This window comes from Thalia democratica, chromosome 6 (assembly GCF_965202585.1).
Source record: "Thalia democratica chromosome 6, ktThaDemo2.hap1.1, whole genome shotgun sequence".
NCBI lineage: Eukaryota > Metazoa > Chordata > Thaliacea > Salpida > Salpidae > Thalia > Thalia democratica.
This window is the reverse complement of record NC_139170.1, coordinates 16,583,753-16,655,841: the sequence shown is the minus strand read 5'-3', so window position 1 is coordinate 16,655,841 and position 72,089 is coordinate 16,583,753. Positions and strand designations below refer to the sequence as shown.

The 72,089-nt window shown below is 25.5% G+C and overlaps 2 protein-coding genes across 2 annotated transcripts; both read right to left on the bottom strand.

Annotated features, from left to right (window-relative positions):
• Positions 1-14,251: 14,251 nt before the first annotated feature.
• Positions 14,252-19,073, bottom strand: LOC145838345 (progesterone-induced-blocking factor 1-like). Its single transcript, XM_082945919.1, has 2 exons — positions 17,577-19,073; positions 14,252-15,034 (listed from the first exon to the last, which is right to left on the bottom strand). The coding sequence occupies exons 1-2, from the start codon at positions 19,059-19,061 to the stop codon at positions 14,333-14,335; spliced, it is 2,187 nt and encodes a 728-aa protein (XP_082802045.1). The 5' UTR covers positions 19,062-19,073; the 3' UTR covers positions 14,252-14,332.
• Positions 19,074-57,439: 38,366 nt separating this feature from the next.
• Positions 57,440-58,781, bottom strand: LOC145838667 (uncharacterized). Its single transcript, XM_082946292.1, has 2 exons — positions 58,117-58,781; positions 57,440-57,908 (listed from the first exon to the last, which is right to left on the bottom strand). The coding sequence occupies exons 1-2, from the start codon at positions 58,728-58,730 to the stop codon at positions 57,497-57,499; spliced, it is 1,026 nt and encodes a 341-aa protein (XP_082802418.1). The 5' UTR covers positions 58,731-58,781; the 3' UTR covers positions 57,440-57,496.
• Between the last annotated feature and the right edge of the window lie 13,308 nt (positions 58,782-72,089).

Below are 72,089 nucleotides of genomic sequence, written 5' to 3'. Positions count from 1 at the left end.
CTTAACAAGATATTTATCTATAAAAGTTCTCTTTGTTAAGAAAAGGTCACTAATTTACTTTAGATAGTTACCTTTACTGTATTGCCATTTAAAGATTTTTCAATATTAACTTTAAATTAAATATTTATTAATTTCAGGTTTTATTTGTTAGACAAAATTTTCACGCTTTTAAAGTTAATTTGTCTACTAAACAATTTGTTATAACAATAGTTGTCTTTACCGTTTAAATTCGTTATAACCAATATAAAATTTTGTTTAATTTTAATATTGTTTCATTTTTAATTAAATTACTTAAAATTTCAAGTTTTAACAAATGGACTTTTTTTATATGAAGATTATATTTAAAAAAAATAGTGGTAAATAATAACATTTCCATTTCTATGAATTAAAAAATATCAATTAACAATATAATATCTAACAGTAAATAATAATTTATCTTACTTAATTACAATTTCTATGCAACTTTATATTTATAAAAAAACATAAAACGTTTACAACTAATTAATTAAAAACATGCAGTTATAGCTTTTAACTTAAATTGTCGGAAATTATTTCAAGAAAATTTATCGCATGTAAATTAAAAGTTTTAGATTAGAAAATTTTAAATTTAAAATTTAAACGTTAACCAAAAGAGATTAAATTTTATAAAACCACTCAATTAATCAATTTCAAAACTGGCCTTAACCTATTAATAAAATTAATAATACGATTGTTTAAATTGATACAGTCTGGTACAAAAATTCATAAAAATAACTTATACTTGAATTTAAACTCTCTTGTCTGAAATACATACTTTTTTTAATGAACCTATGTAAAAATAGAACATTTTAATAATAAATTAAAAATGTTATAAGTTTTTTTTTCGTAATATTTGTTATAAATATAGTGTCATTTCTAAAAAACTCAACTTATTTGTTTACTACTACAATTCTAAAGTATATAATTTCCCTAGCTCAAGTCTAACTACTAACTTTTTTAGTTGCAATTTACAAGCTATTTGAGCAAACTCAATGAATTGTAGAGTCGATATTTGTTTATGTAAAGGACTTTAGAATTCATAGAAAAATGTTTAGCTTTTTAATTTGTACTATTAGTTAAAAACTAGCAAATTAAGTTGTTATCTAATTAAAAATAACTTATAACTTTAGTTACTTTAGACGAAACAGTTTTTAGTTTTTTCAAAAATAGATGGTTTATAAAAAAAACATTTAATAAAATAAAATTCAATTAACTTAAACACTTTGAAAAAACGATAATAGCAGCTAAAATTATTGTATAAATTAAAAAAAATTTTAGTTTTTAAAAATTACTAATAAAAGAAATAAATTGTTTACTAAACGACAAATAAAAGCGCTCAAAATATTTGGTCCTAAGTCCTCTTGCACGAACATACCTTAAAGTTATCGAGTCGCACACCAAAAATATCTTTTAACGTCTTTTCCACGTCGAAAACAATAATGTTTAAAATATAGTTAATAGGTGATAGTTTTTCCAAATTTAACAAAGGATTTTTATTTTATTATCACGTAGCAATTTTATATTATTCTTTATCTATATTTTATTTTTTATAAACACTGTTAGTTAAAATTTTTTATATAATAAAATATTGTATGTAATACTATTTTGAAGTTTAAGTAAAGCACAAAACACAAAACTTTTTATATCAAAAAAAAAAGCTCAAAAATTTTAGATTAATATTTTAATTTTCTTTTTGTAACATTTAATTAACATTTTCCATAAATTTACATTATTTGGTATTTGATTTTTGTAATTTTCTTTAGCTTAATAAATGTTATTAAAGATTCTTCTAATTTATAAACTTCTATAGTTTTGATATTTTAATTTACTATGAGTTATCCTTAGTAAATATTTTTATTTAATTATGATTGACTTTGGGAAATTAAATTAGAAGGAAGTTTAAATGGATTGAAACTGAGCGTAATTCTTTTTTTATTTTTTTTAACTTCTATTTTTAAAAGTAACACCAACACTACTAACATTAATAAATTATAAACATTTTAAATACTTGTAAAGCTACTATGAATTTTTTTTTAATGCTGTTTAATTATATTGTTTAACTTATTTTTTTAATTATTTCATTAAATAAATTAAAATTTCTTTCTTTATAAATACTTACTCTTTTTTATACCAATAGTTGTTTAAACATATAACTTTATTCAATATTACAAAATTCTATTAGAAATTAATTCTTATTTCGAAAAAAAAAGAACTCGGGTTGATTTTGATCGGGTGGATTTTGAACCGGGTGGATTTTGAACCGGGTGGAATTTGATCGGGTGGATTTTGACTCGGGTTGATTTTGATCGGGTTGATTTTAATCGGGTTGATTTTGAACCGGGTTGATTTTGATCGGGTGGATTTTGAACCGGGTTGATTTTGAACGGGTGGACTTTGACTCGGGTGGATTTTGACTCGGGTTGATTTTGATCGGGTTGATTTGAATCGGGTGGATTTTGAACCGGGTTGATTTTGATCGGGTGGATTTTGAACCGGGTTGATTTTGAACGGGTGGATTTTGACTCGGGTGGATTTTGACTCGGATGGATTTTGATCGGGTGGATTTTGACCCGGGTGGATTTTGATCGGGTGGATTTTGAACCGGGTAGATTTTGATCGGGTGGATTTTGACCCGGGTGGATTTTGATCGGGTGGATTTTGACTCGGGTGGATTTTGATCGGGTGGATTTTGATCGGGTGGATTTTGATCGGGTGGATTTTGATCGCGGGTGGATTTTGATTGCGGGTGGATTTTGAACGTGTCCCAAAAATAATATATCACATTAAGGTTTGATTAATAATATAACATGATAGCTTTTATCAAAGACGCAGCTCATAATATTTTCTTTCTATAGCAATATCTATCCCAATCTATCAAATATCTATCAGTTAAGTACAATAATGCTTTTTACAAAGTTTTTGTAAACTATTAAGCTTAAATTGAAATCTAAGTTAAGGTAGCAAATTTTAAAATATCTTTTTTAAATATTCTTAAAAGTTTTCAAAGAGTTAATATAATAAACCAGTTTTAGCAAGAATTTCAAATTCATTCATATTTCATAACCATTAACTTTTTTAAAATTTACTTCGAGTATTTTAGCTAACACTAGGGTTTTTTTAAAGACAAAAATTTTTAAAAATTGCTTACTTTATAAATCAAGATGCAACAAAAAATATTGATTCAAAAGGTGTTTACAACCTAACACAAAAAAAAAAAACAATTTTATTATGCATAATATTTCTCAGAGAGTTCAATAATGTAAATAAAGTTTTTTTTGCTTAAGACAGGAACTAGGCAATGAAAAAAAAGTTCTTTTTTAAACTTAATTAAATCTTTTATGTGAATTGTTTTATCCATTTATAAACTTGTTTTTTTTGATAAAATATCCTGTTTGATGCCTTTCAAATTAAAACAGTCACTGCTTATTCTTACTTCAAAAATACGAATATAAGTCTAATATAAACTTAATTGCATCTACGATATTGTATTCTAAAGAAAAAACTATTTTAAAAATAAAAATATAGTACTTAGTTTTATTTACATTTTTTTTTTTTCAAACGTTTAGGTTACTTTTTTATGTGTATAGATACTTGATTAAATCGTTATTAGTTTGCAAACACCAATGTGTTGATGTGGTGTACGACTCGATAACCGAAAGGTTCCTTTGTACACCAGATCGTTAGACCAGACTTTTTGAGCGCTTTTTTTATCTTTCAATAAACAATAACAATAACAATGTGATTCTAATAGTTGTCTATTAGCTGAATTGTATGTTAAATAATTGTAATTAAAATATAATAAACACTTTATTTTTCTTTTAACTGATTTTGTCGGTTCGTTTATTTTAGTTCTATACTAACTAACCCCAACTTAAAATAGCTTGAACTATACATTTAAAAAAATAACTTTTTTTTACTAGTTCACAGCATTTATACTATTAAAGTGTATGATTAGATTTATAGATATTTTTTTACAAAACTAGTACCTTAATCTAGGTAAGGATTTTAATTATTTTTAGTTTAGTATTAGCGTCATAAGTATTTTTCTAAAGTATACATGTATTTAATTTTTTTTACTTAGTATAAATTTAAACGAAGTCTCTTATTCTTATTGTTGTAATTTTTGATTACAAAAATGTTTTGTTTCAATGCAGTTTTTTAACTAAAATTGATTTTTCTTTATATATTTAAGAGAAAAGTTTAAAACTTAATTATCAAACTCGTTAAATTATAAACCTTTAACTGTTTTTTTTAAGGTTTTTTCAAATAAAAATAATATAATTTGCTATAAATTTAAAATAATAGAACTAACTAAAGAGATACATTAATGTAAATTATAAAACTTGTAAAAGTTGTTTTATCATAAACAGATGTTAGCTTATTAAACTCATTCGTTGATCGTAACATTTTATATAAAAAACAATTATATTTAATAAACTATTTATTTACATAATTAACAATAAGTCATAACAAAAGCTATACATATAAAGCTTATTTTGTACGCTAAATCTCCTAAAATAGAAAAATTAAAAAATTGTGCAAAATTCTAAGAATCCTTATGAACTACTTATTAACAAAAATATTTTAGGTAACATGAAAGCTTTCTTTAAACTGCTTTTAAATTATTTTTTCAAATGCAACTATATATTTACACAGCTTCCCGTACCATCCAGCGAAACTTCTTCAAAGCCATCTCGTTACCGTCGAAGAAATACCAGAACATGAAGTTCCTGCCCTCGTCCCCAGCTCCCCCGTACTTGCCGCTCATGCTCTGGTTGGCGCAGTAGTAGTACCAGTTGCCGCCGTTGCCGCCCCAGTAAGAAGAACAGTTGACGGTTGCGTGGAAGTCGTTGTCGACGTCAAACGTGCTGAACTGCATGTCGTTGTGCCAGCTCAACGCGTCTCCTGTGCGACAAGGTTGAAATGGTGAACTTTCAGATTTTTTTTTATTCGTAAAACCTAAAACTTTCAAAGTAATAAATTTTAAGCTGACTACATAATAGTTCTAGTAACACACAGAATTTAATAACTTTTTACAAAACTATAATAATAACAACCTGCATCGCCTGAGTAGGAGTCTTCCTCAAAAGAAAGCCTATAGTTGTCATCAGAATCAGCTACTTTAAAATTTATAAAGAAAAGTTTACAATAAAGTTAATTTAATGTCATACATTTTGTTATATATTAAAGTATACATTTAATCTTTTTTTGAACAATATATTTTATGTTTACATGAGATTGTAATACATTTCAAACAAGCTAACTTGTACTCAGCAAATTTGTTTCTGCCATCAAATGAGGACATTTCAATCCGAAGATCATGCGAGCCCGAACTTGTTAACTTGTTTAGATTTTTCAGACCTATAAGTGATTTCTTTCTACCATTGTACGTTTTATATAAAATAAAACTATATGATGTCCTATTTTCCACTAAAGCAAAAATTAAAATACATTAAAATATTTTATAAACATTGGTACTTATATGAGTCGTATACAGCACTAACCAAGCCAGAATTTAGCATTTAGGTCGCCAAAACCTTCTTCATAAGATGTCCAACTTCTCACAAAATTAGTGGTTCCTTGGAATCTATACTGGAAGACCTAGTATAAAAGAAGTTTTTAACTTTGCATCGGTTATTCATAGTTCGATTTTTCTATTTAGTAATCAAGCTTAAAATTAAATCTTGTCTTTTGAGAGATTAATTAATCCAAAAGCTCTAAGACGATAAAATATATCCAAAAGACGTAATGTGTTTCACCTTAGTACCTTTAAACAAGTATGATAAATAACAATGATACAGAATAGTAGCTTATATTTTCTTACTGTTAAGTTGATATTACTGACCGTGTGCAGCCTATAAGCTATTATTAATAAAAATAAACAAAACTCTATCAACTCACAGCCCAACCCCCTCCAGAGATGTCCATGTCGCACAATAATCTAATACTTTCGTCTTCAATTTCTATCAAGTATAATCCAGTAGTTGCGCTGGGATCGGAACTTTTAATCTTTTTACAACTGTTACCTTTACCTACATAGTTGTTGTTATTTTACAGTTACAAACCGTTTACTTTGGCATCTGTAGATTTATACAGATACCATTTGTTAAACAAAATGTTAAAACAAAGCCTAAACTTTGTACTGTATAGAAGAGCAAGTCAAGTTTAAAACAAGTTTTTGTTTTTCGGAAAAAAAACAAGATTATTAAGTGAAAAAACAGTTAGATAACTATATTGCTTTAATTTACTACCATTTTATATGTTTAACTTTATTTCAAAAACAAACACTAAACAAAGTGTTAAACTACGCCATAGCTTTTTGCTTTCAAACTAAATTGATTTTTTATTTGTTTTTAGGCTTAAAAATAACTTTAGAAAAAAGTTGAAAACATTTTGTTGTTTTGTTTGATAAAATTTTTGAAATTAATATTTTAAAACAACTCGCTCAAACAGATACTTTTTACTAAACTTTTACTAAAATTTACATAACAAATAGTCAAAATTTTGTGCACCTAAAGTACCTAGTGTAGTTTCTGTTGTGGAAAAAGTCGTCGCTTTATCAGCTGAAGTATTTTCTAAAAATGTGGTGTTTATCTCAGTTGAATCATACAAATGTGTTGTATTTTCTAGTTTTTTTGTTGAACCTAAATTGCAGTTTTTTTTTTAATATAAAAAGTAAAAGTCTTAGTTTTAACTTTTACTGTATGTTTGTATAAAGCTCTTTTTGAAAAGAAACTTAAACTATATGTTTGTTTTAACTTTGTTTGTATTAAAACCTAAAGCATCTTTTGTGTATTCTGGAAGTTTAGTAGTAGCCACACTAGGCGATGTCGTTTCCTTAGTTTCATAATTTATAACCGCATTCAACACTGCCCTGAATCCAGCAAAAGAGGAATCACAATCCGACCTGAATACAACTAGAAGGTTGTTAGTGTTTGTTTTTATTGTTCCTAAACCAGACACCTCTGTTATCAATCTACGAGGACTTTCAGATGAAACATCAAACAAACTCAGACTGTCAAATTCCGTTTCAATCTGAAAGTTTGTTACTTTAAAGTTAAAAGAGTAATCGTCGTGACATTGAACTATCCATCTAAAAATTATTTAGTCTCATAAGTACTTTTTCTAACTAAGTTGTTGTGACTATGTAAGAGTACTATATACAGTTTCGCTTTACTTTTAATAAAAAAAGTATTGAAAAAATACTTTCATTGCTCTACTAAAGCATTGATTGTAAACTACAAAAAGTTTAATAATGAAAATTATCTTTAAAAAAAGACACTATTTTATCATTTAAAACAAGTTCATTTTTAAACTATAACTGACTGTATAGCTATTAGAAATTTCTTAAAATGTTAAAAAAAAATTGCTGTTTTTCGCAAATAAAAACAAACTTACGATTGTTTTGAATTGCTTGGATAGCTTTTAATTTTATAGTTAGCAGAAGAAAGAATTACGTCGAGCTCCCGAGGATCCTGACCGGTCATTTGAAGGTAAAAAATAAACTTGTTAATGTTCTTTTTACGATTATCTCCGTTAATGACGTTGTAACTAAAGTCATAAGTTGCATGAGAGTTGTTGGAAATTAGTAGTTTAGTCCAAGCTACTTTGTTTTCCGCTTTAAGTAGATTTTCTGAGATTTTTTCTTAAATTATAAGTTAAATCGTTTAGCTGATATAAATCATCTTTATAATTTAATTTTTTTTTGTATTTATTATTTAATAACTAATTAAACTAAATATTAAACAAAAAATTATGTTGATTATATCGACCTTAAAAAATGTTAGTATAATTGTTCTTAAGCTGCACTTTTGTATTTGGTTACTAAAGTAAAAAAAAAAGTATAATTTAGTAAAAATACACTTTCTCTTACAAATAAGACGTATGATTACCTAAGTGTAATCAAACAAACTAGAGCATTTACCACTAAAAGATTTTAAAAATTCAAGTCATGGTAATTAACTACAATAGCTTTTTGTAATGACTGACAGTCGAGAAAATAAATTCAATAAAAAATCTTTAAAAATCTGTTTGTACAGAAAAAAATGGTTTTGTGGATGCAAACTTGTTTTGTATAATAAAGGCCTTCCTTTCTATTCCTAACAGGTTCTAGTTCCTCTACTAAGTTAATCAATTTTTTAACTTTTGATATAATTGAAGGCGCGCATTTACAATAAATAACAATGATGTATATCTTTTGTTGTAAAACTTAACCGGTATCAGTTGAAGATTTTAGAAAATTATCTTGCGCTTTAGAGGCAAACTTAATACTAGTATCCGCATTAAAGCTATTTAACTGAGTTTTTTCATCTAAGTAGACGGAAAATCCAGTCATGACGGAAGATTTGCCGAAATTGTTGACCCGAAGAGCTACAACATCATCCTTTACTAGATTGGTAGCGTTCTGTTATGTAAATATTTTGTTTAAAACTCACACTTTTAAAATAAGTGTTTTGAGTTTTAGAATAAGGTTACTTTGTTTATAAACAATTTCAACGAGTTTTTTAAATGAATATTTGTATTTTAGATTTAAACTATTTCCAGTTAAAAATAAATGTAACTTTAAAATAAAAGTTGTTTTTAAGAAAAGGTTACAACTACTTCCATTTTAATATATAAGTTAGAAGACTTAAAGTATTAGATAACAATACAATCTAACCGAAAAATTACCAGTCGAAAATTTGTTTGTTCTAAATGTAGATGTATCTGCACTAACCGATTTAAAAATTAAACCAACCAAAATAATATGTTGAAACATATTTTCTTGTAACTATAATAAGAAAATATTTAGTTTATAAAGTGTGTAAAGTACTAGGATTTATGCATATATTTTAAACAACTTAACCAACAATGAAAACTTATTAAAAATAAACTCATTAAACAGTAGTAATTTTTACTTGTATTAACAAAAAAGTTTCTTAATTTCTACTATAGTTTAGATGTGAATAAACTAAATAGTAGCTTAGTAACATTTTCTTGAACCATCGTATTAATTTTAATAGATGTTAGTCGCCTTTAAAAAAGTAAAAGATTATTGTTGAACATTTATGCTTTTTGGATTTGTTGAAAAGAACTTTACATGTTAATGTGCACTTATAGCTGATAAATATAGCTTAGTGTTAGAAAAGTACAAAGAAAAAAAAGTTCATGACAAAATATAATAAAATAATTACTAGTTTTCTTTTGAATCATAAAATGTTTTCCGAAATTTTACTTAAAAAATTTCCAATTTTTCAAAAGTTAGAACCGTTATTTAACCAAACATTTAAACTTTTTTACACTCCTATTTATTTACAAACCCGGCAGCCAAAAAACTTTACTATTTTTTTTATGAAAAAACGCCTTATGCAACTATTCTTTTATAAAGCAAAGTATATTTTTCAAAACTTGATATTTTATTGAAACAAAAAGACTAAACTTATTAATAAAACACTTTATTTAACTTAAAGCAAAAAAAACTTATTTACTGGCTTCTATCACAAATCATCTTCTCTAATTGAATTTTTTCTATTTCTACGCTTTCAAGATTTTATACTACATTACAAACAAACTTCTTTTCATCACTATGTTCAAGTTTTCTAACTCTTAACAAATAAATAATATGAATGCTAATAAACAGAGAAGATGTGTAGAGTAAATACAAAAAAGCTTGAGAAAATTAAACAAAAAATGATCATTTTTTACGTGATTTAAGACTGACTAGCGAAATATTTGCTTTAAATCTCAAATTCATTACAAACAAAAGTAAAGTGTACAGTATAACATAACTGTAAATACTAGTCTGTAATGATTTAAAATATTTTTAAGTCATTTTGCTTTTTTAAGATTAAACAACTTTTTAACTGTATTTAGTTAATGCTATTTTGTTTTGAAAGTATATAATGGGTTTAAAGATTCTTTTTAAAATTAAAGTGTGTACGCTTTTAGCTTCGTTTTATCATTTGATCTTTTCAAACATTAAATTTTAGTTTGTCCTTAAATAAGATAATTGTGAAATGATTTTATTAAATTTATTTTGTTTAAGTGACAATATTTACTTTTTAATGCTAGTGAGTTGATAAATGCTTTCATAAATTCATTCAAAAGTCTTTTAACAGTTTTAACTTTTTTTTTTGCTTTGTACTAAAAAACTTAAATCTAATCATAAAACCTTCTTTTACAGACCTTTTATCACACCTGCGTTAAATGAATCACACAAGGATCTTTTTAAATAAGTTTATAAGTTCACTCAAAAAAAGCTATATAGATTTCTTAAAGAAAACTTTAAGAATACGGGTTATGTTTACATCCAATAAAAAAGTAATGCCCTTAAGTAACAACCACACACAAAAAATATTTTTGCACGTATATTTTCTAATGAAATTTAAGTATTTTTAACTAGTAAGCTTTTTTTTCGTTAAAATTGCTTCTTTTGAAAATACAGATGATTCAAAATATGTTTAACTTTTATTGTGACAATAATTTCTATTAAATTCACATATTACAAATAATCTTTAAAAAATTATATTTGCTGCTTCTTAGTTTAAACATATATCATTTTGATTTAGTTAAAAAAAATATTTATTCATGTTCCATTTTTAAAACTTGTAAATAGCTGTTCATCAGAAATAAAGGACTAAGTAGCAGCCTAAATTGTAAGGTGGTTTTAAACGTTTGCTCTCACCGGCATAAAAAAAAAAAAATTAGACAAGAAGATATTGAAACAATGTAAAGCTACGGATTTTACATTTGCAAGAGAAAAGTTTGATTTTTCTTAAATCAAATTTAGCCGTTAAATGTTTCTAAAACGTACTTTTAACTCTGGTTTTTGTTTTTGGAACACGTCTTAAATCTAATTGATGTGTATGAAGTTAAATAAAACTACTGTTAGTGAAAATTAAAAAAAATCTAAAGTATAGTTTAGTTACTTTTGCTTCTCTAGTAAAAACATAAGTAAAAGAAAAATTGTGTGAGCTTGTAGAACACATGCTTAACAATAAACTTGACCTCAAAAAGACTCAAGTTCTTTCTAAAGGTTTGTGTAGCCAAATCAATAATAAATAGTTACTTTTAAACAGCTAAATGCTGAGTTAGAAAGATAACAAGCGCAACTCAATAACCCCGAGAAGCTACGTTGGATTATATTTTAACTTTATTCTTGCAACAACTGTCGTTTGAGTTAGCAGCAATTTTTAATCTGGTACCAAATGTATCAAATAAAGAACAGATCTAATAACAAACCACATACAAAGACTATCAGCGTTTATCAAGCTCAGTCACAGATAAAAAATTAAAAAAAAAAACTGTTCTTCTATTTATAAAAATTAAACCTGTTGATCAAGATAAAGTGAGTAAACATTAGTAACAGTTACCTTTTTTAAGAGGCCAAAGCTAATAAAGTTTAAACATTCTCACGTCTGGTTAACCTAAAACTACAAAAGCAATGCGAAAAAGAGTGTTAAAGTGAACACATCTGCTTTTTTAATGTTTCTACTTTTAAAAAAAAGTTTGTAAAAGGTATTAGTTACTGCGAAATAAACAAGAAGTTAACAAAAATTATTTTGTTTTTTTCGCATTGAAGCAAGAAAAACACTTAAGTTTTTCAACTAATGTGAAACTTCTTTCAAATTCAGATAGGAAATGATGTGTTTTTGTTTCTGATTCAGCAGGATATCACAATATCTAAAAAGAAGACATGTGTCCTGCATATTTAGTTTCTTTTTCTTGTTTATCGAAATTTGTTAAACATAATACAGTTCTAGATTTTTTTTAAATATAAACGCCTAATGTTTAAATATCTATTAAAAGCTTATAGTTTTTTAAATTTTAAATAAGAAAAAATCTATATTTCTAGTAGAAAACAAGTTTTAGATGATTTATATAATGTGTCTTAATAATCAAAACCTATGTTTTTAAGATAAAATAATTTTTAGAATTAGTAACAAGATGTTCTGGTTATCTTTTAATGGTAATTTATTATACTAAGTAACAAAATAATTTTGATTAATACAAGAAAACATTTATAATGACTAGTACAAAACTAAGGACAAAATAAAGCACGAAATACATATATATGTATATTGGTTGAATGTTAATATGTTTGATACTTAAAAAACATTAAAATGAAATTTTAAAGTAACTTTTAGTTTAAATATAAAACACAATTAAACTTACGGTAACTAGTGCCGCTTCCCTTGTTTCACTTCCGCATCATGCTTATGGTGTACACAAAAGTTTTAATTGGAAATATTATTTCTATATTTTTACAAAAAATAAGATTACATAAATTTATTTAAGCTCATATAAGTTTCTTGGATGGACAAGTGGCCTTAGAAAAGGTCTATCCGAAATAATTTATTATAAAATATGCAACAATTAAACAAGAACTTAATTAGTTTATAACTAGCTTTGTTTCTCGATGCTAAACTAATTATACAGTTCTACGGAGTTTTCTTAATGTAGGTTTGTGTCAAACGAATGACATGGTTAATTCTAGTATATTTTGTAAATTAAAAATAAGATTTTAGAAAAAAAAAATAAAGGTAATAAATTCTATAAGATCATACTACTTTAACCTTAAAAAATGTAAAAAAAGCAAAAATCATGAAGAGTTAAGCTAGTATTTAAGACAAGCACATTAAATAAAATTTATTAGTAGTATAAATATCATAATTATAATTAAGTTTTGTAAAACATTGATAAACTTTTATACGATAATTAATTTACTATTTACGCCTTTTTATCAAATAATAAAGTTGGTAATGCAGTTCCATATAGATCGATCTAGAATACATTTTTTTATTAAAGTATAATTAATTTCTATACAAAAGAAGCATCAGCTTTTTTGTAAAACTTGATGCTAAACTACAGTTAGTTTTTAAATTATAAAAATGTTTTTACAAACTAATTATAATAGGCTATGCTTTTTACGATGTTTTATCAGGTTTTTAGGTGTAAACAAAAACGATCTTTAGCATAAACAAGTTAATAGTAATAAAAAAACAATAACTTTTTAAAAACTGATTACAGTAAAATTAGCATAATAAAGTTTTAGATTTCATACAAAAAATAAGTGTTTAGTTTATCTTTATTAAAATGAGTATTTAGAATAGCTTCTAATGTTATAGTTTTCAGAACCATTCAGATAAATGTTACTAATATTAGAAGTATGTTGCCAAAAATAAATCTGTTTTTGAAATTTAAAACAGGACTTTTTTGATTCAGAAAGTTTTTTTTCTATCAATGTTAAAACTTATGCTTAAGTGTAATTAGCTTATACAAATATAATAATAGTTCTGTGACAACTAATGTAAATAACAGTAAAATAAGCCCATATTTTATATTAAATTATGAAACAAACTGTATATAAAAAGTAAGCTATAAAGTTTGTAAAATTTAGACTTAAATGAAAATTTATTTTAGTTGCATTAAATCTGTTCATAAACTTATCAACATTTATAACGGGCAATTTAAAATTTTTATCAGTTAATTTCGTAAACTGTATATATTCTAAAATTTTATAAACTTCTAAAAGTTATTCAGTTAAGTAAATTACATAACAGTTTAAACAAAGCAAAATAGTTTTTATTAATTAGAAATAAAACTAAATGAAATGAATACTGCAAAACCTTTTGTTTAAAAAAAAAATAAACAGTTTAAATCAAATTTTATTATATTTTCAAGCGTGATGTTCTTTTTTCAAATCAAAATTTTAATAACTATTTCAATTTGATTACATTTTAAATAAGACTCAAACAGATTAAACGAATATTATCTTTTTGGTTATATATGTGTTTTTGTTAGTGTAGTTTTGGTTGCTTAACTTTTAACAATTTGAAACAGATTCAACACATTTGAAAAGCTTTACATTAGCTGTTTATTAAAAAAATACTATCTGATTTTTTTATTTAGTTGTAAATATTTTTTTCTAAAAACATAAAAATACTTACTTTATAAGTAGGTGATAATAATTTCTTAAATTGTTTTTAAATAAATATGGGTTTTTTTAAGCATAATATACAAAACAAATAAACAAATTTGAGTATTCTTAAATAAATACATATAAAAATGTGAATCACAGTGGTTTACTTAGTAATAATCAATAAACACGTATATAATAAAACAGTTCAAGTGCTTCTAATATAGCAAAAATAAAATGAATTTTCGATCAAGACAAAGTCAGTACTCAAAAAATAAAAACAATTAAGGTTGAGCAGCAAAATAAATCACTTTTTTATTGATTGCTAAAAGTCTTGAAGTTAAACAATACTACTTACTTTAGATTAAAAACAGCTAAAAACGTTTATAAAAATTTTTAACTTGTTTTAAGCGATAATTACGATTGATGGAGTGTTTTGAACTTATTGTACTTGTGCTTATTAAGAGGGGTTGGCTCATCCCTTGTGAATACCACCGGTGAAGGGTCGTTCAATTTGCCTTCGTTGATTTCCCCTCTGGAATTGACTTGTGGCAAACTTCTCCCGAGTTTTCTGTTGTCAGCCGTCAACTCAGCGCCTTTCGACATTTTCATTAAAACTCCCTTGATAATTTCCAGCTCTTCTCTGTGCGACAGTAGCTTGTCCAAGTCCAAAGACAGCTGCCTTTTTGCATCAATCAAGTGCCCATTCTCCTTTTCCAGCTTGACCATCTTCTTCCCCATTTTTTCTGCTTCCTCCTGCAGCCTTCCAATATCATCGTCACGTCGCTTCATGCCCTCCAGCATGTAGCTCATTGGTTGGTTTGCCTCAAGGAGCAATTTTTCCTTGGCATCCAGCTTCTTTCGCATCTCCCTTATTTCCTCCTTCAGTGCTTCTTTCTCCTTACAGTGTGAAGAGTTGATCTTCTCCAGGTTGAGGATCCTCCTTGCCAACTGCACGCTCTGCTTCATCCTGCGCTTGGCGGTCACAGGGACGTTTGCTCCGTATCCGTAGGAGAAGAGGACTCTTTCCGCCTCGTCCATCCTGCAGTCTGCCCCTTCTTCCTGCTCTGCCGCCTGCATGACGATGTCGTCCATCTCCTTCTCCAGACTCTCATAAACCTGCAACATAAAGTACTGATAAAAAAAGTTTCATTTTCAATAGATGTCAGTCGGAAGAGAATAAAAAACATCATTGTAACAGACTAAGAGGTACATTTCTTATTAAGGCAGTTATAAATTAAGTAATATAATATCTTTACAGCATTTAAGATTTATTAAAAGATTAGGTCTACAAAGTATTTCAAAATGATATAGTTAAAACTTAAAAGTTTGAAAAAAACCTTATGGTTTAATTACTTATTTCAGCATTGATAACAAATTTGTTAAGCTAAAAACAATAGGAGTAGGTAACTTTATAGCCATCATATAAGTGTAGCTGTTATTTATGTGATACTTACAGGGTTGCCAAATTTTTTTGAGAAATTTCTTCTTGTTTTCTAAGTTCCTCCAGGTTTTTAAAGCACAAGTTTTTAGGTCTATTATTAATTTTAAGCCAAGTTTAAGGTTAAAAATTGTGCTAAGTAGGATAACAACATTAAAAAAATACTGTAATGCTACTTTAAATGTGTTTTACAATAAAAAAAAAATATGATAACAACTTTTTTTAATCTAAATGATAGATTTTTTGTATTAAAATAAAATTTTACTACTTAACATGTAAAAATTGTTTTAATAGATATTTTAGTGATTTTTGTTCGAAATTCCAGGTTTTTTAGTGATTTTTGTTCAAAATTCCAAGTTTTTTTAAAATTTCTCAAATTCCAGGTTTTTCCAGGACTCCAGATTTTTTGGCAACTCTGTACTTAACAAAAGAATTTTAAACTGTTTTTTTTGTTTATTGCAGTATTTGACAAGAAAAATGATACACTACATGTAAAATTACCTACAAAATTAATGCCTTAAAGTGAACTTTTCAACACTTATTAATTATAAGTCAAACAAAGATTGTTAAGAAGTATATTTTAGAGTGGAAACAAAACTTTTTTTTGCACGAGCTCTATTTGTATATTTTCTAAATAACACTGATAGTTTTTATAAAAAAATAACAATAAATACTTCCTTGAATTTTTATTAAAGTTTAGTAGGAATTTTTTCTATACACACTTATTAATTACTACTGTGTAGATCTGAGCTAAATTATAATGTTAAGATATGTGTCATATAATTTGATAACAGTTGCGAAAATTAAGCAAACACGACTTTTTATGCATAAGTAAATAAATAGAAACTTAAGATGCTTAAAGGTTATTACAATAAATACATACATGTTTTAAATAATATAACTTTAAATCAAAAACGAGTATAAAAATGTGTTAAATTTTAACTATTGTAATTTAATTGATTAACTTAAAAAAACAAATAAAGCTATGGTATTACTGACTTTAAAATTTCTTTTATATCAAATTTGCACTGTTGGTTTTGTTTCATTTCAAAAGACTTATTTACTAGTAATAATTTATGCGTTTATGCTATAAATCTAAACTAATCTTTTAAACATGTATAAAAACAGGGTAGCCACTTGTTTTTTAGTAAATTTTTCCAGGTTTTCTAAATTTCTTCCAGGTTTTTGGCTCTATTTTTTTCAAGTTTGAATAGTAAACAAACACTGAAAAGATACTGTATAGCTACTTTAAATGTGGTTTTTTATATTAAAAAATTCTGATTATGACAAATAATTATCATATTTTTGTTCATATGAAAGATTTTTGTGCGAAGTCAAAATTTTACTACTTAAATGTAGTTATTTTTTTTAACTTCAGGTTTTTTTCGAATTTCCCAAATCCCAGGTGTTTTGCATTTTTTAGCCTAAATTGTTAAATCTCATGTTTTTCCAGGATTCGAGGTTGACTGGCCACCCTGATAAAAACCGGCGTTTCTTGTTAGACAAAAAGTGTGTATTACAAAACTGTATATACAATACTGTATGCTTAGAGTGTTAATTTTATATACAAATAGCTGAATATTGACTACATGAAACATAAAAAATATGCTTTTTTTGCAATAAACTCATTACAATATTCTCTAAATATGTTTTATTTTATGTACTAAAAGTTCTCTATTTATTTTTGATTTAAATAGGGTTGCCACTTTTTGAGGGAAAAAATCAGCCTCAGTGAAACAAAATTGCCTGAGTTACATCAAGCTAGCCTGAGTTTATAAGTTGTTAAAATAAAAAATCATATGAGCCAAAATTTGTAAATAGTTATTATTAATCAAGCTTGAATACCTAAAAATACAAGAATAATTATGAAGGATTTAAATACAAACAAAACTTTCAGGAAAAAATATTTTAAGAAATTAAAGTTAGTCTAGGATTTTTAGAAAACATCAAAACTATCCCGAGTTGGCCTGAACTTTTCACAATTTCAAACTAGTATGAGCTATCCTGAGCCAAGTGTGTGGTAATCCTGCTATAATTTTAAGAAAAATGTCTACAAATTTAAAAAATACAACTATTGAAGTTGATTATAAAAAATATTATATAAAAATATTATATAACTATTCAAAATTTGTGTTAAAAATATAAATAAGGTAAATCTTAAAAAAATTTAAAACAATATTTTTTATGTATACTTTTAGTTATTATATGTTTAAAACAAACCTTGAGCTTATTTTTAAGTTCATTGACTTCACTTTGAAGGTTATTTTCTAGTAAAGAAGATTTTTGCTGCAGTTCTCCAAAATCAGCAGTGACTAGCTCCAGTTTTCTAGTTTTCATTTCATTGTCCATCTGTGCCCTTTCCAAGTTCTTGCGTGTTTCATCATGTACAAGATGAAGTCTGTCTAATTCGAACGTCTTCACGTGTGCAGTGCTTTGAAGTTCTGATACTCTTGAATCTAAATTTGCCTCTAAGATTCTAATCTCGTTTGACAACGTCTCACAACGTTTTTCTGCATCATTTTTTTGTTTTGTCATGTGATCTTTATCAAAAACAGCAGCATCTCTAGCTTCTCGCAATGTTCTGTTTTCCCTTTCATAAGCTTCTTTGCTGTCAACTCTAACTTTGTCAAGCTCCCTTTCTGTTTGAACTCTCAGTCTGCCAATCTCATCTTGCAGCCTCTGTTCATAAATAGACCTTGCTTCTTCTCTAGATGAGGCATACTTCTCATACAATTCTTCTCTGCTGCTTTTAACTGACTCCATCTGATGATTTGCTCTTTGCAACTTGTCTTCGGCAGTTTGTAGCCTTACCTGCGTTTCAGTGAGGTTTCTGCTCAGGTAGTCTTTGTCTTGCTTGAGCAAATTGACTTCCTGTTGAAGTACTTGAAGGTCATTTGTAATTTGGGCATTTTCTTTTCTGTTTCCTAGCATCTCAGCATCTAAGCATATTTTTGCTTGAGCAAGAGTGCTACAGTCCTCTTCAAATTTGTTACGCTCAGCTAAAACTATGTCAAAGCGTTGTACTTTGCCTATATTAGATTCTAATTGCTTTCTAAGTTCTTTAAGCTCTAACTCTTGAGATCTGCTCAGATTTTCAAGTCTTGTGCGTTCTCTTCTCTCATTAATTAGTTTATGTTCAGTTTCATGCAAGCTGTTGCTAAGCTTAACAACGTCTGATGACAGTTTATCTCTCATTTCCATCTGATTTTTACGTTCTAATAGTACAGACTCCATACATTCATATAACTTGAGCGAAAAAAACTGACCAATAGACAATGTGTCTACTGAATTTGCTTTTAAGTCTATGTATTTTTGTTTAGTTATTAAGTCTGCAGATTCTATTTGAGCTTGTGAGTTTGTAACTTGCTCATGAAGAACTTTATTTGTTTTTTCAAGCTGTTCTTGCCGTTCTAAAATAACTTTCAAGTCATTTTTTGTTTTTTCTTGTATACCACTAATTTCTGCTTTATGCAAAGAAAGCGCATTGTCAAGTTGTGCCTGAAGTCTCTGTTTTTTAAACAAAGCATCATGTAGCTTTTCTTCTATGTCATCTAGTTGATTCATGTGCTCATTTTTCAAGTTGTCAATAACAAGTGATTTCTGGGAAAGTTCAATTTGCAGCAGCTGCAAATCATGCTGTAACTGCTTCATTTCTATTGTGTTAGTCTTTTTATTCAACTTAGTACCATTGTCAAGGTAACTCATAAACTTATCAGTTCTTCCCGACTGCATCAAGTCATCGTTGCTTAAGCTCAAACTAGAGTCTACTGCTATATTAGATAACGCTAAAGATGATGAGTCTTGTGTTTCAATAGAAGAGTTTACTGAAATACTTTTGTTTTTACTCATACTACAAAAGTCTTAAGCTGTAAACTATTAACACTAAGATATAAACTAGTCATTTAAACCATTTTTTTTTCAATAAATGTTACACTATTTTCTTATAAAATAACCTATCAATCTGTTTAATAATAAAATAAAAAACATATTAAATCTATTATTACAAAGTTTAAGTACTTTATTTTTTTCAATTCCAATTTTCTTAAAAAATATCAAATATAAAAAAATGCATTAACTATTTCACATACAAAAATGTAACTGACATAGTAAAAAAATTATATAAATAATTTAAAACTACAATTTTAAAATATAAGAGGTTATAAAAACTATTGACTTAGCAAAAAAACAACATTAGTAAAAAAGTGATTGTTTTCTTTGTACATCCTCAATTTTTTATCAAATACACTTTATAATATTTGTTCTAAATTACAGAAAAACTATGCATACTTAATTGTAACTTAATAGAAAAATTTGTTGTTTCTTAAATGACCGAGGAGAAGCTAGAGGATTGTATATAAAGTCAATTAATAAAATCCTAAACAATTCTAGGTAAATAAACAAATCACGTTTAGAATTCTGTTCATGACACTAAAAAAAGACTATTTATAAGAACATTTCTAGTTTATAGAATTTATTTGTGTCTATTAGTTATATTTCTTTTTGCAGTATTTTGTTCTACTAATAGATCATTACTTTGTAACTTTTAAATTGGCCTCTTTTGCTACTCACCCCACCCCTTTGCAGCTTATGGCTCCTAAATTTCTGAGGTGGCCCAGAAGGCAATACAAAAAACAGGCAATAAGAAACCAAACTGAACAGAAAAGAGAAAACTCAAAAAAGTTCAGGGAATAATTAGTTTTAATAGAAGACAAGATCTGCACACAGCTGCAAGACAGCTCTTGCACAACACAGCAATACCTACAAGAGAGCTGTTGTGCCACACAGAAACACCAAGGTATGCAGCCAGCAAAAGAGATACTAACTATTAACCTTGCGACAGACAATGCTTCAGACAGGGTTGCCACTGGTAATTGAGATTTTTTTTCCAGGTTTTCTGAATTTATTCCAGGTTTTTAAAAGTACACATTTTTGGGTCTATTTTTATTTTAAAGTTAATATTTTTTAAGTAAAACAAAACACAGTATTACAAGAACTTTTCAGTTTTAGTGAGAGCGGAGAACTCTTTTCAGCTACATATTCTAAAAGCCTTATACATTTAATCTTTAAGGCCCAGTTTATGTAAGCAAAAAAAGTTTGTATACCAAACTAGACTTTTTAAATCCTCTTATTAAGTAATTTTTAAGTAATAGTTTTCTCGTAAATTTTTTTTTTTAAAGTGTTATTTTATTTTTTATTGCTGGTTTATTTTAATTTGATTTTAGTCTAACAAGTTTTATTAGTACAGCAAAGTTCTTTAGTATAAGCATTTATTTAATGTTGATTTTTTTATTATCATAACTTCATTTTATTTTCTAAAACTTTAAGCTACAGTATAGTTTTATATCAATTTCTACTTAGTTCAATTAAGTATAGTACAACTTTTGACAAGACTTACTTCGAAAGTACTCAAATAAATTCAAGAAAAAAATGAAATGTGTTTTGTTTTATTTGTTAAATAAGTTATGCACCAAAAAATAATGTTCAAAGTTAAGTTTAAGGTTAAAAACTGTGTAGTATAAGAACATTTAAAAGATACTGTAATGCTATTTTAAATGTGTTTATTAATAAAATAAAATTTTGGTGATGACAAAAAATTTATCTATATGATGGATTTTCCTTGTCAAATCAAAATTTTATTACTTAACGTGTAAAAATTGTTTAGAATTCCAGGTTTTTCCAGTTTTATTTTAAAAAGTCCCAAATTTTACGTTTTTTAGTCTAAATTGTGAAATTCCAGGTTTTGTGGTAACCCTGTTCACACAGAAAATTATAACAGGGATACGATGAGGTTTGTAATTCTTACCTGGAATCAATCAATTGTATTAACAGTACAGAGTTAGTATATTAGAGACTTAAATGGCTGAAGTCATTCAAGTTTGGTATTGTTGATGCTAAAGTAGAGTTTTTATCTTTGATGAAGTATAGAGTACTTATCTTTCATTTATCTTGGTATTTATTAATACCATACTATTAATACTATATAAAAATAAAGTTCTTAATACTTTACTAAATGAAACAATTAAAAATACCAAAACTCTACTTTAAATATACCATATCAGTTGTAAAACTAACCATTATCAAAAAAATTGAAATTATTCTAATAACTTAAACATTTTAAAACATGCTCACATTTAAAAATATTATATTGCATATATAAATTTCCATACACAACAAATATACTAGATAGTTATATGAAAACTGTTGAAGGATTCAATGCAAGAAGTATTACCTTGAAACTAACAAATAAAACTTATATTACAGTTTAAACTTTGTTTTTGTTTGCCACTCTTTGAAAAAAAAATATCCTGAGTTATGCAAACTAACAAAAATAGTGAAATATAGCTATAAAAACTTTAATAAAGTTATTATGTGAATTGTCATAGTTTCAATCAGGCTAATTTAATTGATAATTGAACTTCAATAATACAAATAAACAAAAATTAACTAAATAGAGTTTTCAAAAATACAAAAAAAATACACTTTTTATTTTTTGCCATAAAACTGAGTTTTAATTTATAAAAAATGTTCATTAAAACTTTTAATGATATTGCAAAGAAAAATTGAGTTCTCTAGCACAAAAAAATAAAAATGAAGATAGATTTCTAGTTAGTCTTTAAATTTTCATGAAAATTTTGAATAAAAAAATGCAATCATAGGGTTGTATTGGAAACATTTTACAAAATTGACCATATCTTAAAACTTATTTGAAATTTTTATGTTCACTGAAAACTGACTTATAATTTTAAGGTTTCATTTATGAGCAAACAAGTTTTTAGTAAAAATTGTTGAACTCCTCTTTTTGACTTTAAGTAGAACACATCTTATTAGATCGTGAACACACATATACATACATATTATAAGTAATAATTATGAATTCAAGAGTACAATTTTTTTCTCTAAAAGAATTTGATATAGATTTTACGATTTCTCAAATGCTTTAAAACAAACCTGTTGTTTTTAAGAATTGCAATATAAGTATAATAAAGGTTTGTATAAAAATAATGTTTTTTGAAATAAAAAGATTTTTTGAATTGAGCCTACTGTTTTATGTACCAATTAGACTTTTTAAGCTAGGTATTTTACTTTAAAAAATATATATATAAAAGTAAGCAAAAACCTACTTAGTAGAGCAAAATACTAACAGAAAATACTAACTTAAACTGGCTACACAAGATAACAATTTAAAACACAGTTTTTAATGAGATTATTTTTATCAAGTTTTTATATTTTTAAGATATAAAATAAGATCTTAAATAATAGTTTAAATATTCAATAAGATCATTAACTTTTGAAGAAAACCTTACAAATGCTTTTTAGATTATGTTTAGACCAGTAATTTTTTTAGGAAAGAGGGGAAATATCACCTCTTATTTTGGAAACTACTGATTCATGGACATGTTTCTATTAATAAAAAATCACAAAAAAATTAATCAAATTTTTTCTTTTTAAGCTAAAAATTCAACATTTTTGAAATTAAATTTTAAAAATCCTAAGATTACCCACAAGTCTGTATTTATCTTATACTTCTGAAGACTATTTTTACAAATCATAATTAATACAAAAGCAGAGCAGGAATATGTTTAAAGCAGGGGTTGGCAGCCTTGTGTAGGTCGCGTAGTTTAAAAGCAAACTTTTCTGAAATATGGAAATATGGTTTTGAAATAAATAATATATCAAGTTGTAACTTTTATCAGCTCTATCTGTCTAGCTATCTTTATTTTTTAAAGATAATAAGTACTGCAGATACTATTCTGTTATTATACTTGTAAAAACTATACGTTAATATCTTTAAAATTAAAATAATTTAATTTAATTATTTTATATATATAATAATATAAAATTTATAAGAAAGGTAACAAACACAAAGCGTTAAACAATAGGCCAATATCTTTAACTAGTGGGTTTTCTTGAAATTTTGTATATCTATTAAAATTCTAAATAATTTTTTAAATATAATCTACTACCTGATAAAAAATTTGGTTTTGTCCCTAACCGTTTTTCAAATATTCAACTATTAACATGCTTACATTCATGGATAGTTCTTCGTCTCAAAAACAAATGTGTTAAATTAGTTTACTCTGATATTAAAAAAGCTTTCGATTCAGTGTCACACAAAAGATTATTAAAAATATTGAGTCAGTATGGACTACATAAATACTTAGTAAAGTGGTTCAATATTTTTTTAATTGGGAGATCACAAAGAGTGGTCATTAATAATATGCTGTGAGACCCTTTATAGATATACAGTGGAGCACCACAAGGTGGTATAATTGATCCCTTCTTTTTTTAATTTGTGCTAACAATATTAGTTAAAACTTTGATATTAAAAGTGATATGAGTTTATTTGCAGATGATACGGAAATTTTTAGTGATTTAAATATTTTTTTACAATCTACTCTAGATAATATCTAGAAATGGCTAGAAGCAAGAAAACTTGATTTAAATCCTAATAATGTAATATTCTAACAAATAAGAAAAATAAATCGTCTGACTCAATAGACTTTTAATTAATAACACTAAGATACCAACATTTAAGGTTTTTAAGGATCTAGGAATATATATACCTCTGAAAATTTGAAATGAAAAGAACACATAAATTATTATACAATTTTGCACAAATTTCATCTTATCAAATATTAAAAAGTTTAAAAACAAATTTAATTTTGACTAAACTAATTAAAATAAACGTTCGTCCTTAGATTTAATTCAATACACAAAGACTATGTGTAACAAGTTACCACAGGATATGGCATCGTGTGAGAGGGTGGAACACTTTTGCTTAAAACTAAAGAGATTTAATTAAGATAGTATAAATATCAGTAAAATTCAGTAACTTTTCATAAAAACAATACAGAAAAATAAATAAACTTTTTATAGTATTTATCACATTTAGATTAACTAGTGATTTTTTAATTTTCTATTTGTAATATTAATTAGTTTTATTTTCCTACGCCTCTCTCTAAAAGACTATTAATTTACTTTTATGAATTTCGTACAAATGTTTTGTATGTACTAAATTATTGCCTTTTATTATCAAGCAAATAAGTTTAAACTTATTAATGAGTACTTTATAATTTTAACTTCGCTTAATGTTTTGTTTATGTTTTTTTGCTGAATATAAATGAATTTTATTTTTCTTTCTCTAACTGTGTGTGCTGTTTAAGTGGTTCAGGTTTTCACAGTGTCTAAGTCACTGAGTACAGCATTGCAAAATAAACAGTATAATAACAATGATAATAATTTATTTTTTAAGAAATATCACTTAAAAAAAATTAGATCTTCAGCTAAAAAAACAGTTTCAAACAAAACTGTCAATAAAAAATTACTGTTATTGCAACTGTATTGAAACGTTTTTACAAAAATGACTATATATCAAAAGCTAATAACTTATTTTACAAAACATACTTATAATTTGTACTAAAACTTTCATAAAAGAGCCAACATTGCTTTTTGATAAAAAATAACTTGACCCCCTTCTGGCTTTGTAGTATTACAAAAAAATCAAAACAATGTAAAGTTTTAAACTAAAACTTCAAAATAAATCTGGTGTTCAAAACAAAATAACAGTTTAAAATTTTTAAACTCATTATATTTGGTAGAAGGTCCTGATTTTATAGTACATACTTTTATATGAATTTTTCAGGATTGCTTCTAGTTTTATCTTTAAGACTTTATCATTCTTTTCAACTTTTCCAAATACAAAATTTCTTGCATTTATTTTTAGTACTAAATTGTGTTTTTGTCCAAAAAAATCATTTAATGGTATAAGATGAGTGAAAAATTTTTATAATGCTACTTTAAATGTGTTTAAAAAAAGTAAAACAATAATACATTATTTATCTATTTTTATAATAGTTATTTATTAATAAATCTAAACTTCATTTCATATCAAAGTTGTTCAATATATTAATTTGCCAAAATTAGAAGATTTTAGATTTTCCAGGTATGCAGTTATAATGACCAAACAGTTTTTAATGTTATTTTTGAATACTTTAAAACTATACTTAATCTGGTTATCATTTTATGTTTGTTTTTAAAAAAAATTACTTGCTTAACAATCTAGTGCGCACAAAACTCTTCCTTTATTTTTCTGCTTTCACAAATTTTTAAGGGTTAATGAATAAATAAGTTTCCTGGACATAAAACTTTATCCCTGGTGTACGACTTGACAACCAAAAGATTTTATTTTGTACACCAGGTCCTGAGACCGAAAATTTTAGCACTTAATTGTTTAGTTGTTCAAACTTAACCTACTGTTCTTTTTTATGTTTGTATTACTTTTGTTAGCAGTTTATTAGTTGATATCATTTTTCTTTCTTCGTCATTTATTTTCATTGAAAAAATTAAATGTAAAAACTATAGCATAAGACTTTAATATCAGATTCACTTATGTTTAGAGGATAGTTAGAGTGCAGTACTGAATAAAATAATAATACAAAAGATATTTAAATAAACTCTACTGAATAAATTTTTTAATTAAGTAAAACAAAAGGTACCAAAAAATAAATTATGAACTGTATATCAAAGTAATACTTCAAACAAACATATTAGAGTTTATTCATTTAATGAAACAACATACTGTGCAATTTAAAATCTACATACCTTTTAGTTAAAACAAAAATTTAAAGCTAACTAATATTATCCTGGTTTGTTTAAGTGACCTGAGATTGTGGTAATAGTTATGAAAAAGTAGACTTATAAAATTAACATAATTGTCAAGCTGTCATTCTTAAATTAATCACTGCCAATACAGTAGACTACCGCTTAAGTACGCATTTTTTTGGTACGCACCACGCCTTAAGTACGCACTTATCCAGAATGACAAAAGAAAATTCTAAATTTTTTTAATCAATTCTAAAATTCTAAATTTATTTTATATTTTTTATAAATTTTTTATATATTTATATCAAATTTAAATAAACAAATAATCTTAATAATTGCTTTCACAGATTTTTTGCGAGAATCCATTCTCATTTCAGCATTGAAAACCCTAAGAAACTCCCTCATATTATCACGGGAGACATATGTTGGCTTTGGTGGTGCAACTTTTTTTAATTTTAATGTGACTAATATAAAACTAGTTAACCACAAAAACTAAATACAAATCTTATAAAGTCAAAATAAACATATAAAAAGAAACAACAACAACGAAAAACTAAAGTTAAAAAAAATTAATGAGCATCTTATCATTGTACACTTATACTATAAATGTTTCTACTGATACAAACTATCTTACACAAACAGTCCTGAAACGTTTTTTTTTCAAATGGATAAAATCTAACACTTTTTAGCTAATAGAAAATTATAATAAATGTATTACTTTCTCAATCTTTCTCAATATTTTCTGAAAAAATAAATCATTTTTAAATCTATTAAAAAATTTTGCAGATTAGAATTATGTATTAAATGTTATTTAAAATAAAAAGACTTGTTTATTTGGTTTAATTATTTGGTGCTAGTTGTAAGAAAGAAAAAAAAAACAACTAAATTTCATATTATACTATGTCGTCAAAAAGTACGCACTACCCATGCTAAGTACGCACTTTTTGGCTGGGTTCAATTTGCGTACTTAAGCAGTAGTCTACTGAATTGACTATGGAAACAACAGTCTACTATAAGCACAACACCATTTTATTCTTTGTCGTTGTGTTTTCTTTGAAAACAATTGGTTTAAACTCTAAAAATTCTAAAAAATAAGTAAGCAGGAGTAAAATTTTATAATCCAAACTAGCTTTAATGATATACAAATTTAATAAAAGCATAATCAATATTATGATTAGTCTTTATTTATTAAAAATAAGTATTATTTATATGTACTATGTAAGTTTTAAAAGTATAGGAAAGACAAAATTTTAGGAGATTTTACTTAAATAGTCAATGGTAAACTTTAAAGTAGCTTATAATATGTTTTAGTCTTAATGTAGGTAATTACAGATCAAGAATTCCTAGGTACCCACTACCGGTTGGTTACTTCAAAGTGTGTACTTAGTTGGCAGGTTACTGTTTTGAATTCAAACTTAAAAGATTATTTTTAATTTTAAGCCAATTCATAGCAAAAGCACTACCTTAAAACAGAGAACAAATATATATAAAATATTTATTAAAATCTTATTCTATTTCACATTTTAATAAGTTTTTTTGAAATTTCCAAAAAAAAAGATACATTCAAGTATGCAAGATAACTAAATTTAAGGTAAACTAGCTATTTGATCTGCAACTATATTATGTAATTTAGTGATGCCACTGCTACAAAGTACACTATGTAGTAAAGTTTTATATTCAAATCCTTGAACTTTGAAGTCTCAAATATTTGGAAAGTAAAGATTAAACAGAGTTTGTCTATATTTGTTAAGACTACATGTTACTGATTTATTTTTATCTGTCAAGCACTGGGTTTTAATCTTGCAAGGTTTAATTAAGCAAATTTTTAAAGCCATCATTAGGATCTTTACACTTAATGACCAATAGTTCTTTCTCTACACCAACCCATTGTTCTTTCCATGTCATCAGGTCACACAAATAAGGACTGCATCAGTATATTAAGGAAAAACATTAAATTATGCATGATTGGTTACTAAATTACAAAAAAAATATTTTCAAGTGTTATAATATATAAATTCATGTATATTGTTATAAAATGAATTGATTGAGTTTTTCATTTTTAAATAGTAATGAAACTAATATTGCATTTCAGTTGTAGTAACAATTTGAATTTTTTAGAACAAGTAGGGAAAGTCCCAACGGTAATAAGTTGTTTAAACAATAAGAAATTCAAGTATATGTCATACGAAAAATAAAATGTCTTATTATTGTTATAAGTTATCCTTCTTATAATCCTCGAAATTTTTAGTCTCAAGTTATAAATATAGTTTTAGAAAGTTTTAAAACAGTTCCCAAATTTATATTAATAAGAAATTAACTTGGAATAAACCCAACGATTATTGACATTAATTTAAGTGTTTAACAATTAACTTAAGAAGAATAACAGTTTAAGTGCTTAAATTACAATTGATAGTACGGTTATCAACTAAAAATAATATAAACTAACACAAAAATTACAGCAGGCATTAAAAAAAATTACGTTGGCTGTAGCCACATTGGTTTCTTTCTTATTAAAAAATACTAAAATACAAATTTGTAGTGAAATTCTGTACCAATGTCACATAACTCATAAAAGTGAAGTAACTTAGCACTTTGCTTGCAACTAGTTAATTTATTTATTGAGCTGTTAACCATTTTTTTATAGACTCTAACTAAAGCTAGCTTTATAACAACAAATTATAAAAACAAAAACTTTATAATTAAGTATAAATACTATTAGTAAATTAGGTAGTAGTTTCAATTTAAAAATGTTAAGCACTAAGCACCCTTTTTAAAACTCATTACTGCCAATACTGACCATGTAAACTTTTATCAATATTTTTTTAGTTATTAATTTGCATCGTAAATTGACAGAAAAATATTTAAAACACTTAAAAGCTGTTTGAATAACATAAAGTCTGTAATTAAATCTTCAATGGATTTTTTAAGTAAATATTATAATATTAAACCACAAACATATTTAAACTACGTGAAAGCATGACTAAACATTTGTAGATTGATGATTGCAGGTATTTCAGTTGTGACTGATTGGTGAGTCCTTATAAAGACGTAACTGGTTTAGTCTACCGAAACTTGTGGACTGATAATCGCATTGGTATAATCAAACCTCATATTAAACTTGAGCTTGTCTTACGAGCCATAGAACACGAAGGTCCAAGCTTAGACTCTGTAGACTTTCGTCAATGTTTTTATTAAACCACAAACAAGTTATATTAAAATCTTTAAAAAGATGTAAAAAGTTATTATAAAAACAGTAATATAAATAGTTTACAACTATATGTATTACTTAAAATATTACTAAAAATAATAAAACTATAATTTCTAATGAATTCTGTTTTAATAATAGTAAAGCTAAGCTTGGTTCTAAAATGTTAAGTTTATAAAATCATAACGAAAATAGTTTATGATAAATCATAACGAAAAATCAACTAATAATAAACTAGTTAGAAATAAAACGAAATAACCTTAAACCTTAAACAAAAGTTAAACATTTATCAAGGTTTAAGTTTTTGTAAATACAATAAAGAAAACTGTCCGTTACAAGCTCAAGATTTCATAAAAATGTTTTGTGTAATGTAAACAGAAATTTTTATGATAGTAGTAAAAGTAATATTTAAAATAAGTTAACGGGGGGACAATTTATGAGTAGATATACTGGAAATTCACTCTGAATCAAGTTAGTAAAAAGAACAGTACCACAGTATAGAATTTTGTCAAGCAATATTTTAAAACTATGGAACTAAGTCAGAAGTAAAACAAAATTTTCTTCGTCATGCCAAAAGTAAAATAAGTAGTGCGAGGAAGTTCTTCAAAATTTGCAACTTGAGCGTTTAGCAATAGCAACTAAAGATTAAAAACATTTGCTCAACAAAAGGCAAGATATGTCGAACAATTGTGTACAAAATCGCTTACATTCAAACACACACACTTATATGTATAAATGTTTTTGATCATTTACATACTTACACTAATATAACTCACATTTTTTTACATTCTATTTTTCACTAGTCTAAATCTTTATTTATTCTGTCATTTGTGATTTTTTGATTAAAACTCATTTATTGCAGTAATGAGCTCCTCGAGCGAAACTTTTTTATAAAATAAAACTTGAGACAATTTAAATTATTTTTAATTACTAACGCAGATATCGATAACTTTTTTTCATTTAAACAAAACTATCACGAGAAATTCGTGATGTTTTGATTTTCGCGCATAAAAACTAGTAAAAGTTTTCTTCTGCGAGTTTTAAACAAAACATGGACTTTGTCTCGCTGTTTCACTCTTAAAATAATTAAAACTAGATTTATATTTTTAAATTTATGTTTTTTTTTACCACTTTTAGTATTTTATTCAACTTTAAAGTATTTTTGTTTTTTTTTTAGAACTCCACTGAACTTTGTTATTAGCAATATTCCAATAACTTAAATAGTTATTTGAGTTGCTGTTATTTCGTTTTCTTATTTTAAAAAATAAATTTACTTGTATTTTCATCTCTATTTGCCAAGTCTCATAAATATTCTATAACATTATTGACTTTTGAGATAAGTTTAGTTGAATTTATAACTTTCTAGTCAATGTTAAGAATTTCAAAGTCTTTAGTAAATATAATATAATATAGTTTGTTTCAAAAAATTAGGAAAAATAATAGTCCTATTAAAAAACCATTACTTTTTAACAAATTATGCGAAATATATTATAATATGTATATAAATACGTAATACTTCATATCCTTTATCTTGTTTTTGAAAAATTAAGGCGTCATCAAACTTAAACTTATTAAGTATATAAAGCTAACTTTTGCTTATGTATAGTTTTAATCAATCTGTGTTCGAACAATCGCTAAACTTTATTTACGCTTTTTGTGTTTTAAAATATAATTTTTTATAAAAATTCAAACAAAATTAGTCTTTTAAATTCATACCTTTAATAAATTTAAAATTTAATGTTAAAATAGTTTTTTTTTTTGTTTTTAACACCAACAATTACACGTAAAACAAGTTGATAAAATCTTTTAAATAGATTATAATTTTATTTTTTACACATTGAAAACTACTAAAAAAAAAGTATATTAAATAAAAAGATTACGAAATAAATTTTCTTTAAAAGTCACAGTTTGAGTTTCCTAAAAATATCAACAAGTTTTTTATCATATAGTATCTATCTATAAGCGTTTATATAAGTTTTTTAAAGTAAATTATTTAAGAGCAGAACATGAACATCAATTTATTAGATAGATTTCTCACCAAAAAACAGATTTTTTTTGACTTTAGTTAGCTTGTATAAAAACTAAAACATTATGTTTAAGCCCTTAAAAAAAACTTGATCGTAACTATTATTCGATAAACGTATATTAGTTAGTTTTTTACTTTTTTATTTTGTCTGTTGAAATGTAAATGCATACCGTACTTTATTAAAAAAGGTCTTAGATTTCTACTATATTGTAGGAAAAATACACTTACAAACCTAAAAAATAATTATTAACATAATTAAACATATCTTCATATAAAAAATACTTAGTTTTTAATTTAGTTTTATTATGTTAAAAAACTTATGAATATATATAGTTCTCTGTTTTAAACAGACTAAACTTTAAAAATTATTTATAATTTAAGAACTATAATATAAAATACAAAACTAATTTGAGTATCAAAAAAATATCTTAATATTCAAAGTATGCTAATAATTATTTCTAACCACTGCTTGAAAACTCTTATTTCATTTAAATTATCAAATATTTCAAACAAGCTATACTTATTAATTGCTATTACGTTGAACTTTTTTGACCTTTTGAAGGTTATATGGGGCTACAATTTAAATATTGTGTTTACAAGAAAAATTGTTTCAATAATACCGACTTGTATATTTTTATGCTGATAAGTGGACTTTTTATTAATACAAATTTATGTGTATTAAACTGTTAGGAGCAATTAAGTTTTTGTACATAAGTAGCGATTATAAAACCTTTTGACTAAACATTGTACTATCATTTGTTTAATTTTTGTAACACTGTTTGATACAAAAAAAAAGGTTTTTTAATAATTAAAATTTATAAAAGTGGTTATACTGTGTTTAAGTTTGTTATGCTATGTATAAAAACAAGTAAAGTTTTATCTAATCAGTTATTTTGAAACAAAAAGATAATAAGCCATTGCTATTGTTGTTAGTTTACTTTAGTTATTACTTGCACAACAAGTTTTTATTATGTGTTTGAATCATTGTTTATAAATAAATGTTTCCTTGTTTGGCTATATATAAACAGATAAAAAAGCAATAAAATTACAGAATAAAAAAGTACTGATAACACGCTTATAAATCTTAGTTTATACTAAGTAAGCTGTACTGTCGTTAATTATTTTTTTTATTGTATTGAGTTTTAAGTAGTAAAATATTAAGTATAAACATAAACTTTACTATAGAATATAAAGTTTAAAAATATTTATTTGATCTAGTATTTGCATTATTTATTGCCCTTATAGAAAATAAAATTTCAAATGCACAATTACTGTCATTAATTATTAGTTTTTTCTTCTGTTTTAATTTTCTGTAAATTTAGTTTTATTTTGTTATCTTGATTTTTTTAAGGCTTCAATTTCAATATTAAAAGATAGTTTATAGTAAAAGTAATTTTTAATATTGTTGAAGAAAATTTATACTACTTTACATAAATTGTACTAGTTTTCGTTAGAATTTTTAACATATCATACAGTTTAAGCTAGGGGTGGGCAACGTAAATTATTGACGGGCCGGATCTAAACAAAATTAGTCCTCAGCGGGCCGGAGCATTTCGAGTAAGTGATCTACTGGATTCAGTTGGATCCTTTTTTAGATCCGGATCTTTATTCAAAAATGTTATCTGGATCCGACTAAATACTAATTTTTAGACAAGGTTCGTATCCGAATAGAACTAATTTCAAAGACTTGGGCCCGGCCGGATGCTAGTTGATCTGGTGTTTTAAAATTTTGAATAAATTTATTAACTACCAAGGTTCTCGAAGTATAAAATTTCAAGTTTGTTTTTATTAAGTACTCATAGTTCTATATTTGTTACAACTCTGGACCGATATAATACTAGTTAGTTTTATAAAAACAATAATTTGCTTACTAAAAGTTACTCGAGCCTAAGACTTTAAACTAAAACATTTAAAAAATTTTAATATTCGAAATTATCTAATTTTGGTAAATATTGGCTCGAGGCTACATTAATAATATTATTCAGAAATTAAGTAACACTACTATCAAAGTTCGTGCTCAAAATTTTTTTCATTTAGCCTGACTGGGACCAATTTAGCCCCACATTTTTCAAAGTAAGGAAAATCCCCTTTAGAAGTAATTTTAAATATTGAGGGGTCCTAACTAGTACTATTGTAGTCTCCGACTTCAACTAGCTTTATCTCAAAAACGTTTTGAGCTTTAAAAATCTGCAATATTTAATTTATAGCTTAGCTACAACTCAATAAAATAAGACTAAATTGTGAAAAAGGTTGTTTACCCCCACTATGCCCTTAACATAGAAATTCAGTGATAAGTTTAAAAATAAGTGTTTTATCCAACACTAGTGTAAATATTTAAAATATATAACTAAACAAAATTGTTCAATTTTATTAAGCACTAAGTAAAAACATTATAACCAGAAGATTTTTATCAAAACGACGTGCATTGTCGTGTTTTATTAAAATTTAAAATGAAACTCTTACACGAGTATTGAAATTCAAACAAACAGCTAAGTTGTTGAACTAAACTCTAATATTTAAACTGTATTTTTTTTATGAATTTTCAAAATTATGACGTATATAATCTTCTCAAAACAAAATAATGAAGATTCTTAAAAATTCTTAGAGATTCAACAAAAGGTTTTAAGCATTTATTTTTACAAATACTGACTGTTTTTGTCTTTTATAAGTAAATCATTAATTAGAAATAAATTCACATCTTAATTTGATCTTAAAAAGATATCTCAATTCTTTTTAATCAAAAATTTTGAATCTTTTGAACTGAGAAAAACTGAGATTCTCAAATTTTCAAAAAAAAAAACTGATTTAGCCTGACTTAGCCTGATTTAGCCTGACGCGCACGAATCCTGAACCTAACAATTTAATCAATCTGAAAGTTCTTTGATACAAAGTTTAATAAAGTGATAGGAAAAATTAAAGAAATAACTCACAAAAATGTTCCAAATACAAAACTATCAATATATTGAATACAATAGTAACTATATTAAACTACTATCTTTCAATTTAAAAAAAACTTATAAAGTTTCATTCAAAATTTTGTTAGATTGTAAACTGTTATTACAAACTTGCACAAATAAATTTCCTAAACAAATCATACTTAAAGTTAATATATTGTTTTAAAATATTGTCATCACTTGGTCATCATTAAACTTAATCATTTAACTAATCAAAAATTCATTAATTAAAATATCAATAGCAGAAAAGAGTGTAATCTGTAATCTCAACTTGGAATATTCTACTAAAATGAAAACTTGAGCAGTTTTACTTAAAGTAGATGTCAATGTTATCAAAAACTACTTTTATTAACATTTATAAGAACAACTTACTACACATCTGGGAAAGACATCAATTTTTTACGTGTCATTTTTTATGAAAATCATTATGATAGGTAAGACCATCAAAGTTAGTTCAGCAAACAATTTTTTTTGGAATTTGAGAAAAATTAACTCAACTGACTTGAAACAGAACAAGGTACTATAACAAAAGAGTGTCTTTATTACTACAAAAATTAAAAGCCATTTTTAAAAACGTTTACAGGTTAAAGTCTTAAAGTTTATTTTGTGAAAATAATTTAAAAAAGGTTTTGTACAAACTTTGTAATGTTTACATTGGCTTGTAGAATTTCATAAAAATTTTGAAATTGTCTAGCGGGCCGGATAATCAACTTGCGGGCCGGATAAATTTTGTCCGCGGGCCGGATTCCATTTAAATTTAATAAAGGTTTGGGAGCCGGTCGTTTTGACTCCGGGGGGCGGATCCGGCCCGCGGGCCGTACGTTGCCCACCCCTAGTTTAAGCGGTAAGTATACTTCTAGGTTTATCTAAATAAAATACGTGTCATGAAGTTATTTTTACTCTTTTGTTCACTTGCTGTGGTTTGCTTAGCAAAAGTAAGTAATAAATTGTTATATAAATTTTTAATTACTAACCTGATTCATTAAATTTAAATTAATTGAATTTTTTAATTATGTTTTGGTAACATACTTTTGGTTATGTTTTTCCGTCTATTCCTAAAAAAGTAAAACATAAAAGTTTTTTTTGGTTTAAGAAGTAGTTTTTTTTTATGGATAGTTTTAAACTTTTTTTCCAGGAACAAATTCACTTGCGCTACCCGATGGATTTTATACTTAAGACTAGATTTAGAACTCGCCGAAATCGTCATTTCGAGATAATCTCAAGAAACGTCGATACAGCTCCTGCCGACATAGAAAAGTTTTACAAGAAAAAAAATCAATCAATACCCGAAGTAATGTTTAAAAAACTTAAAACTTCACATTTCTTAATTTAAGTTTATGATTTAAAGTCGATAACTATACCTATGTGCAGAAGTGTTTTGAAGCTTTTAATTTCTTTTTGAAGACCAAATAGGTGTTATATTTTACAATACTATTTAATTACAAACAAGAATCTAACTCTAAACTTTAAACAGTACCTAGCATTCAGAGTCGATGGTCCAAATCATCCAATGTATCAAGAACCGCTTCCAACAAAAGCTATTACGGTAAAAACGAGCGACTTGATGTCAGCTCAAGGATTTTTGAATGGAACTGACGTGAAAGGTAACCGTATCACTTTCGATTACAGCAACAGAGACCTTGTCGTAAGTTAACTTTGTAGTTTACTGCATAACTTACAGTTTTATACTTTAACTGCGGTATTGCAGGTATGTACTTACTGGAATAAATGGCGAAGAATAAACTATACCATTGAAGATCCAGACTTCTTTGATAGAAGTACGATCCGATATCTCGCAAGGCAATCAGGTAAGTATTAATATCTTTAATCTTTTAAAGAACAGAAATAAACTATTTTTCCACAGGGCAATTTGATAAAGATGGTAGCATTTTGCCTATAAAACGCTGTAAGTTGAGCGCGACTGTTATAACTAAGAATGGGGAATTGCTTTCAAGCAATTTGGTAGAAGCTTCTAAAGTTACTTTATCGCATTACAGAAAAATTAACGAACCACTTCCAAAAGTAAATTTAAGATACATGTTAGGTAACTATTTAATTACAAGTAAAATTAACTAACAGTTTTTATTTGTTACAAGCAGTCTTTCTAAATATTGAAAAAATTATTTTTTTTTTAAGTTATTTATGCTTATAAGTTTTTCAGCTGCTTATTAAAATTAGCTAAGTAAAATTCGTTTGTTAATACTACTTATTTTTGTTATAATGTTGTTTTTAGTTTTTAAAGAAAAATTAACATACGTAACTGACTTTTTGAGAAATTTAAATAAATATTTTAAGAAAAAGTGGTTATTTTAAATTGTTTTACAACTTAATTTGCTATCTTTTACTAGTGGGTAAGTTATACCAGAATGTATGTTAAAAAGTTACTAAAAAAGCTGTTATAACTCTTCGTGAACTTATTCAATTACATACGTACTTGACTTTATTTAAGTACTAAAGAACTGTGTTTAAATAATGTTAAAATCTAAAAATGTAACAGAGCTTGTTCATCAAAGTTGAAGAAGAGTCTGAAGGGGAATGTGCTGAAATTTCTGGTGTTTTCAAATTAGCTTGGCCTGAAGATGGTTTAAATATTCCGCAGCAGCAAAGTAGCAGCAGCCTGCAGTCGTGCAAGTATGTTGGAAGAATGATTGGACGCAAAAGTAACAAAGTCAGGCTCGAAGTTTGCAGATTTCTGGTGAGCCATTAACAAAATAAAAAATGTTTACTTCAGAATAATTTTTTTGGTTTAATAATTTTTAGTTTAGAAAAACTTTGAGTACTAACACAAAAGTAATACGACTTTCGCACTTTATGATTCCTCGATAAACGAAACATAAGGAATAATAACAAAATCATAACTAACCGTATATAAAATACAGTATCAGTTTTCTTTTATTTAATTTATATTAGTTATGAATTTTCATAAAACGATAAAATTCTGTAAAGCTTTGCAGCTCTGAATAATTGCCAAACTGATTTACTTTTAAATCTGTCTATTAGTTTTTACTTAAACGCAAAACAACTTCCAATAGGCAGTATATTTCGAAAAAAATGAAGAGAAGAAAATTTACACCGATTCTAATTATAAAACTCGTAAAAATGAAAATTTACCAGGTTATTTGAAAGCTTTTATACAGTCATTTATATTTATGAGTTACAAACGAATACTTGTTTGAAAATTTATAAAAATTGTAGTTTTCATATTAAAAGTAAAAATAAAATGTAAAAACTAGTACATATATAGTAAATTTAATAATTTATTGTTTTTGAGAATAGACAATTACTCAGTTTCACCGCAGAGCGGATTTTCAAATTGTTAATCTGTAGTAAAATAATAATGTTAAAAATGACAAATAATTAAAAATTGGTTTGAGATAAGTTTATATACAAAAAAAAATAAATAAATTAAAAATTAAATTGATGCAAAACAACCTTTAACTTAAAAACTATCAAATTATAGTCTACAAACAATACAATTAAATCATAGTATACAGTGGGGTATTGATATCTAATGGATTTAAAAAGATAAAAACTTTTACAGAGTTAGAAGTTATGAAGTAGTAGATACATACTATTAAGCACACAGTTCTAATAATAAATTAATAATGTAATAATGTTCAAAATAAAACCAGGAAGTAAACATTAAAAAATTTTATGAAGGCATTGTTGTTGTTGTTGTTGTTGTTGTTGTTGTTAACACAGTTGTATTATAATGACAAAGAATAAAATGGATTTTTGTGAAAAATATTAGATAGGCGAAAAATAGAATGAGGGTTAGATTTCAGATGTTAAATTTAAAAAATAATATAAAAAATTAAATGTATTTAGTTGAGAGATAATCAAAGAGAGAATAAACTACTAATAATCCAACTCAAAAAAAAATATATATATACTAATTCTCAAGTAATTATGATTTACAACTGGAAATGGGTATATTATAAGGTATGAACAATTTATCTGATATCTTAATGAAATATATTTAACTAATAAACAGACTTTAAAAAGAGAAAAATAAAAATAACATAGTTTTAACAGTTTAAGACTGAGAATGGGAATAATGTTATAATACATGCACAAATAATAAAATATCTTAATAAAATTGATACCTATGTGAGATATAAATTAAAAATATTCATTTAAGTAATGTGGGCATTGGGTTATCAGTTCGTTTCTCTTGTATAAGGTTTTTCTTTTGTCTGCTAGGGCTATATGGAGTCTTTCTAGGTTACATAAAGTGCACATGTTAGTATAATTTGTGTTAGATTTTACTGATTCTACTATTTTCCATTCAATTGAGTATTTTATATGGTTACTGTATAGATCCCATAGGTGATTTGCAAGTTGGGTATAATTTTTGGGTTTGCTTTTAAAAGGTTTTGGGAAAGAGGTTTTGTGTTCATTATATCTAGACTTAAATGTTCTTTTGGTTGAACCAATATAAATTTTGTGGTCATTTACGGATGTGGAGACTTTAGCTTGACATATGACATTACTTAGGCAACACTTGTTATGCACGGGGCAGTTTGTTTTTGTTCTACAATTACAAAGTTTTTCGTTTTAATCTGATTTTTTCGTGAGTTTTTTGTTGTGTGAATTTATAAGGGCCATAACATTTGGTGTGCAGCAGTATGATATTTTTATAGAACTTCTGTTGACTATTTTGTGATAGATGCTGTCTTTCTTAAAATGTTTATCTACTAAATCCAGGAAAAGTTTACCAATTTTAGTCTGTACAGATTTACAAAAGGCCGGGATTGTAATAAATGCGATTTCTTTTTTTAATTTTGTTAATGTTTGTACTATAAAATTGTTTGTAGGTTAAATTATATTTAAAATTACTTTTGTTTAACGCATTTTGGTATAAGCCTTTGGTGTTATTAAAAACTTCTTCATTTTTAGATAGTTTGCATAATCTTTTTTCAGTCATTTTTAGTATATTGTTACGTATATTTTTAGGATGGTTGGAATTGTTGTTGATGTAGCTAGTTTTGGAATTAGGTTTACGGTAGGGACTGTAGGTGTTTAGGGATAGGTCCAGGGAGACGTCAAGAAATTCTGTGCTAGTGTTGCCAATATCAACTGTAATTTCAAAGCCTATTGAAGACATTTTTTTTATAAGTGACTTTTTAATTTTTTCAAGGGTGGTTCCAGAGGATTGTTTTATAAATGCAAGACCATCATCTTTCATTAATTTTGATATAAAAAATTTTACCCTTCAATAAAAAAACCTCACCAAAGCTATTAAATTTGCAGAAAATTACACAACCTTCAACAAACAAGAAATAGACACCCTTATGCACACTTGCCAAAACATTATATTTTATGACAACAGAATCTGGACCAAAAAAACAAATAACAATAACTTTGATATAGCTATGGGTTCATTCCAGGGCGCCGAGGTCTGCGATTTAATAGGCTTATACATCCTAAGCGAAAAATCCCCAATCACAGGTCCATCAAATATAGGCTTATATAGAGATGATGGTCTTGCAATTATAAAACAATCCTCTGGAATCACCCTTGAAAAAATTAAAAAGTCCAGAGGGCTTTTTCATATCATAATCGAACCTTATCTGAACCTTAGCAAAAAGGTAAGTAGATCACTGCAACCTAACTAACTATTATGTGAAAAACTTTAGATATTGAAGAAAAGACAAACAATGAACAAACTACTCAAGAAATTCAAGCAGAACTAGACTTAACATTTTTGGTCGACCAAAACCTAATTAATCATTTAGGTACCTACAAAAGAGTTGTTTTTTCTATTGTTCAACAAGTAAGTTTTTATAATTCTTTACGTAAAAATATTGCACTTCTACTTAAAAACAAACTTGTAAAAGGACTAGAAAACTTTTTGAGATAGGTAATAAGATACTTTTTAATTAGCTAAGTTTAAAATAATAATTTAGTTACATATATGTTAATATATTTCGATAAGTTTTACTAACTAATTTACTATAAAGTAGTAGTAATAAAACTCTCTACACCTGACAGCATAGTATTTTGTCCTTTAGCTTCTTAGAAGAATAAGAAAAAAAGTAATTTAAAATGTTTAAAACTTAATTAAATACTTAACTTTAACGTTGTCAATTACAGTTGTTTTTTAAACTAAGCTCGTTTTTAGAACTCGATTATATAAACTTAGTCAACGTAGACTACTTTAAGTATATATTTAAAACATGCTAAGTTTAACTTAACTAGTTTTTTATGCTAAGTTTTGTAGTATACTTTGATACTTATAAATAAACTTGAAAATATATGTTAAACATTTTTAGTAATATATAATAACATTACAAGTTTTCTAAAACTGTTTAGCAAAATAATTATTTATTTAGATTTAAACTTGATAAATAACTAAAAATAATTAACAAAATTGCAAATAAAACTTAGTTTTTAATCCTTAAGTGTTTTTAAAACTAAGTTGAGTATATCTAGTAAACCTCTATTCTTAATTAAAAACAATAAACTACAGGCTAACTATTATTTTGACCTACCAAGATTTATGCAAGATAAAAAAATGAAGCTCAACATCAATGGTATACAAATTCTTGATGAAGAAAAGGTTGTTATTTCAAAATACCTTGATATTTTTACCATTATTAGAAACCAAGTATCAAAAAAATATCAGCTGTTAAAAATCATAAAACGAATAAGTTTTCAAATTTATACTAGTAAGCATTATATTTTATTTAAAAGACAATTTTGTCTTGTGAACACTTAAAAAAAAGTATTCGTCGTTTAATTATAAGGTGTTATTTGTAAATGGACTTTACATGAAAAGTAATTTAAGTTTACTTTATATAGTCGGAAATTTGGAGTAGCAAGAGTGACAAGAAAGTTTTAGATTTGCTTAAAACTTTTGTTTCAAAAAACGAAGCTTTCAATGAGAACTACGACAAAGATAATACAGACATCGTTGTATTTCTTCGAAGCAAAAAAAGAAACAATTTCGGTATGTCACAAGTCTTTCATAACTCTTTAGAAATGTTTTATATTAGTTGACTTACTTTAGCGACTTCTAACTTCAAAAAGAAGAACGTAAACAAGCAACCAATGGCAGTTGTTAATTTTGAAAGCATCGAAGAGTCGGCAAGGCTGCTAGCAAGAGAAGTTTCACAGATGTTAGTTTTTATTTATAATTGAGCAATTTGAATTAAAAACTGCATTTATAAAATTAGAATTGCTTTTTTGTTTAAAAATAGTTCTCTTGTCAGTATTTGCTTCGGTTTATAAAAATTAAAATGAACTTGAACTCAATATTAAAAAAAACAGTATTGGAGTTAAAAACATTGGACAGCAGTATGGAGTAGAGTTCGGAGAAAGTCCAAATGTTCAGTACATAATGACTGGAAACAAGCATTATAAACATTTCAATTTTACAAAAATCGTTGACTGGAGCACAAGCACACAGGAGCAAACTGGAGATTTGTTGAGGTTAGTTCTATTCAAATGTTAATGTGCATTATCAGTTGCTACTTTTAAACATAACTAGTACTGTCTAATGCGGTTTATACCAAACAGTTTAAACGAAGGATTGTTTGCTGAGTCATCAGCATCACGAATGCAGGTTCCAACAGTGTTCATGAGTTACGAGGAACAGTGTAAAGCTATTTTAGAAGGGGACGATGATAAACTGTACCACTTCAAAGATAACCACAATCAAGTATGTGGTTTTACAAATAAAGAAAGAATCTTGTAACGAAACTTACTTAAACTATTCAAATGAAATTAAAACTTGCCACCTAAAACTTTAAAATTGTGTAATAGTATGAATTATTTCTATTCTTTTATACCTCTTAGATACTGTTTAAAAGTCTAAAGTTGGGTACATTAAAATTTAAATTAAAAGCATTTATAACTACATGCAAGTGCGAAGTAATTGAAAAATATAGCCAAGATTATGTTTAAGTAATGAAAATATGTTTTTTCAAGAATCCAAACAGATGCAAAGTGATGACATGCCACAAAAAAATAGGCAGTTCTAAAGAGAAAGTTTACAAACAATTAGTTCTATTGGAAGGTACTGATTGCGGCTCCAACGCGGTAAGCAAAATGATTTTTAGTGTACTTATAAGTTATAAATAGTGTATGTTTTGTTTGTATTACAAATGCGCTAAGAACCACTTCTATATGTTTTAATTAGAAATGAACCGTTAACAACTTTTTCAGGTGTGTATAAATGGATACTGCAGAAATATGCAAAGTTATGATCTTTTGCTTGAAAACGAATGGAAAGAATGGACTCCGGTGGAATGTGACGATTGCGAAGGAAAAAAATTTGAAAGAGAATGCATTTGGAAGTTAGTTCTTGAAGTATACTATACTTTTGGGTGCTTAAAACTAGTTTATGCTTATTGTTGAGCTCTATTAAAGGTTATTGTGAAAGTTTGTAATACAAAACTAAAAAATTACTTAATAAACTCGTTTAACTAATATCTGAACACTTTTACAGTGGTCAAAATGGTGGCAGTTTATATGGTGGTTGCTTCGGTGCAAGCGAAAAAACAGTGCAAGATAGCTAATAAAAAAACGATACATTCTAGAATGAGCTACAATTAATTTCTGCACCAATTTCATTGTTTTTATAACTTACATACACTTTAATAAAATTTAATACATCGTTCGTAGTACAAAATTTATTTTAACAAAATATTATAATGTTGGAACATAAGTGATCAGTAACTATACAATGAAATATACAAGAAGCACAATTTAAATAAAACCAGGTGTATCTCGAGCAATCTTCAACAGTAGAGTACAAAGCTAAGAAGAGATAAGATTTTACAAACTTATATTGTAACCAAGTAATCATAAAGTAATCATGAGATTAATAAAAGATAAAAGAAATTAAAACAATTAAAATAGCTTAAGTTTACTTACGTTATAATTGATCTACAGTAAAACTATCTATAAGTTGCAGATCAATAAGTTTGTAAAATCTTATCTCTGGTTAACTTTGTACTCACTGATGAGAATTGCTCGAAATATATCTAGTTTTATTAAAACTGTGTGTCTTGTATATCTTGTTGTATAAGATATTATAACTTTATAACTGTGTACCTACGGCATAAATTAGTGTTTATAAATTAGTTATAAAGAAAAAAAAGATATCTTAATTAAATGTTTTAAAAAAATGAATAGTTTTATTCAACATTAAAACAAAAATAAAACATAAAGAAAGTTATTAAAGACTTTTAATAAAAACTTATCATAAACTAGAATAAACGATTTAATTAAAATAAGATGTTTCTAAAATGTCTTTTTTATGAAAATTATATAGTATATATCTTAAAAAAAAAGATTAAAAAGTTTTTTTTTTCATATCGTCAAAAAACTAAAACTATTCTTTTGTTGGAAGAAAAATACTTTTTAAAATTAAAGTTAAAAAGTTAAAGAAAAACTTGTTTTTTAAGTTCACCTCTGTCAGTAAATTAAAATTAAAAACAAAAGTACTTGTTTAAATAAATTATTAGTTTAATAGTTTTAGTAATTTATGCAATAGTATAGTAGTATTTTTTATTAGAACACTTTTAAATCACCTCAGATTTTTTTTTGAACTCTTTAACTTGAAAACTTAAACTAACTTAGTCTTGATTTTTTTTTCATTAATTGAAAGAAATCTGTCGTCGGTAATAGCAAGAAGTGTTATCGTTTCATTAGTGAGTTCTAAGGAAATTGAGAAGCAAATTTCAAATTTTGAAGTTAGTAGTTTTCTTAAGTTGAAATATTAGTTTTTATTTTTACGTAGGTTTTAATTTTTGTTAAACTTATAACAAAATACTTTTCAAGATCTTTTATTTCAAAATCAGACTTTTTTTTCTAAAAAAGCACTTGATTTAGCTTGGTTTTAAGTGATTTTAAGCCTTCATATATTTATTAAATGTGATAAAAACCAAATGACAATACAACATTTAGTGATAAATTTTTGTAAATTAATGTTGGTATATTGCTTATAGTGATAATAAGAAAAAAAATATTTATAATAACTATTAATTAAAATTTTTAAAATGAGCTAAACTGCTTATTTTCTTGATAATATGACAATGCTAATCAAAACATTTACTTTTTAATCAAAAAAACTTTAATTAATACAACTAAAAACAAGCCTTTTGGTACATATTTGAACTTAAACGAGTTTTAAATATTTTAAGCATATATAAATCAACAGTCAAAATGGATTTTTATTATTGTAAATGTTTAGTTTGAGATATGTATCCATAAAACACTTATTTTTTTATTTTTTGTACAAAACCAGATTCAAAAAAATAGTTTAGAAGATGAATAAAAAGTTTCAAAAAGTTTATTTTTAAATATCTCTGTAGTTTAAAATAATTTTAAAACGTATTATAAAAATAAAAGCTAATTTACAAAAAAAATTGGTATGTTTAGATTTTACTTAGATATGGTAGAAATATATAATTTTATTCTATTGAAGATATTAATAAACTTATTCTTATAAAAAAATACATAATTTTTTAACAAAATATACCTAACTTACTACTTTTTATAGAATTTTTTTTTGTTAGCAAACAAAAATCGAACTATAAGTGAAAGCTAAAGACTAAATTTTGCCGAAAGTTAAGCAAGAATTAATTTATAAGAAAAATTATTATGGTAAACCTGACACATAACTAAAGTTATAAAACAAAACTTAATTAGAAACCTTTGTAATAAATTTTTCTATTATAAACTATTATTTTTTGTACTGATAATCATATAGTTAGTGTAATATCATCATATGAAGTATAAACTATTATGCAAATTAAAATGAAAAAAAAAAGTGTAAAAATGTTTAGTACAACTTTATATTGATTCGTTTTTCATAGTACTTTTTGTATAAAAAGTCTTTACTTGATATCAAAATATATAAACGTCGGTATATCAAAATAAATAATTATGTTTTTGAATAAGAAATCATGAATAATAATTACACTTTGTTAAAGTTTCATTGTCTTTGTATTCATAAATAATTTTAACTTAAGCAAATTTTAAAAGTAAAGAATGAAAGAATGCTAACTTTTACATATTTTTTTATTACTTAAAACAATTGTAAATTTCTGAAAGTCTAAAAAGAACTCTTAACTTAATTAGAGTAAAATGTTCTTGAAGATCTCAACAGTCGTACTGTTCCAGAAACTTTTTTGTAGCTTCAGAATCAAACAGATCTACTTTTCCTTGGTTAAAGTTCTGGCTTCGATTTTCAATTGAGTTTTTTCTAGACGTATTCGTCTTTGTTTTCTTCTTACATCTAAACATACAGCATCTTAGAGTTGTTGCAGCTGTAATTCCTAAAAACAATGAAACTATTGAAGCTATATTGTTCGACGTTTTGCTGTAATAAGTCCGTACTAAAAACCATAACAAATAAACTACTGACTCTTGTTTTTCATTTTCAACTGTTGCAATGACACTTGTACAAATACAAAACAGTACTAAGTAGATAATTTTTTTCTTTACTTTAAAATTATGCATTGAGAACTGAGTTGTAGATTAAAGTTTACTCAACTAATTATCATTACTACTTAGTTTACTAAGCATTTTTTTAAGTTTAATGTTTCATTTTTAGTCATGTGATTTATGTACTTTAAACTGTTTTAAATGTTACTGTTTACCTTTTGGTAAATTGAAAAATAACATCTTTAGGTCTTTATGTAAAAACAAAAACTAAGTTTTAATTTGTTACTGTAAGAATAGTTGTAATTAACGAATGCAAATGTAATTATTTTCTAAATAGATTTTTAGTATGTACTTTACAAAAAGTTTTTGTAAGTTCATTCTGTATAATAATCAAAGCAAATCGAAAAGATCAAAAAAAAAGACAATAAATCAAAACTAAGAAGATAATTTGAAAATTTTTTGAACTAGTCAAAATTAAAAAAACTGTTATACAAATAATTTCGTAAACGACAAAATTGTACACAATGTATTTGAAACTACATATTTTAATTTCTAACTTGCACTAAAAAATCTAAAGTTTTAGAAAAAATAAACTAAATTTGAAAATATTTTATTTTTTTAATTACATCTTTAAAATATTATTAGACTAAAGTAAAATCTTGAAATAGTACTAATATAAAAGTTGTTAAAATTCCAACGACAAAAATTGGGAGCTTTAGAAAGAAGTTTTTTGAAATGCGTTTCTAGTATAATGGAATTTGAAATGTAAGGAAATGCAACTATCTTAAAAATAAATATATTGTTATTTTTATAATATGTGTAAACTTGATCAAGGTAGAATATAGGCTTTAAAGATGTACTGTTTACAAAAGCAAAGAGACTTATTTGTATCAATAGAATTGTTATTAGTTTTTTTTTATCTTAAATATTTAGTAAAAACATCTTTTTCAGAAACTGTAACAATTACATAGTTGTAATTTAGACACTATATTGTATTTACATTTGCTGAAGTATATACAGTCTTACTATTAGCTTAAAAATACTTCTTAAATTAAATTTTGTTTTATTACCAAAGCTAAAAGTGTTTTATGAGGCATTTTATAAGCGTGAGTTTTATTAATTGATACTTTTTGACTAGCTGTTTTTAAAACTACTTACAATATTAAAGTAATTATAAGGAACCTAGATCATGAAAAGTATAATAAAATAAACTTAAGAGCATCTTAAAACTAAGATTGTTCAGTTTTATTAACTTCCTGATATTAATACCAAATTTTTTATAGCTTATTACATGAAGCAGATCTATATTTATAACTTACAACAATTAAAAAAATAGCATAAGCAATATTATCTAAAAATAATACAGTATGTATAAAAAACTGATTTTTTACCTGTACTTATATATTGCCAAAAAAGTTTTATCTTATACTGATTTTGCTTTTCTGTTACTTTAGTTTTGTTAGAATTTAAAACTTTAGTTATTTAATAAAACAAAACAATTTTAGTTCTAATTAGTTTTTCAATAATTAAAACTTTAAAAGAAGCATTGCATTATTTGATTGATTGTAGAACTTAAAGTAGGTCTGGCTTAACTTAAAATGATAAGTTTAAAGAATAAAAAGTTGTTACTTTATCAATTTAAGAACTAATTTTTATATGAATCTTGTATTTTGTACTTTATTTTATTTATAAATAATTCATTTTTAACTTACTGAGATTATAAAAATCAGTAAGCGACGATAAACAATAATTTAACTATTAGTTTATGCATGTATAAATAAAACAAGTTTTATATCTTAACAATATCACAACAATCTTACTTTTTAATAAAATTGTAGAAAGTTTTTTTTTGAAAGTTTTTATAGATCTAAAATTTGTTAACCAAGTAGCCTTCTACTACAATTTGTTTTATTTTACTGTAAATGTTTTTATCACGTGTAGTAAGCAGAATTGTACTACTTTCGTTCAATAAAAACATAATTAGTTTTTACATTTGCAGAACACGTTTATCTAAACATAGAATATAAACATTTTGTTTGATCAAATGCTTCTTTCTATGGCACATGTTTACAACTTTATGCTTTGTAAAATTTTTAAAGCCTACTGTAAAACTTGAAGTTTTGCAATTAAGATTTTAGTAATATAATTTAACTATCAGAATTTAAAAACTAAGTACTAGTATCAGTAAAAATGAGTTTGGCAGTTTCACCGATGACTAAAAACGTTAACAACATGCATCGTTCTTCATCTTTTTTCTTTACTAAATTCTATCCGGAAAACAACTTGCTTTTAGTACAAATTGGAGACAGTTTTGAAGTGCACGAGTGTGAAAAATCAAAGCAAGAAACTTCGAAGGTATCTTTTTTTGTAATATGTCAAAATGATATAACTAAACAGAAATGGTAGGTTTCAATTATGAGCTTTTGTAAATTATTTTTTTAATACAGCTTAAATTAACATTACAAAGTTTCTATAGTTTAAGTTTTAAAATTGTCTTTTTTTTTTAAGAATATAATAAGTTAACTAAATCTTTTTAATTTAAAAAAAAAAATTAAAATATTAGATGTAAATTTTTACAAACTCAATAAGTTTATAAAAGTTAAATGATTGAACGAATAAGTTTTGCAAAATCAATGGAAAAGTTCGGTATGCAATATTTTTTTTGTGTTTTTAAAAGTCCTAAAATTTCAAAATACCTATTTAGACTTTAGACTTAAAAATTTAATAAAATGATAGCTTTTTTATAGAAAATTACTAATAAAATTATTATTTTTAATATCAAAAGTTAGGAACCATGGTACACAACGATGTAATTAAAAACTTAATAAAAATATTTTATTTCCGCAAAGGAATATTACTATTAGAAGCCAATGTGTAATTAATTACAATTTTTAATTTATTATTTGTAAACCTTGCATGAAACACTCTGAATTTTAACAAACTCTAAATGTAAAATTGTACTTTGTTGCAAAAAAAAGGTAGAAATAATTATTAATTTCAAAATAAAGATAGAAAAAATAGCTCGGTATAAACATGAAATAGATTTTGTATTACCAAATTGATGCAAAACTATATGAATTTAGACTTTAGAATTCCGTACTAGTAAAATTTTTTAACAGACTGATACATTTAGTTTGCCATATGTAACATTTAGTTAAAAAAAAAAAACATGCATTTAAAATTGATAAATTCTTTAAAATTTATCTAGTTGTATGACCTAAATTTCATAGTAATTATGAAAATATATTGACTTTGAAATATACCTTGTAATAATTATACACAAAAACTTTTTTTTTACAAATTTTATATAAATTTTTATCGCTTTTGTTCCAAAACTTAAAATTATTAAGTTAAATAGTTTTTACGTTTCTTTTAGATTTAAAAATAAGTAATAAAAAAAAGTTTTGTTTTCTGCAACACTAGAATATATTACGAAAATATTGAAACTTACTAATTACTCAGGAGAACAAATTATTATTTCAGGTTTTGAAATCAGTTTTTACACACCTTAAATTCACATTTGTTTAATGAAAATTGCAATAAAATTGTGATTATGTGTTTGACTTAATTAAAAAATAAAACAGCAATTTTCAATTATGCAGATATTCAGCTGCCGTGAAAGTGCGGTTTACATCGCAGAGTATTTTCCTAAATCATGTTTGCTAGCCTTGGTTACTTTAGAAGACAGAAAACAAGTGAAAGTTTATAATATTTCAAGAAATGCTGAGCTTTGTTGTTTAAAGTTTATATTTTTATTCAAATAGAATATATTTATACTTTTAAATAATATATAGATAACCGATTGTAAAACAAGCTGAATTTTGGAATATATTGAGTAAAATGAGTTTTTTTTTATAATTCTAGATTATTCCTAAAACTGTTTTGTTTTATTTTTAGGTTCTCAACGAAAATCGTTACAGTCCAGGCAAACGAAGAATTTATGATCGTAGTCACCAAATCGATGATGTACATGTACGTCACTCAAAGTGAGTTCAAAAAGTGTAACGTCATTGGCATTAATTGCAACGTCCCAAACAAAAATTGCGCGGTTCTTGCCTGCAAGGCGAACACGTTTGTCTACAGTGACGAAGACAGACCGGGGCTGCTAAAAACTTTAGAAACGATCGGCCTAAGATCATTCAAGTTCATGACGCAGCCCGAACATATAACATCGCTGGCAGTCAGCGAGAACGGATCTAAGGCAGCCGTTTGCTACGAGGACTCGAGGAGAGTTCTCGTGTATTCGGCGTCGGGGAATTTGTTGCACAACTGTCGCGTTGGCGGAGTCGTAAAATCTTACTTGATCGAGTCAATAGCCTTCGGTTCGAACGGGAGTTTTCTCGCAGTCACCACTGACACCGATGCAGCGTTTGTTTACAAGCTGGGCGACGAACAAAAGAAGGAAGAAGCCAAGAGGTCTTTTACTTATAGAATTAAAGCCGCTGTGAAGCCTTGTAAGACTTTGGCTTTGAGCTCGACCGGACGAGGAAGCTATATTTGCGCAAACAACTCGAACTCGGAAAAAAAATGCTGCTTCACAGTAATCGCAGTAACAAAATTAGGAAAAGTGCAGAGATTTACCATTTCGAAACATTCTGGTCAGTGTTGCAAAATTTCGACAAACAGGATTTCTCTGAGTAATCAGCTGCTTAAAAGTAAGCGTTTTTCTGCTACTAGTTGGCCTCTCTACGAGTTTGTCCAGTCTTCTTATGTTACTTTGAATTTGATAGAACAAGAAGATAGCAGTATGGAGGTAGCCGAGAAACTTAGACCCATTGCAACTACTGAGTTATAAAATTTATATCATACATTAAGTATTTTTTTAAGTTCTGTTCAAATAAAGTTCAGTGATTTTTTAAAAACTAGTGTTTATACATAAAAAGGTGAGTGTATTTATACAAAGCCTAAAAGCATAAAAAGTATATTATATGTTTTAAACTTGTGCAAAAAACTCTTGACTAAGTTAAAAACACTTAGTATATCTGAAAAAATAACTAGATAAAGATTAAAGTGTTTTACTTTACATTTATACAACTATGTATTAATAATGACTTAGTATTGTTGCAAAAGATTAGCATGTATCTACTATAGAAATATATGACAATGTCGACATCTTTAAACGGTTTATTGATTTAGCTAAAATTGTATCTAAAAATTATTTTATTAATTTTAAGTAAAACTAAAGTTAGAGCTTGTATAAAGTGTTTTATTGTTTTTATAAAGTTTGTAAGTTAAAAAACATTCTGAAAGTAATGACTGTATTTTTAGTTATGTTTAAGTTCTAAAAATTTAGTAACAGCTTTTCATGAAAGCAATTTAAAACGAAACCAAAATGCATAAAACATTTGTAGTAATTAGAAATATTTAATGATTAATTATTTATATATAAATAGCAAAATGAAGCTTATACTAATACATTTAAATTACTTTATATGTAATTAATTCTTTAATTTGATTTTTTTTATAATAATAAAGTTGTTTAAAGGTTCTTAGAATCTAGCGGCATTATTCCTAAAATAAAACTAAACAACTTTGTGTGAAACATATAAAAAAAATCCAAAACTCTGCAATTTCTTTACTAAGAATAAAAATAACATTTCCTTTAGAACTTTTTTAAAAACTGGTTTAAAGTTTATTAAGATACAAGACTTTAGATCTTTTATATAGATAAAAAACTCAAACAACATTTTTTTTCTTAAAATTTATTTATTGTTTTTATACTGTATACCAGGAGCGACTCGTATGGTTGTGCATTTGCCCCACTAAAGTACTAAAAAAAGCAATCTAAAACAAAAAACTTAGTAACCTTCTAACTTTACTTCAATTTAAATTATGACCATTGTTCTCAAAAACCGAGCGCACTTACTGTAGATCTCAGCGCATTGTTGGAGAAAGAAATGTTTTAATGCAAAATTACCATAAAAATGTGCGCATATATTTAGTTTGCGCCTTTCAAATTTTTTTTATAATTTTGCAAAATTAATTATTATTTTATGCAAGTTTAATTCAAACCGTTATTGATCAACGTATGTCTATACAACTTATAATGTTAACTTTGTAAACTATTCTATTTAATTATATTAAATTATAAAGTTTTAGATAAAAACAAAACAAAAAAAAATTCAAAAATTGTAAAAAATATATTAGTTACTTTAATATAGTTTTAGTATTTTTTTATGTATAAAAAACTATAAATAAATTGAACTATGATAAATTTAAATTAAAGTAATTTGAAACATAAACCTAAGTTTTGACACACCTAAGCAACAAAGTTTACTCATAGGGGGGATTCAAAACTGGTTATTTTTATTATGCCAATCAGAACTAAACTGTTTTTATCTTTTCAAAAGAGCAAACTTTTATTCTGTGTTGATATTCAATTGATATAAATACTACAAACTAGACAAGCTACACTTCAAATTAAAACATGTATAATAAAAAAAGGAACAGCTCAAAATTTCACTAAGACAAAATTGCACGAGTGAAAAATTTGCACGGAGGATTAATTATGCACGAGTGACAATTTTGCACAGAGAGTCATTTTTGAACGAAATAAAAAATAGAAAAAAATTAAGACAGATAAAAATAAAAACTAAAAGATAAGTTAATAAAAAAAGCTACCGATCGAGGGTAAGGGTTAGGGATAACAGTGATTGTTAAAACAAAGTATAACTAATAAAAGTTATTATAAAAATGATAAATATTAAGTAAATTAGAAAAAAAAGCTACCGATCGAGGGTAAGGGTTAGGGTTAACAGTGATGATAAAAATAAAACAAAAAAAAAATTATTATAAACAAAAAGGTCTTTGTCCGAGTTGGAGTAGTCGTGCACCCTATATATGTAAACGTTTTGGTTTTAAGAAAACAAATAGAGAGATCTCAACTTAGTTTGTAAAATAGATTTTTGAAAGAATAAATTCAGTACAAAATTTTGATGAATATTAATTTGAAAAACGTTACTTAAAAGTTAGTTTGAAAAGATTACAATAAAAAAAAACGAGTTATCAATCTACCCCTTGAAATAGTTTTAAGCTTTTCGAAAGTTCAGTTCAGACTAGTTTTAATAACGTTTTTTTTCTATTGATAAATATGTGTTTTGTGTTAAATGTTGAATCTCTTTGTTACTATTGTTAAGCTACATACTGTTCACTTGTAATAAATGTTTTGTTAAAACTCAGTAATAATAGTAATAAAATGAAACTTTACGATTAATATAACTTTATATCAAATTAATACTTTAAATATGCTCGGAAACTAAGTTTATTTTGAAGAACTTAGTTTATTCAGTTAAGCTCAGGATTATTCAAATTTTTCCAAATTTTGAAAAACTCAGGCCAACTCAGGCTAGTTTAAAAACTTTTAAAAACACAGGCTACTTTGTATATATATTTTTTTTAGTTTTAGGCTAGTTTTTTTGAATTTGAAATTTTTATAAAATCTATTTGCTTTTATAAATTCATTATATTGTTTTTTTAAATTTTTAAATTTATTAACAACACAATGTTTTACTCGCTTGAAACTAGTCAAACGAGATCATCAGTTGAATAAACTCTTATTCAAATAGAATATTTAATATATCATTTTTCTTATATTAAAGTTGAGAACTTTGATTGTCATCTTTAAAGTAAAAAAGTACACACTACTATTATTTTAAAATTTTAAGTATTTATGCTTGATTAATAATAAGTTTGCTCAGGTTTTGTCTCTTAAAATATTTTTAAAATTTATCAACAAACCCAGGCTGACTCAGGAACGTTTATACAACTCATGTTACTTTATGCTCATATAGACTAGGTTTTTGTTGAAAAAAGTAGCACTCTGTTGAAAATAATTCTTTTAGTACAAAGCTGTAATTTTATACTAGTTAAAAGCATAAAAACTGTAAGTTTAAAAACTTTCTTCACTAAATCTGTAGTATATTGATTAAATACCTTCAATTTGCTTGTAAACAAAATTTTAATTAAATAAGTTAGTCAAACAAATCATCAGTTGGATAAACTCTTAATCAAATAGAATATTTAATTGATCATTCTCCTTATATTTAAGTTGAGAACTTTGATTGTCTTCTTTAAAGTAAAAAGTACACACTATTGTTGTTTTAACATTTTAAGTAAAGCTAGTGGTTGCAAAATACTCAGGTTACTCAGGATAATTAAAACTTGTTTAAAAAAAACCAGCATAAATCAAAGGTTTGTAATATTTTGAAAAACCTGTCTGATTCAGGCTTGTCTAAACTTTATTCTTTAAAACTCAGGCTACTATGGATATCTTTTATAAATTTCAGTTATTTTTTTTAACCCCATACTTTTATTTATTAAGTATTGCGATTTTATTATACCCGTTTTTCTATTATATATTAGTGGTTTTTTATATGTTTTTTTTTTACTTTTGAGCTAGTTGAATTATGATTTCTTTTCTGTTTTTGACTAATATTTATTCTTTATTCAACTTTTTCTTATAAACTCAGGCTATCACTCAGAGTAGCTTTTTTTCTTTAAGACAAGATTTCCCAAACTTTTTTCAAATAAATTAAAATTGAAATTAAATATTTTCAATACATATAAAATAGAACATTAGCCCATTAATTGTTAACTAAACATAGATTTAGATAATAACTTTAATATCAACATTTTCACCTGTAAAAGTAAATATCAATTACTATTCTTTAATAGTTAATTTTGAAGTAACAAATTTAAAAATCAAAATGAAAAGTGCACAATATTTTGTAAACAATTTAAAAACAGCTTGAACTAGTTTAAAGTTATAAACTATTTAATATGTCATAAATAATAGATCATGGTAGTAAACTTGCTAAGATAATGCACTAGTTTTTATAACATTATTAGTTTAAAATAAAGTATTTATATATTATTTTTTAAGATAGTGCACTGTTTTTTAATTAGATATTGCAAGCGCAACTTGACTTTAAATACATTAAAATCAATGTTATTGACCTTGTATACAATAACTTACTTGTGGAATAATTGCTACAATATTTTATTTGTTCTAAATTTAGCTTTTATAAATTGGGTTTTATTTAGCAGTTTACCATATCTATTTTAGCATGATAAGTTAATTTAATATTCTTTTTCTACATGAACAATACTTTTTATATAATGAAAGTTTTAACTGAGTGTTTTGATGGGTTTTATTGTCATTGGTTCAGTACAAGTTGTAGCCATTACTATTACAAAATTATACTTTAAACTATTAATAAAAAGTTTTATATACTACTTATAAATTTGTAAAGTGAATTATTTGCTACTCACTTTAAAAAAATCCTAGAACCGCCCAAGATACTTAACTAATTTTAATATTAAATTTTATAAAAATATCTAGTCAACACGTAAAATTTGAAGCCAGATATTTCTAAATATGGATTTTAAAATTGATTGGAAGTATGACATCCAAAAATTAAACTCCTCAACAAATGAGTTCAAGACTGTTATGAAGTTCTTTTTAGCAACTTCATCACCAATAGTTCATTACTTTGAAACTTTCAATTTATACAAAGTCATTGAACAAGGTACTGCAGTAAACATTGAAGAGAAGAGCAACAACTTGATGTTGTTTCACGGCACAAGCAAGGAGGGTGTGAATGGAATATTACAAAACGGGTTTGAAAATTCTCAAAAGGGTAAATTCGGACAGGGTGTTTACATGACAGAGCATTCAGCTGTGGCCTCTCATTACTCCGCATCACCTTTATTCGACTGCAAAAAACAAAAGTTTATTTTCGTCAACGAGGTTCTTGAATCAGACAAGCTTGAAACGGTTTCGTACACAAACTTTGACACAGTTGTCAGTACTCCGGTAAAAAACGTGTTTACCAAATACATGTACAAACTGTGCTCGAAAACTGCCGATGAAGATTACGAGACAGACCGCTTGGGAAGGAGGTACAGAAATACTGACCTTCCTGAGTGTAGCGTAAACGACGAGTTTGTTGCGGATTCGAAAATAATAATACCGAGATATCTGATCTGTTACAAAAGAAGTAAGACAAGGCTCGCCCTGGCAGTTTCATTTGTTGTTGGTGCTGTTTCAATAATTTTAAGTTTTATATAAAAGTTTGTTAGATTTACTCGGGTTATAACTTAAGCTTTTAAAATGTAATTTTACTTGTAGTACGATTTAATTAAAACCTTAAATTTATATTGTCTCTAAAATTTTAGATCTTTTTAGACCTTTGCTGAAATGATATCTTTTCCTTTGTGTACATACATATTTTTTATAAGTAAACAGTGTTTGAAATAATATAAACTGTTAAATATTTAAGTTTGACTAAAAATCCACCGAGAACATGGCTTATAAACTTATTGATCCCTTTAATACATAACTACATTTTAAATTGTTTTAAAGTATATCTTTTTTACATGTTATTTTTTTTAAATATTTTTTTTATCAAATAAAATACTTTTTCTAAAATAATTTTTATATAAAAATATTTCAATAGATTTGATTGACGTATTGATACTGTTATCATTGTTGTAACAGTCGCTTCTTGTTGTTAGAAAGTGTATTTTACATTTTTAGATAAATTAACAATAATAATAAATCTCAAGTTTTTTAGTTTTATAAAATGTCTAAGGTCTTGCAATAAATTATTTGAACTTAATTACTCTTTTCTATTAGAACTGTTTGTGAGTTTGAAAATATATAGAACATGAAATAAATTTAAGTTTAGTTATAGTTTGATTTATATAAATTAAGTAAATATTAAGGTTTTATGAATTGACAAACCTTTTGCACTTTTAACATGTGCGTTAATACTGCCGCAGTGCAGACTATAGTTTATTTGTTTATAACATTTAAATTTATTAAGAACAAAGTCAATTAAAAAAAAAAAACCAAAGGAACTATACTGAAAACAAATTATGAGTGGTAAAAGGTTTAATATCTATTATTATTTATAGTTATTAAAGAAGGTTATAATTATTACTGGCATAAATGTTTTTTAATTTAGAAAACTAAAAAAAGTATTGCTTAAATAATGCTATAACAAGAGTTTTAAAATAATTTGAAGTCGACAATAAAAAATTATTTATAATTAATTAGTTTATTTGGAACAATATAAAAAATTAACATTGAGTAAAAGTAATATAAAAAATAAAGTTTTGATTAAAGAAATCGATTAAGTTTAAATTATTTAAAAACTTTTTTTTACTTAATGAACAAAAATTGCTGTTTAAAAAAATCAAAAGATAAGGTTAGCATGTATATTTTTTATTGAACGATAGAAAAAAAACGCTCAAAAAGTTTGGTTTAAGGACTTAGTGTACGAAAAAAAACTTTCAGTTATCGAGACGTACACCGCATAAGTTTTAATTTGTTTGATTTGTATAAATTTTGTTGATCATTTTCGTTGAGTTTTTTGTTTTATTTTGTCCACAACTTAGTAAGTCAAATAAATATCAGTGTATTAAGTTTATACTATTATTTGAAAATTTAAATTATTATATCAACCTAGTTATCTTTTTGACAAACTTTAAACAACACTTCAAAAAAAGTGTTTTAAACCAAAAGCTAAACAAAAACTTTTACATCATAGATGCACAAAAAATGTTTAGTCTAAATATATAAAATACTGATAGACTTTAATGATTATTTTTCACATGAAATAATACGTAACTATTTAAAACTAGCTAAATTTTCTTTAAGTTTATAAAGTATTTTCGTTGATAAACGTAGTGGGGGAAAAATAGCATTATTTTAAATTTAAAACTTTTATTACAAAAGGAATTAGAAAATTAAAAAAAAAAGTTGTATTTATTTTTGAAACTAGATGTTAACTTTGATATAACTTTTATAAAGTAGTTCTAAAACAGACTTTTAAAATGACAAAAACTACTTCCGTATAGAAATTTTAACTGACTTGGTGATTAAAATAGTAGAACACTTTATAACAACTTAGAAAGCAAAATTATTTAGTCAAAGCAACTCTGCCGAAAACAATCATTTTTTATTTTTGCGTACTATCGAATACAGATGTGATATTTCTTGTTCATCACGAATGTCAGCGTAGACAATCGCCTCATCATTGTGCACTTCCGAAGACAAAATCTCTCGAGTTTCACACTGATGTATTTCAATGGTCGGTATATGTTGCCCGCCAATATTTGTTGAATCTTTATTTTCACTTGACAACTCGTATGAATTAAAATACGCAACATCTCCATAGCTAGTTGGTGGAACTGAATATATTTCGTCTTGATTTTCAAGCTCGTTAAAGTGATCATTATTGGCCATAACTTCATAAACTTGAAATGTGTTTTCATTGTTTTGAGAACTTTTAGTTATTGAAGATGTTTGGTTATTATATTTCCGGTTTGTGCTTTTATTTTGAGGCGATAGCGATGGGGTTATACTGAAAATTTTTTTAAAGTTAATAAAACTAACAAACTTACAGTATAATACAAGAAACTTAATTTTAGCTAAAGGATATCTTTAGCAGAATAGTAAAGTAAATTTAGTTTAAGTAGTGTTTTACTTTAATTTTGTTAACTTATTAAAATACTTTTATAGTTCTGTTTTAAAGTATGTAACTTTAAATAAATTAAAAAATAATGATTTACTTCATATAAGTTTCTTCAATAGAAATTGAGGATATGGCGTTCTTTGAATTTGTGAATTTTGAACTTTTTGGGTTATTACTCTTTATTTTAAGTTTTCTTTTAAAGAAAAACATCGAACTAAAAGTATTTGAGAACGATGTGTTGCAATTTTTGTGCAGTCTCTTTCTTCGTATAAGTACTATGAGAAATAACAACAGCACAAAGACAAAAACAATAAATGTAACTCCTACTATCGCTTTAGTGCTAAATGCTTGATAATTTTTAACAAAAGGGTCGGTGTTATTATACGTTGTGGTAGTGGAACTGTAGTGTGAGCTTCCTTCGTAAGAATCAGGTATTTGACAGATGTAATTTCTCTTTACATGACACTTTGTTGGTCGAATTTGAACATTTTCGCACTTTGTGTAGTCATTTGCATAAAAGACAAATTCACACAAGTTGCTCACATTAACAGAATCTTTTACTTTAAATGATCTAAACTTTTGTTGAACGCATTTGTTCTTTATGTAAGCATAGTCTTTAACTACCTTGTTGTTTTTAATACACGGTTTTAAATTGAATCTGTATTGATCCATATTTGGATAATCGTCGCATTCGATATTTCTTGGTTGCATACAATGTTTTACAAACTGTTTTAGTAAATCAGGTTCTATGAACTCTGCTAAAGCTCCTTTTTTGTTCTTGCAATCTTTGATTGATTCTCTTGCATCAAGTGAATCTTTTGATATCCAGAACTTTTTTTGCAAAACTGTACAAACATTTCCAGAAACCATCTTAGAATAAAATAATTTTATATAAACCTTTGAAATGTATATAAATATACCAACGTTTGTTAATATTGTTTTAAAAACTCTTTCTGTAGTCCGTATTATTGTTAACGTTACAAGACATTAAAGCTGTTTCTTAAAAAAAAAATTGTCTATAATTTGTGTATTATTTAACATAGTCAAATTAAGTTACAAAGACAAAACTTTTCAACCACCTACGTTATACAAAAATTTATATTGTTTTTAAGGACATCTGTCTTGATTTAGTCTAAATTTTAGTTTAAATGATCTAATTATGAAAAGCTTATTTTTTTAATTTTTATTTTTTAGGTTTGAAAGTTTTATAAAGGATTTACGTTATGAGATTGACGAAAAAATATAATTTTCATACTAAGCAATAACATCAAAAAACTTTAATTTATTTATCTAAATAACAACAACACTTACCACATCTTTAATTTGCAGTAAAAAAAAAGGATTTTAAGTAAAATAAACCCTAACTTTATCCGAAGTTTAAATTTTAACTAATATCGTCACGTTTTTATATTCGCCAGACACAATTATCACTTTTTAAAAAATTCAAAATCTTAGAAACAGTTTTTATTTATTAGGAAACATTTGTTTAATAACAAATGTGTTTCTATGTAAGACAACTATGCTAATTTTTATATGTTTATTTAAAATCTAATGCCAATCACAGCAACAGTAGTCTTTAAACAATAAAACACTTTACTTGGCAGTTAATATGTATATAATAACATTGCTGTTTTATTAGTTTTTGGACGTAATATAAATGTTTTAGTCCTGAAAAATTTTCTTAGTAAACTTTTCATAGAAGATACTAGTCAAATGATTAACTTAAATTGATTTTATCCTTTTTGCTTAATGTTTTAAGGCGTTACTTATGTTTGTACTAATTTCACTAAAACTTAAACAATGTTTTTCAATAAAAAAGTATAAAGTTTTAAGCGATACTGTCTACTAAAATCAAAGCTCGTCTAAATCTAATTTACCTGCTTTTTAAGCTTTCTAGTTTAAATATACTTACAAATTTTTAAGCACTACATACATTTTCTGTGAATTATCATTTATCAAAAAAAAATTGCTAGAAGTTAAAAAGTAAATAAGCTTAGCTCTTAAGATTAATTAAGCGAAATCTGTACACTCTGATAAATATTTTTTTACTAAAAACAGTATTAATATGAATCTTTTACTGTATTATGATATTATTAGTACACCTATTAATTGCTATGAAATATAGTTTTTAAAATTTTAAATGAAATACAAAACATTTATACAAATACCAGCTAAAATTTTCTGAATCTATTTTGTTTTTTAAACGAGCCAAAACATAAAATATTTTTTTTTGCTTGTTAAGTTCAAAAACTGAAGCTAAACTTATAAATATTGATATAAAACAAAAATATAGTCATACTTATGAAATGTTTTTAATCAGATGATCTATGAATATGTTAATTTAAACTAAAAGTTAAAATTTCAACTTAATTCTACCACTATCGTGATATGATTTATCACAACGTAATACTCGCTTTTTTTCGAAAGCAGCTAATGAAAATAAGTAAGAAAAAAGACCTACTAAAAAAATTCACATTTTAAAAATCAGTTTTGTATAAGATTAATATTTTTCAGAAAAGAAGGTTTTTAGTTTATATTATGTTATTAGACTGCAAACTTTAAACGTAAAGCATAAATTTACATATTTAGCATAACACATACTTTAGATACTTTGCCTTAGAAGTTCTTACACTACTTTAATTCCAATAATAATCAGTAATGTTTTAGGAACTAACTCAAATAAATATTCACAAATGTTTCGACTCTTTAATATTTAAAACTTTTACCGCAAAGCGTAGTCCAAGATACCAAATTTAATTTATACTAATGAAATCAGTTTATTTTAATTTGAATTATATTTAAATAGTTCAACCTCCATTTCAATTCAATACTATATAAATTGTTTAAATTTTTAACTAACTTAAATAGTATAACAATATCAATTTATTCAAACATTTTGTTTTGATTTTACATGTGCATCTTATTGTAAAGTACAAATGTATACACTTTTCTTTCGTTTATAAATATTATCTAGTTTTAAAATCAATTTAAAATAATATTATTGTTTAAAAAAATTAAAATTCTTGTATTTAAGGCGCTTAATAGTTTTAGTACAAAGAATTGGTGTACGAAAACAACTTTTCAGTAATGACAACGGATACAATTTAATTTCATTTCCAGGACTTATTTGTTAGGACATATGTTAAACAAATTTGAAATGTTATCGAAAAAATACAAAGAACAGTTTTAAAAAAAGTTTTTATGCGTAAGTTAGAAACATTTTAAAGTTACTTTTCAAAGTATACAACTTAATCTTATTGTTAATTAAAACTTTATCGACGCTTTTAGAAACCTTGATACTGCTAAAGTACTTATTATATTAGCAAAATCAGTCAGCATATTATTCAAAAAAAGATTTTTTGTTTATTTTACAAATGTAATAATAAGTTGTGTAAACTGCACATTTTTTTCTTCAAACTTTAACCTTTAGAATATATAAAAAAAAGTTTTCTTTTTGATCAGATAATAAACACTTGGTTTTTGACGATAATGTAAATATATTTTTCAAGTTAATCTAAAATGTATTGTAACCACAATAAAAAAATTACAATGAAGATTTTACAAAATAACCTCTAGTGCTAATTTATATTTCAAAATTAACAAGTAATGTTTAGTTAGAGTACATCAAAGTTAATTTGTTTATATATGTTTGATAATTTAAGTAAAGAATCGATAAAAAAAGACTTAAATAAGCCGCTTTTTGTTTCATATATAATATAAACTATAATTAGTTTATAACTACTTTAATTAAAGTTCTATTGCAAACAATAAAGGTTTATAAGTTAAAATATGTTTTATTAGGAAATTTTTTATTCAGAATGGGTTTTCTTTTATAAGTCTTAGTGTTTATTTTATATTTCATAAAAACTCATACCATTAAAGCTTACACTTTTACATATAATTGTACACTTTATATAAGTTTTTTTATTATGCAGAAATAGTTTGCTCGTAATCAAAATTTAAAATATGTACTGTACATAGTATTATAGTCTACTAGATTCTTAAGAGTTTATTGTGTTTTTTTATTGATCTCTAAAATGACAATTTTGAAGGTAAAGCACAAGTTACTGATTTTACTTAGATAGCATAAGCTTCAGATATGTACTAAAATTATATAAAACAAAATTTTGCAAGTACAATACTTTAAAAGATATAAAAAAATTTAACTACTTTACTTTAACAATTAAACTTTTCTAAACTTAGTAATATTTTTATTTTCTCAAAAAATTAATATTTATTTGTAAAGTTCAGCATCTTAAAAAAGGTGAAATGTTTCTAAAATCATCAAAAATATTTTTACGAAAAACTTAGTTAAATTTTTTTAACCTTAAAGCTATTACTACGTTATTCTTTAATTTGAATTAAATATAATATTTTGCAATTTTAATTTATATTGTAAGTAGCTTTAATCAACAATTTTTTTTTTTCTTACTAAAATGTAAGTTCAAGTCAGTACATTAGCTTTTCTATTAAAACAAAAGTAAAAAGATTAGGCTGGTTATTTTAATTTTTATACTTTTTATGACATAAATAAAAGTTTAAATGATTGCCTGATTCTTTATGTTAAAATTTAAGATTTAGACTAGAGTAACTTTTGTTTTAATAAGAATAAACATTTAAATTTTCTAGCTAGATTATGACTAATCATAATAACCAAAACGTTCTTTGCGCTACATTTGACAAATCTATATTTTCTAAAAAAATTATTTCTATAAAATTTTTTACTATTATAACTATGTTTTTTTAAACCAAAAACTAAATTACGGTAGTAAACTGCAGATAATTCATAGAAATAACGTAAGTTTTGGGTTTCTCAAAAGTTTTACGGAGATTAAGTTCTATAACCTAAACTTTAATTTTGTTTTTAGAAGTTGAAAATGTTTTCATAGATAGCACAATCGTAACATAAACACAGTTTTATTGTTGAGCACTTAAATATTCAAACAAACCGACATATTCTACATGTTTCAACAACTTTCTTAAATTTTCTGGTTAGGTATATGTTTAAATGAAAATAGATTATAAGACTTTTTTTAACATATAAGTATTAAATTAAACACACATACAAATATTTATTCTAATTTCAATGTTGATAAATAACTATTACTAGCAATCAAAGTAAGCACCAGTTAGAATATATAGAACTTTTATAATATCAATAATGTTTATTGAACGATAAAAAAAGCGCTCAAATGTTTGGTCTAAGAACTTGGTGTACAAAGGAACCTTTCAGATATCGAGTCGTACACCCCAATAAGAGGAATTATGCTTAGTTGCTCAAAAGTTAAATAAATCTTTATAGTTGTATAGTATGATATAAACTTAAATCTTATTAATACTTTTGAAAATAAAAAAAACTTTAATTTTTTTTTGTTTTGTTTTAAGTAGAAGTTATCTTTATTTAAAAAACTAAAATTTTCACAGTATTTGACTTAATTTTTATTAAATTTTTAGTAGTAATGTTTTTCTTTAGTAAAATAATAAAGCAAACAGCAAGTTATAATTTAAGTATCCTAACTTAAAAAGATACAGTATTCATAGGAAGAAAATAATTCAGCTTTACGTTTTCTTCAGTAGCCACATTAAAACTAAAAACCAAGTTATTTCTTTTTTTGTATCAATAAACTTTTATAAAATGTTACAAGGATTTAAAAAAAAAACTTTATATAGCTTCCCTTTCCATTTTACCAAACCCCTCTTTTCATTGTTTTTTAATAATTATAAAAAGTTTTAAATATTTTTTGATAAGATAAAATAGTTTTTAACAATATAAAGTTTGCAAAACGTAAATTATATTATATATTTTTAAATACATTTGATAACTATTTGATAACTACTACAAGACTGCTAACTTTTTTGTATTTTGTCAACATCCAACGTATATTTTTTAATTTTTTAATTTTCAACTGTTACCATTCAATCTTTTATCAATTTCATGCCCTTAATTTATTTTAAACTTTTTTCAGTATGAGGTTCTACAAAAGTACTTATAAAAATATGATTATAATTAAAAATAAACTTTACTACTTCATTTTATTTGCTTATGTATTTTTTCATCTTTACTTTAAAGTATTTAATAGATTTACAATTTTTTTATAAATTACCATACTAAGTATTTTGTATAGCCTTGCGGTGAAACCTACTATTTTAAGAAAACTAAAACAACTTTTACCTTCTGTGATCATTTATTTAATGTACACCAAAAGTGAAATAAAACAAAATTTTACTTGTAAGCTATCTGATATTCTTTATAAATAAAACTAGTCTTACAGATAATTTTTATCTTACGATACATGAATAACGAGTTTTAAAATAAATTATAATTTATGAAAAAATATTGTATTACAAGCATCAATAAGTTATTTTAAAATATTTTGAAACAAGTTAACTGTTTTAGAAGTTGAGTCATATCGTTAACAATATATTTTTGTTAGTATGCCAAATTAATACTTAATAAAATATGTATCATAAACACAAGAAAAAAAAATTCAAAAGTGTATAAAATGTATAAGAAACTAATAACTTTTGTCATAGTTTTGCAGTAGCATAAAAGATAAAGCGTCTGCCTAAATACAGTTTTGTATACGCGGTTAATGACCCAACTGCTATAGCATTGTATTGCTACTAAAACGTAAAACTAAAATTTCAGAATATAACGAACAAATTTAAAAAAGGTAACTGTTTCTACAAAGTTAATTTCAAATCAAGAAATTTTCATTTAGTTATAATTGTCTGAAAATCTCTTAAGATACTTAATATTTTACAACTCTTTGTTAAACAATCACGTAGATAAAAAACTTAAAAAAAAAAGCATTAACTTTAGCTTTATTTATACTTTAATCACATTATAAGAGACTCTCTATTATAACTTTAAATAGTTTATCTCAAGTTATTTTATGAAAACTCCATCAAATATAAACATATATATAAAAGTTTAATACTATCTACTTTATTGTGATAATTTTTGGTTATTATTGAAACAATATTCTTAAAAGTTTATTTAAGAATAGCATTCGATTGATTTTAAACGGTAGATTAATCTATTTTTAATTATCTTTTTTATTTATTTTTTTTTTTACTTCTAGCAAAACATAAACTAAAGTTCTAAGGATTATTTTGAAAAATATTTTATTCTGTATTAACTTTAACATGCAGTTAATATTTTTTATTATATAATAGTAATTATATTTATATTCTACTGATTAAAAAAAAAACATTGTTTTCCTAACTTTTAAACTACAGTTTTAGGTTTAATAAAACTTTCTGAGAACTTTAAACTGCAAATGTTAAACAGCTTTAGCTAGCATAGGAGGTAAGGTTTGCTACAAAGTTAATCTAAACAAAATCTAACTGTTATGTTTATTTTTACCAGCCGAAGTTTCACAAAACTTATTAATGTTAATATTTAGTTGTAGGTGCTATACAACTTGACTACTTTTTTATAAAAATGAACAATTACTTTAATATTTTACAACTAAAATGAATCTTAAATCTATTACTATTTTTGTAAAAACTAACAAAGTTTTTATTTTATTTATTTTTTTTTACTTTAGTCAACAACTTGCTTTTATTAATTATTAAAACAAACATTTAATATTGTAATTTGCTTTAAATTAAACAACTGAAAGTTCTAAACTTAAGGAGATTAAAGGATATTAGTTATAATATTAATCGATGATCACCTTTTATATTTTAATGTAAGAGTGAAACATTGTTTTGTTTATATGAAGTATGAAAATAAAATATAACAAACATTTAATGCTTACTTTAAGTTTTTCGTAATTAATTTGTGTTAAAAAATATAAAACAATACAAACAGTAGTTTATAGCATTTTTCAAAAGTTAATATAAAAACTATACATTATATAATACATTTCGAAAATCAAACTTTTAGTTAGTCTGTTTAAGCATTAAAATATCTAAAACTTAACTTCAAAACAAAGTTAAAAGTTGTGATGCTGTAGCAAATCGAAAAGTACCAAGTATATAAAAAATTTTAATTAGCCAATTTAGCTGTAAGGACTTCAGTTAAATTAAACTAAGAACATAAAATAAAGCAATTAAAACTTTTTTTTTTAAAGTACTGCTAATGTAAACTATAAAAATGTAAAACAAAACTCAAGTTTCTTTTTATTACAATTTAACTACCACTTTTTTTAACAAATAAAAGAAAGACAATCATTATTTAGATTTTTTTTTAGTCTAGTGTTTACTTTTAAATTATTTTTATTTATTTTTATTTTTTACTTAAAAAAAGGTTTTAATAATGAAAGTACATTTAAGTAATAAAAACATTCAAACTTTATTCTTAATGATAAAACATTTTCCGTTTTTAGGTAGCAGTGAAATGAGTATAAAATATTTTTAAATAAAGTTTAAACTAACAAGACTAAACATTTTAAGTAAAGTTAACAAGTAATATAATTTCTTTTAAGTATTTTATTATTCAAACTTTTATTCAACATATCATAAACAAAATAGTTGTAGTTAAAAAACTAATTAAAGTTTTAAACTTGTTTTTAATTTTATATATCGGTGTATTGAAAGCAACAAAAACTTATTTTGACCGATGTACAGTCTTTTTCTCATTGTTAGTGTGTAGACATATTTCCTTACAGTTTCTATTCATTGTCAGTTGTCTTGCAAAGCTCACAACCACACATAGTACGAGTTTTGTTGCTGAGACATTTGTTGCTGAGACATTTGTTGCTGTGTTATAACACTGTTGCAAGCTTCGTCCACGCGGTTGCTTTCACAACTGACTTGTGGCTCGAACTCTTGTTGTTGCTGAAGCTGGGTTTCGTTCTGTGAAGGGTTGTACTGCGTGGAAAAGTAGTGACAAGGCTGCAAATTTTGGTAGTAATGGCGCTGAGACTCGAGCATTTGGTCCTGGTAAGAGTTAATGGGAAAGTTGGGTCTGTTCATCAGACTATTTATTGAAAATTGATGATACAAGTCAGCTGACTTCGCTAAGTATGATGTAGAAGAATTCTCGTACTTTATTGTATTACTTTGTTCATTGTCTGTTTGATCTACATCGTTCTTGTGTGTGGGTTGTATCGAAGTTTCTTGACTTGTTTCATAACCTGGTGTTAGTGTTGTGTTTATTGTGGTATCATCTTCTTCGCTTTTAATTGTAAGTAACGATACCTGCTTTTTTTCTTTGTCAACTTTTCGGCCTTCAACTTCAGAGTTGTTAACGGAATAGTTTTGATGATTAATATGTGTCTGTTCACTTGTAACTACAGGATAATCATTTCTACTTTGACAAATTTCGTTTTTATTAGATGGTTGTTGCTTTAGTTTTTCTTGCAGTATTTGAAAACTGTGCAGATTGTAGTCTTTACCATGACTATCATACTCAAACACGCTTTTCTGCAACAATTCACGACTTTTTTCAGCCCTGCGTGCTAGCTCATATTCCCTAAGTTTAGCTTTTTTTTCTTCCTGCTTTTTTGCACACTTAAACCTTTTTTGTCTGCGCAAGTAGCAGCCATTTTCGAACATATTGCTTGCCTGTGGATGTAAAGTCCAGTAGCTACCTTTTCCAGGCTTGTTCGGCGATCTGCATAATTTTTTTGTTTGCTATTTAAGCTAACTTAGACTAATTATTATTTGTATATTATATCTTTATTACCACGTTTAAATATGTTGATAAAAATAAGTTTTAAATAAAAGCTTTAACTTCTGAACTTTTTTAAACTATAGTTTAAAAAAAAAAAACTAAGTTTGTATAACAGCATTAACCTATTGACACGAACGAAGCAGTCGTTGAATGACAGACTGTGCCGAATTGAATTCTGCCATTTTTGCTGATTGCTGCGGTAGAAGGGAAAAAGGTCCATTATCCACTGGTACACTTCGGACAAGGTGGTCATCTTGGTTCTGGAAGCCTGGATGGCCATCGTTATCAGGCTTATGTAGGAATAAGGTGGTTTTGCGTGGGACATCTTCCTGTTATGGTACGCCTGATTCTCGTTTTGCGTTGAAGGCGTGTAACCGCTGATTGCGGCCAGGGTCTCGCTCATCGGTTGGTAGGATGTTGAACCTGGAGTTGAACCAGCGTACACAGCGGCGGAAGTCTGACCGAGCCCGTAAGTGGGAGCTGACATTGAAACAGGGCCCGCGTAGTTGTACTGTGAACTTGCAGGGGTTGAAGTTGAAGCAGAATAACCAGGTTGGCAGTCGGCTGATTGGAAACTAGCAGAGGATTCTGCTGAGTACATTTCTAAAAAGTTTTGCGAAACTTTATTTTTGAATTTAAAACTAACTCAAAAGCTTTCGTAAGCTTCTAACAAGTTTTGGTTGGCTATGCAGTTTTTACTTCGAAATATAGACGAGAGAGCGGTCCACACGAAAAAAAACTGCTGTTTGCTGCGGAAAGAGCCGAACAAAAGAAGCGAGCCTCAGTAAACAGAGCATGAACAGGTACAAAGGGAGAAATGGCTTCAGGTGATCAATTGTCGTTCTTATCTACTGTGCGGATGTAAGCCAATAAAATCGAATTTTGTGAATTCGTCTTCAATCGACTAAAATTCTAAATGGTTTTCTAGGTTGCAAAGAGTTTGAAATCAAATAAAAACTAAAGTGATACTTTTAAGAGAAACTTTTTGTTTTGATATTAAACCTAAAGTATTGTAAAATATAATCATTATGCTTGATCTAAACTATTTTAGGTTTTTGAAAAAATTCAATTTTGTTACCTTTTATTATACTACTACTCTAAGTTATAAAACATTGTTTTAAATAAGTAAGTAAATAGACAGGTAAATTAGTAGTAAAATTTAACTTCATGTTTAGTACCTCAATAATACTTTAATTTCACTTATAAGCGGCTTCTAAAAATTCAATTTATTAGTTTTTTTAACGGTTTACTGTAGACAATTGAGGTTGTACTATTTTAGAAATTAAAAAAAAAAATTAAAATTTTTTTTCTATAGTTATCATAATCAACTATACATTTGCTGATGTATTTAGTTCTTAAGCTCCTAATAACTTTTTTATGTACTTTTGCTAAATATAGCATCTAATTTTACTAACCTACAAAATCTTCAACAAAAACTAATTGTTAAGCGGCATGAGCAATAATAGCTCAGCTGAGAAAGTATATATCGAGGGAAGGCAAATATTTGAACTCGCATGCGGCTTCCCCAACGCGTGATGGATCGAGCTGATGAAATGAAAGCGAGTCAGTTTTGTTAAAACTGCCGCTTTTCATCACAATACCCTGTTGTGTTGGCGCGAGTCGAAATTTGTTTGAATTGCCGTTTGCAATAAACAGAAACGTGTTTATTTTTAGAAACGCTTCTATTTTAGTATTTTCATTGCTTAGTTCTTTAGAAAAATTCATTAATTAATTTATAATTCTAATTTACTTTCATAAATATTTTTCTTTAAACTTGTAAGGTCTTAATCAAACTTTTAAGAAGTAAGTTGTTGAATTTTTTTTTGTCTTTTTTTATTTATGTTAAATTTTATAAAAAGATATGGGCCTTCATTTATTGAAAAAATACATTTAAAGGTAAAACATAGCTCTAAACTTACGTAAAAGCAAAAAATAATATTTTACATCAACTAATTTTCTTTTTATTTAATATCAAATCATATTTTAAGTTCAAGTTTAATGAAATACAAAAACACATTATAAAAACAAAATGCTGAAGGTAATAAATTTTATAGTTAACTTTTTAGAGACAAATTAAAGTTTTGCTGTACAAATTAGTGAAACAGTTATTCTAGCTTTGAAAAATCTATTCCCTTATTTACTTAAAGAAAATTAAGCAATGAAAAATTAAAATTAGCAAATATTAGTTTGCAGCATTTAATACGTTGTTCAAATTTACCCTGCACAAACAACATTTAAGTTTAAACTAGTTTATTTATGCAAGTAAGAATATTTTAATAACTTAACACGCTTTTGTTTTATTTAAATTACAAAGACAATAATTAAAGTTTTAGTACTGTAGTTTTTATTATTTATAGAGCTTGAATAATATTTTATTGTTTTTTACCAGTAATACTGTACAATTTTGTTTGTTTAAATATTTATGCTAATAAACTTCGTTATGTTTAGAATTAAAATTAAAACTTAAAACAATGGTAAAACTAAAATATTTTTGTAAAACAATAAAGAACTATTTTAAACATTCCTAACCGAAGTTTATTTATTATCATTTTTATTTAAAATAAGTAGATATGTATTTGCAGAAAAAAAATTAAAAAAAAATTGTCAAAGTGTTTATTTATACTTGAAGTGTTGTATAACTTATTTAGAGTTTTCGTACTAAAAAATTTGTTAATTATATGCTTTTAAAAACAAAAAATTAAAAAGTTTTTACTACTTTTTTTATTTGTTTCGTATTGTTTCTTTTTAATAACGTTGGTTTAATTAAAATCAACAAAAGTTTTATTTAACTAGGTAATACCTAAAATTCCATACCTAAAAGCTCTTCTTAATTTTTAGATAAGTTAAATTATAAATACCTTTTTTTAGTAGTTAATACTTTTACCTAACTAGTTTTACGACAGGTAGTAATTCTTGTGAAAGCACGTTATCAGTTGTGCGGAAATTTCTCACAAACTCAATGGGAAGAAAACGTTAAGCAAGCAATAAACTTCTATCCTAAACTCGTAAGTAAATATTGTCTATGATAAAAACTTTTCTTAGATGCTTGTAACTAATAAACCTTTATTTTTAATTCTATAACAACCGAATAACCTGTTGCGTTACTTCGACAGTAATTTAAGTTTATAAAGCTTATACAGAAATTATTAATCAAACACTTTTAAATATCTAAGTTCTTCTAAAAAACTTTTTATGTTATAGACGTTTTCCAGCAATAAATTAAAAATGTTAACCCTAAAATGACCTAAAATTGGTGTTATCAAAGCATTTTTCAAATGAACAAATAAACAAAACAAGTTTGACCTCTTAACAATAGAAATGTTTTGCACCAAGCAAAAAGTGTAAAATCTTGTTCAAATAAAAGACCTGAAAAATGACAATAAATTCTTTACAGTTTATTTTTTTTAATTTTTCTTTATATTTTAAGGGCGTCACCAAATCTTGTATTAAATTTAAATGACTTGTGCCCATAAAAACTCTTTCTTTGTTTCTGTTTTATATATAGAGTTTTATTTAAGCTTTAGTATTTAAATTTCAATGCCTTCTTAATTAAAAAGGAAAAATTATTTTCGACCTTTATCCTTTTTTATTCATTTATTTTTCCTTAAGTAAATAGGTTTCCAGTATTTATTACACAGTTAGGAGATTATCCCTTACATAACTTTTTAATAAACATTTTATATTTTGTCAAATTTTCTATGTAAACCTTCAAACTCAATTCTATTTTTCATAATTGTTCTACTAAAAATTTAAAGGAAATAGCTAATCTTGTCAAAGATAGATAAACATTTAAAAATTAAGCTGCAAAACTAAGTTGTTGTTTTGTTAGTTTTGTAAAAAAAATATATAAATCCCAAAAACTAATTTTGAAGGTTTATTAAGAAGTTTTAAAGATTTCAATAAAATATAGATTAACTTAGCCTTATTTAATTTGTTGTTAGGGCACTTTGTAACAATGTTTAGACTTTAATACAAAAAGCCAAATTGCATAATATACGATATAAAACTTACAAAAATCTTATATATATATTGTTAGTATTTAAACTATTTAAAACTTATTTACTAAGTCCATTTATAAGTTATATTTTCGTATATATTGTTATGTTTGCTTAGTTTTTGAAGTTATATTTAAAACTTGTGTTTTACTTCTCACAAATGTTTAAAATGTTTGAAAAAAAAAAACTAACTGTAGCTAAATCTTTTAAAATCTTTATTTTAAAAAACTATATTTTTTAAACAAACCTGTTAAATAAAAGTATCAAATGAACTCTAAATTAAAAATAAAATTCGATTTATGCATTGCTAATTGCTAAACTAATAGTTGCAGTTTACTTACAAAACAAACTAATTATGTTTATATTGAAATTTTGCAGCAGTACAAAAATGGAAGTTCTTATGTTCATTTATTTTGCTACATGTGATCACCTTAAAAATTTGCTAAGTTT

Excerpts from the sequence above, each read along its gene's own strand:
- LOC145838667 (XM_082946292.1), bottom strand. The coding sequence starts at position 58,730 with ATGCAACCAAGAAATATCGAATGCGACGATTATCCAAATATGGATCAA. Across the intron at positions 57,909-58,116 it reads ATTGAAGAAACTTATATGAA|TATAACCCCATCGCTATCGC; the intron begins GTAAATCATTAT and ends AAAAATTTTCAG.
- LOC145838345 (XM_082945919.1), bottom strand. The coding sequence starts at position 19,061 with ATGAGTTACCTTGACAATGGTACTAAGTTGAATAAAAAGACTAACACA. Across the intron at positions 15,035-17,576 it reads AACTTAAAAATAAGCTCAAG|GTTTATGAGAGTCTGGAGAA; the intron begins GTTTGTTTTAAA and ends TTTATGTTGCAG.